This window comes from Melanotaenia boesemani, chromosome 24 (genome assembly GCF_017639745.1).
Source record: "Melanotaenia boesemani isolate fMelBoe1 chromosome 24, fMelBoe1.pri, whole genome shotgun sequence".
Lineage (NCBI taxonomy): Eukaryota > Metazoa > Chordata > Actinopteri > Atheriniformes > Melanotaeniidae > Melanotaenia > Melanotaenia boesemani.
In genome coordinates, this window is record NC_055705.1 from 19,422,531 (window position 1) to 19,494,619 (window position 72,089).

Genomic DNA, 72,089 nt, shown 5'->3' on the forward strand with positions numbered 1-72,089 from the left:
TAATTACCTTTCAAAAAAATATGGTGGACCTCATTTAAATGGCATTAATTAGTCAAACTGTTTGAAACTACAGCTGAAAACCGTCCAACTGTGAATAGTCATGCAAGTTCTACTGATAATTAGGCTCTCTGCTTTTGCAGATATAATCTTGAGACTGAATGTGGTGATAGACTGTTAACAAAAGGTTTTCTCCAACTCATATGTGCACAGAACCTTGTGAATATTTAATGTATATTTAACAATGTTCTGTTGCACACTTTAGCAGTCTGCTCATGGACAGAGGTGTCATTTTACTGACAGCATGATGGGCTCCTGACATTCTTAAAGGGAGTTTTATTATTTTATTGTTATTATTTATTTATGTGTGTGTGTGTGTGTGTGTGTGCATTACTCATAGTAGAGAGCCATTGGAGGATTCACAGTTTGCCTACTGGCAAGCTGAAGCTAATGCTACCCATTACAAAGCTACAAGGAAAGCTATCTATTCTATGTAGATAACTCAAACCTTAAATATCTCATAGCAGTTCGTAGCTTACCCTACACTCTATATTTTTATCTCTGCATCAAGTAGTTACACAAACTGGGTCCACCAAACATGGTTCGTAATGCACAGTTACAAACTAGCAACATTTGGAAAGAATCAGACTCACTGATTTATTTTTTTATTTTTTTATTTTATTTTTTTCCGAAAACATGCTTGTGTCAGGAAGAATTTTGGCCATTGATGACCACCATTCAGTTACAACTGTGTTTGGCTTTTGAAGTAATTTATATGCCCATCTTTACCAATAGATGTCAGTAATTCTTACACACTGTACCATTAAGCTAGCTTTTACTTATTAACACAAAATAATTTAAACTACTTAGCAATAGTTCATAGCATTATACCCGTAGACCTTTGTACGTTGACACCACACTGACTTGCTCAGCCCATCTACACGAACCAGACAGTGCTCTGCCATCTTCAGATAAGAGATTACAAGTCATTCCACAAACACGCTTCAGGAGGCAATCGATCCTTTTACACATTGGCACCTGAACTGTGGAATGCGCTCCTTCTTTAAGAAAATTAGAGTCTGTCGATTCTTTTAGAAAGCCATTGAAAACATTTTTATTCAAGCTGGCTTTTAGTTAAACCAGGGTTTGAGTCTCACACCGACATAACCTCAAAAAAGGTTCATAGGAGGTAATTTTTTTTAAGAAAGATGTTTGCACTAAAATGTTGTATCTTTTTTATAAAGTGTAATTGGGTCGGTTTTATCTTTTTGTATTATTGCTTGGTTCGGGACCCTAAGTTTGGCAAATAAAAACCTCTTGGGTCGTTTAGTGAAAGCTGCTGGCAAAGTTTCTGGATCACAGCAGGAGGGCCCTTTGGTCATTTTTATGTGGTGAGGAAAGCTTATTCTATATTAAACTGCCTGAACCACCATCTCCAGAATGAGTTTATTTTATTACCTTCGGGCTGTTGCTTCAAGGCCTCATTGTTTTATTTGTGAAAGGTGCAAAATAAATATAAATAAAAAAAATCCCTTCCACTGCTGCAATACCGCAACACATCCGCCATGTTGGTCATGGCAAGATGACCTTACATTAAATTAGAATAATGGATGGGGGTTTGTGTTTAAACTGGATTAAATGCTAAAGGGTGGTACATTTTTCAGCTCATTGGGTTTATATATTTACATAACATAATTGTTTATTTCAGGTTACTGACAGATGCTCAAAAGTATTTCATGTGCTTTCAGACACAAAAGGTTCTCAAAAATGATTATCAATGGAACGGAAATGCAAAACAGGGTGTTAGTCAAGAGTAGATGTGATTAATTTTCTCAGGTAAAATATCTGATTATTATAATCCTCTGTTCTAAAGTCTGGTTTGATTCTTCTTCTAATCAGTAGAGATCGGAAGAGAAAACAAGAAAATACATAAACTGTCATCCATGTTGGATCACAGTCTCTCCCTCGAACACTTTAGGACAAATAAAGATCTTATCTCATCTTATCTTATCTTATCTTTTAGAGAAATATGAAGTAGTAAAGCCTAATAATTTGTTGTACATCCATGTACCCATCTGTAGATTTAGATAATCATTAAAATAAAAGTAAAATCTCTTCATTCTTTTAAGTAAGCACCTGCAAGTAGATTCAGTTTCAGTTATTCCAGAAACTGACGCTGCCTCTGCTGCGCTTAATCTTTTCACTTTTCGCTCTATTTTCCTTTTTTTTTTCTTTCTTTTGTTTTTACAGTATCATGAAATTTACTTATTTAGACAACTTCGTTATCTGTCTTAATTGTTTAAATTTTGCTTTGTTCTTTTATTTAACTATGTCTTCCATTACAGTGTTTACCTCCTCTTCAGTTTGCCAATCATCTCACCTGTCGCTTAGTGCCAATTAGCACACCTGCTTCCACTTATCTAATCACCCTCAGCAGTTCTCAACACCTCAGCTCTTGTCTGTCTGCCGTTAGTTTCTTTCTTCAGCGATACATCTTGGGTTGTCTTTAAGTTAGTTTTTTTTTTTTTTTGTTTCTCCTGCTTGACATCCTGCCTGTAAGTATTTCAAGCTTTTTAACATGCAGATGTTAGACTTTGAAAATTAATTTAAATTGGTTTGATCCATGTTATACTGCAGTTTGTGTCAGTAAAGGCTGTCTGATTTAACAAAAACAAATAAAAAAAAAATGAAAAAAAATTCATAAAAATTTGGAAAAAAGGATAAAAAAACTTTGTTGAATCTGTCACCCAGTGTCTTCCAAGACAAAGCTTCAAACAACTGAGCTGTAATACTTGTATACGTTAGCAGATATATTTATTTTTACAGATGTACAGTGATTCGTCTTTATTAGAGTAATGTATGTGTGCTAACCAATTGTCATTTAGTCTCATACGATATAATGAGGGCATGCAGCGTAACAGTGTTCTGTGTAAGTTCTGGCAATTGGGATTGGTTTCATCAGGCAGATGATAGTGAAAGTGCTTGTTGAAACCAGCAATGTTGTCTACAATTTAGGGCAGATTTCATCCTGTCGTCCATTGGGGGGGTGGGGGTTAGCCTTCTAACCTGGTGTTACTGGTGGTGATGTAATGTTTACATAGTTAAGCGATTAGTCTGGTTGGGGGCTTTTATTTGGAAATTAACTGAATGCTTTACACTGCTCCTGTGTCTGATTTCCTGTCTGCCCCTATCTAAACTGCTGAGCTTGATGCATTTTGCAAGCACTGTATCAAAAGTAGACCCGACTCACATGTTTACCTGAGAGTCGTGATAAGATGCTTCTGACACGCACTACAGCGCGCCCGGTTTGGGCCAAAATATTGACAAAAATGGCTGTGATTTACTCCGGTGGCCATGGCGCACACTGACCCACTGGAACCCCCTTCATGCATACACTAACATGCCATGGACCCTTTGCTTCACCCTGTGCTGAAACCATGCTTGGTTTTAGGCTTTCAAAAGTGAGATTCTCACCATATATAATGTATTTTGGTTGAGTCCTGTCCTATTGATAAAGCCAAAGTTAAATGAACAACATACAGTCTTACTTTTTTTCCCTTTTTAAAATGGGGACAATTTGTTATTTATCACAATGGCTCTAATGTTGAAAGCCTCAGGGAAACCCCTTTGCTCTTTTGGAGGACCCTCTTGGGGGGTCCCAGACCCCAGGTTGGGAACCACTGACCCAAACTGAACTTTTTTGCACTTTAAATAGATTCAAATTTAGCACATTATCATTGCACTATTGTTATTTGCAGTATTTTTTTAAGTAAAATTGGCATTCAATTATGCATCTTTTATATTATCTTTGGTAGGTTTATAACTAACTGCAACAACCCTACAGAGTCCAGGCAAAAGCCATAAGAACTAGATGGAATGTTTAAATCTCTAAGAGTCTTCAGCTTTGGAAAGAAAGGTAAGAGGATAATTCCTTTCATAGTAATTTGTGACATCTTTAACTTTTTTATCTGTGCTTTGAGTATTGTGAGAATATTCAACTCTGGTGATGGTACAAGATAAAAACACATTTGCCAAAGACCTTCTGTGAAATGTTATGAACAGCTGCAGTTTAACCACTTTGGGAAATGGGGTTTGGTTCTGATTGCTGAACAATCGTCTTTACCATTTTATGTTCTCATGATCTTTCCTGAATATCTTAGGGGCTAAGGAAAACCCATTAAATATGCACTGTAGGAATGGTTTCTTTGTGAAAATTATTGACATGAAAGCAGGGGGACGTCATTTTTAAACATTGACAGGCTTGGAGTCATGCATCAGGTTTCTTAATAGGGTTTTAATTCTCAATTACAAACTCGATGTGGAAATGAAAGTGGTATTTTTAGGCTTGGAGGTGTGCTTGTAATTTGGGGTTGGTGTTGATACTTCCTACTTTTTTTTTTTTTTTTTTTTTTTTTTAAATAAATACTGTTGGTTAGCTTCTAAGCTACTGACTTGTGGCAAAGGTAACCAATCAGGCGACAGGATCCACAATATTAGGTTGACAAATAAAATAAATTCCTGATGCACTGTTACGGCCACTGCCGATTGCTTTGTTGCACCCAGTCATACCCCAAATCCTGGGTCGTAACAAGTGGACTCCTACCACACGAACACAGTGAATAATGTGAGGGGAAGCGGCCTGCGCCAATCTAGCTTCCCCTCTCGACTGGCTCCGTCGGCAGCCTTTTCAGCCTCAGCTCTCTGTAAACTGCAGCCTGATAGGTCCCGACATAGCCAATCAGAGGAGCGGATACGGAGGTGTGCCCGCCCAGCCAATCCAGGCAGCGCTCTAAGATCACCAACTAATTTCAAAATCAGCTGCAGCTGCCAGCAATCAGCAGTGGCCGTAACACACTGCAACACAGGACCATGAAATAGTGATATAATTATATGCACTTTTACTCATCCCCATAGTAAAACTATCACCAGACTTTATTCTTTACCTGCTGATCCTCAGACAGCAGCTCAAATCGTAGCAGCAACTTCCAGCAGCACTTCCTGCAGCTGCTACAACCTGCCGCCAGTCTCCACCTTTCCAGAGCAGCTGGAGCATCGCTAACGGCTCAGACTGATACGGTTCAGGATCACCTTGTTCATGTGTAGCTGAGGAGATTCAGGAGTCTTCCACCTCAAAGACGCGCAGTCTTGCATCTCACTTTGGATCTTGCTAGTGAGCTGAGCTGCTGTCTGTCATTTCTGCCTGTATACCTTGACCCACCCTGCTCTCTGCTCTGTGATCACCCCACACTTCCTACCCCTCCCTACCTTGCAATTTAAGACATTTTTTCAAATTCAGCGGTGGAGGTACCCAAAGTAGGGGTTGTGGTTACACTTTAGGACGGGTACAAGAAATTATTTACTCTTCCAGACTGAAGTTTCTTGTGGCCCATTCTGTGAATACATCTAATACCAAGTTTTTATGTTGTGATTCACATCAATAAGCTGTTTTTCATTCTGTAAATGAATATGCATCTAAGCTGCAGGCCAAGTAGCTACTATGGTATGTATTTTTGGAAGCATTAAGTCTATCCCAGAGACTGCTAAAGCTCTTCAAACTTACTACAGGGCAGTTTCATATTTTCAGGCTCTCAGTACCGATGGGGCTAATTTTGGTGTCTCTTTTGATTACTCCATTGGCCTCATTGGCATCAATTATGTAAAGCACCCAGTTCTCACTGAAATCCATTCTCAACACACTGCTGAATCCCATGCTGTGGGTTGCCAAATGCACAGCGCCTTCATATAACTAAACCACTCACCATCAGCTATGACTGCAGCTGTGAAAAGCGGATGGGACTTTAAGTTCTCATTTCCAATATTTTTTTTTTTTTTTTTTTTTGGCTTGCTCTGTACACAAATGTGCAAATACCACAGAGGAACCTAATTGATAGTTGGATGTCCCCTGTATGCACTTAATGTAGAAGCCATTAAATTGTTCAACCAGCCCCAACTTAAATCCATCAGGGTTGGGTTTAGTCAAATGAAAGCAGTGGGATGGCACTAAAGTCTTGGAAGGGAGAGTTGAATTTTGCAACCAGACATGCAGAACTTCCTCTTGCAGTATAGTAAAAAATCTGATTAGATCTAAGTGATTTAGTCCAGTCAATAGCAACGTTACAGAATGTCTCGCTAGAGATGTCGTGCTGAGAATAATTTTGCTTTGTTTAGCATGAACATTGTAGCATTTTCGAGGGAGCGGGTTGAGACCTTGAAGCTATTCAGACAGTTTCAGATTTTGGTTTTTCTTGCTTTTTGTGCTCCGGATGGGCATGAAGATAGAAAGTAAATGTGTCACACTTTAAATCTTGTCAGTAAGTAGCCTTTTACTTTGTCTTTCTTTTTGGGTCTTTAAATAGACTATATAAAGAGTAAAAGTGTGAATATTTCACACCAGATTGGGGTTTCTGTATCTATTTTGGGTGCATATTTATCCTTGTGTTCCTGTCGTGACTGAAGAGCTGCTGCTGATACACATATTAAAGTGCAGGTAGAGAAAGAAATGTAGCAAAACCTTCACTATTATCAAATTAAATAGATATAGCTGACTATTCACCTTAAAGTGTGGCTCATGTAGCTCTTACAATGTAATGGTGTTAAAATGGTATTCAGTTTCAGGGTGTAAGGGGAAATTTGCAGATCTTTAAGTCCATCTAAATCAATGAAGTTCATGACATCAAATCAAAGACAACAGCTTCAAAGCAGGTCAAGGATCAAATGTACATTGGTGGGAGATAATTGTTCTTAGAGTTGCTACTGTACAAGCTACCAAATGGATTTGTTATAATTGCTTGACCAGACAAAAGTGCTCTCTAAAAGCAGGTTTGGTTGGTTTTAAAATAAAGATATTCTTCATTGTGTCCATGGTAACAGAATGGCTGACCTTCTTTTCTCTTGTTTCTCATTCAAGTCCATTCCTCCAGAAAATTGCCTAAATTGGCTAGCAGTCTTGTATTCTCTCAAAGGAGTGCATTTATTGGTCAAAAGAGATAATTACTTTGACAGCTGTAATGAGAGAATTGTGACAGTCCTAGTTGAGGAAGATGATGCATACTGCAGTGATTGACCCCTCATATCAGCCAAATGATATGTTCGTGTTCCATGAACTAGCCGTCACTTTAATCAGTCTGTTTGTTCATTGGCCTATGAAGGGAGTTAAATGACCAGAGAGAAATGAAAAGATTTTTTTTTTTTTTGAGCCAACAACACTGTACAATATCAAGTCTGTTAGTAAGTGAATGCATAGTGTTCAGGTTTGCATCCTTGCACAAACAAAAATGCCAAAAACACCTCTGCTGACCTTTTGCGTTTCATCAGATGGCACTCAAGTTGAAAGGCCTCACTACGTCTTTAGATCACGCATCAAAAGTTTTAAGTGCGGGTTGTCACAGAAATCCTCATGCAATGTACAGTGTTTTGTATAGGATGCCAATTTTAGCTTTCTTTTGTAAACCCACTGATGTTCATGCTCCTAGTTAGTTGATGTGGATGGGGATAACGATCAAGTAAAGTTTTAAACTGAGTGGAGAAACAAAGTGATGGCACACTAAATTTTGATTTTCTTGATTCTCATTATGAAATTGTATGAACTCAAACTAATGGTGGTTTTATAGATGACTTATTGCTTCTTGTTGCGTACTAATTACATATTGGCAACAGACTTTCAAATTCAATACATTGTTAAAAATGTAATTACACTAGATAACTTTTGTTTGACTTCATTTTTTTTTTTTTAAATTTTGTCTTCAGCATGCAATTGCACTTAGACTTGTTACCACCGATTGGCTTCTACCATTCCCTTCTACCCATAATGGAGATCATGAAACCATGATTTGACAGTGCTGACTTCATATGAGAAATTCTGAAATGAAGCACGGTTACGTCTTGAATTTTTATAGCAACAACTACTTGATTCTGTACCCACTAAGTAGAAGGTTTATTGGGTTTTGTCTAAAACCAGTGTGGTGGGTGATTTTTGTCAATTATGTTTCAAAGACCGCTATAGAACATTCTTGAAAGAATATTTAAGGTTCCTATTTATAAACCTCTCCATTCCTTGAAATAAACTATCCAAGCCTAGATAGTTTACACACACACACTACAGGTGAATAAGGTCAAATTTATAACTGGCGTCACCATGAAACTTTCCTGGTTTATTAATCCAGACATTTTTTGTATTGCAAGTTTTCTGAAATTTTATCTTTAAAATATCCAAATGAGGTATTATATAGCAAAAAAGTGCTAATTTGCAGTTCCTAGTGCTTGCCAGGAGAACGGTACTTGTCTGACTGCATTGTGCCAGGGGTAAAGTTTGGTGGAGGGAGGATTATGGTTTGGGGTTCTTTTGAGGAGCTGGGCTTGGCCCTTTAGTTTCAGTAAGAGAAAGTCTGAATGCCTCAGCATACCAAGAGGTTTTGGACAACTCCATGTTTCCAACTTTGTGAGAACAGTTTAGGAATGGCCCTTTCCTGTTCCAAAATGACTGTGTGTCAGTGCACAAAGCAAGGTCCATAAAGACATAGATAAATGAGTTTGGTGTAGATGAATATGACTGGCCTGCACACAGTCCTGACCTCAACCTGATGGATCACCTTTAGGATGAATTAGAGCAAAGGCTGAGAGTCAGGCCTTTTTGTCCCACACTAGTGTATGACCTCACAAATGCGCGTCTGGAGAAATGGTCAAAAATTTCTATAAACACACTCCTAAATCTTGTGGAAAGCCTTCCCAGAATGAGCAACACAGCCAAACATGTGGTTAGCTTCATACAATAACCATGATGGTATTCATTCTTGTTTTGAGATTCAGTCCTGCCTGGTATTTGCCAGTCATAGGTGTATGGCAGGTGCCACATAGATATATTTGAATGAGATTCTGAAACCAGTGCTGATCCCATTCCTCCAGAAATGGGGAACCAACTCCATCTTTCAGGATGACTATGCTTTTCTCCACAGAGCCAGGATCCACAGAGTACCTCCAGAATTTGGGAGTGGATAGGATGGAATGGCCTGTGAGTCTAGACTACCCAACTGAACACTGGTGGATACAGTTTGGGTATGCTGCGCATGCTAGTGACTAACACATCCACACAATAGCTCATAGTCGAGCAATGGGATACCATCCCACACCTAGGTGAGCAGGCTGTTGACAATCATGAGATGGAAGTACTAAGCTGTTGGCAGTGTATGGATCTTCCATGTGCTACTAAGGTCCCTGAGAATATAAAATGAATAGTGTAAAAAGTTAAATTCAGAGTGCAATCATCCAATCCAAAGAGTTAAGCAAGAGTAAATATCAACAGCAGAATATTTAAAGTAGCTCTGTTACTCATGGCACAAACCATGCAAATTTTACCTTACTGTAATGGTGACTAATCAAGCTTTCCAACTATGTATAATAGAACAACATTGTGGTTTTATAATAAAATAAAAAAAAAAAAAAAACCTGACCAACAAATTTAAGATGCATGATAAAAAAGTAAAACCATTAGGTCTGAATGGGCTAATTGGTTCGTGATTTCTCAGATGAGAAAACTTGGTCATTAAAGTTGTAGTAATTCTGTTTTCTCTTTGAAGTCTTAATTAGACTGAGCAATTGCCTTGTTTCAGACTTTTGACAAATTTTTGCTCATCAAACCTGCTTTTTACATAATATTTTAGTTATTTATTCAGCTGGAACTGTGTTGGCACCAGCATGTCAATGTAATGGCCTCATTGTAATGAATGAGTAGGCTGCATTTTTCTGCATGTCGTGCACTTGTCTGAACACAGCCTGGGTTGCCAATGCAAGGAAGTGTCATTGTTCTCTTTATACTTGGCAAGACTTGGATAGAATGAAAAAAATCTTTTCTTCATTGAAACAATCCCAGCTTTGCTCATCCAAGTGTCCTACAGTGGCATAAATCTTTGGTACATAGCATTCAATTTATTCTTGGAGCTGACACCTCACTTTTCTGCCGGCACCACAAAGACCTGCTGCACAGAATGGCTTAAAATGAGCAGAAGTGATAACGCACACATCCAATTAATGAAACTGTACATCTGCATTGCTTCAGGCTTGTTTAGCTTTTTGCATTTATTGGCTGGTTTCAGGTCAACAAATGAAATGCCGTTGAAGGATTATAATGCAATTAAGTTGTATTCACCGTGACAAAGTTGACTAATATTTTCTAAGCAGTTAATTTTCTGTCCTGCTGTTAAAGCCAGAATGCAATGATTAAATTTCAACTAATAAGGCCATTGGACTGACAATTTGTGGTAAATTTAAATGTATTTCGAATTGATCCTGGCTTTGATTTGTTTAGTCTGATCCTTACAATCTCCAATTGCACACATGCAGTGCAGAATTAGATGCTATCCAGCATTGTGTCAACAGGAATGAAGCAGCATTCATTTGTATAATGTTGAATGTAATGCATGCCTTTCCCCCCAAAAAAATTTAAATTTGTTTAAAAGTTTTCCAGGAATTGTGCATGTTTAATTTGACAGTGAATCTTGGAAAAGGGGAGTGGGGGCTTGTGCACCCTTCTGAGAATGGCAACCGATGAGCCAAATATCATGAAATGTTCATATTTTTCTGGTTGACTTTGGGTTGTAACAACTTCTTTAGGGATAGAAATCAAGACTGAGGAGGAAAAATGATGATGGTCAGGGCTAAAATACCTTCAATAAACAACATTGCCATCTGTTTTCTCGGGGGCCTGACCAACAACAATCACACCAGGGAAACAAAAGAACCTTTTTTTAAATTGTCTGATCTTTAGCTGTAGCACACTAAAGTGGGTCTCCTTAGTGCCCTGTCACAATAAATTGGGATAGACTTTGGTAAACACATTTCCTGCTTACGCTTTAAAGACCACTCTTTGTCTTGTTGTGGGGTTGTTTATTTTTATTTTATTTTTTTTTGTTATTTTATTTTTTTCCTGAAAACATCAGTGATTTGTTCATATTCTTAAATAAAGTGGGTAAATCCTGGATAGCACAAATTTACCTAGAGTCAAAAGAAGACTAAACTGAAGTTTGTCATTTAGGCCCCTAAACCTCCCCGGATCTCTGGAAATATGGAAAAGACAATTTTAATAAACATTACAATTTTTAAATGTGAAATTATTGCCAAAGTGATCAATACTTTCATATCATCTTTCATCTTGACTACCACATGATTGTGTTCAGCCGCTGTGGTGTGACATGGCGGCAGTGCATGGAATGAAATGTCCAAGAGGTGCTGGGTTGGATTCAGGTCTGACTATGAAGCCCAGTCCATAGTATCAATGCCTTTGACATGCAGGAACTGCTGTCAAACTCCAGCCATATGCATTGCCAATACACCAGAAGTAACCCATGTCCCACTGCAGCAGCATATGGCCTGATGATGGGTTTGAGGATCTCATCCCGGTAATTAATAGCAGTCACAGTATCTCTGGGTAGGACATGGAGGTCTGTGCAGCCCTCCAAGAATATGCCTCCCCAAATAAATAAATTATTGACCTACTGCCAAACTGGTCATGCTGGAGGATGTTGCAGACAGACCCCAATTGTGGACGTCAGGCCCTCCTACCACCCTCATGGAGACTGTTTCTGACAGTTTGAGCAGAAATATTCACAAAAATGGCTTCTGGAGGTCATTTTGCAGGGCTCTGCCCGTGCTCCTGTTCCTCCTTGCACAAAGGAGCAGATGGCAGTCATGCTGTTGGGTTGTTGTCCTATAGCTTCTGGATGACACTGCCTCATGTTGCTTCTAGTAGTTAGGTTAGGTTCTCTGTTCCTTTTGTACAACAGGTGAAATTGGTTCACATTTGGTCTTTTTTCCGTTTTTTTTTTTTTTTTAGGTCAGAAAGTTGCATGGTTCTAGCTCAAAATGATCACCTTAAAGAAATTGCAATAAAACATGCTGCAAAAGTTTCCAATTTTAATTGCAGTATATGCAGAAATAAATGGTTTGGCTCAAAACTTGTGCACCAAACTGTGTTTCTAAACCCTGTCCTCTTTTTAACCACAGCTTTAAAGGTTCTTAACTGTCCTTGTGCTGTAACTTAATGTACATTTCATTTTTTTTTTTTTTTTTTTTTTTTAAACCTGTCCTGTCCAGCATCATAGCAAGCAAAATGATAATCTGGTTGTTGTATCGTGCTGAACAAATTTGCTCTGCCAAGGGGAGGCCTATGGGTAAGGCTCCTCTTGATAATCTGATTCATTTATTTATTTACTTTGAATCATGGAATCTATGCAATCTTGCTGGACCTGACCGGAGGGGACAGAAAAAGATGGAAAATAGCAAAAAAGATGCAAAAGGGAAAAAAGAAAGGAAACAAACATCACAGACAGAAGGAAACGACCATCCAATCCCAACCACCACTAGACAACAAACTGTTACACCTGTACATGAACACACCAGAAAATTTCCTACAACTTTGACAAAAAACAAAAACACACACAAAAAAACAGAGCAGAGTTTTTAAAATAGCCTAATCAAAAAGACATATCATGAAAGTAGCATAACGGCGACCAGATATGTGCACACATATAAGATACATGTGCATTTAATTTCACATGTATCTTATACAGTATGTGTGTCTGCCCTAGTCTTAGAAGTGGCTGCATCAACATGAATTCTCCTTTACTGGCTCCATTAGGGGAATGAGGCAATGGCTGAGCGAGATGGCCCTCGTTAGGGGCAGCAGAGAAAGACAAAAGGAGGGAGGTTGAAGTGAGGTGATTCTTGTGACATGGCAAAGGGCCAGGGTCGGTGACAGCTGACTAATGACTTTCACTGAGGGTGTCAGCCTCAGATTTATGTTCCTCCCTTTGCCCGAATCCACTCTCAGTATCTTAAAGCAAGAGTTGTTCATGAACTATGGAGGCAAAAAGAAAAGAGCCACAAACATCCCCAGAGATTTAGGGCTAGAACTGTGTGCTGAATTGAATACAAATATACAAACAGTAGATAAAATGCAAGGTACAGTACAAGATGCAGATGGTGATCATAATGCATCAGGACCACAAATATAAACAGATGCCACTTAGAGTAAGGAGAGCTATGCTCTTCCCCTCCCTGGAAGGAACATCAGAGGCAATGTAAAGGTAGCTATGGCCTTTTTTTAAGCAATGAGAACATGCATGGTACCATCTAGAGACTTGTTTAATGCATATGTCATCTTGGGCGGAAAACCACCCAACTTTAAGTAAGAGCTCCACACAATGCACCACATTAATTTTTCTGGAAGAGAAATGGTCTCACTGCATGTGATTAATAGTATTTTAATAATTTTCAGCAAGATTCTGCAGATGCTAGAGATTCTCAGAGCCTGTACTTAATATGCAACAGTGCTTTGAGCTAAATGCCAACATGAATATGTTAATATTCTTCCAGTTAGTAGCACTGCAACACTCCTGGGCCAAAAATCTGGGCCTTCTTTTCTTTAGCATCATTCCCTACAAAAAATATTAGTCTCCCATATTTTAAAGGATTTAATGAGACTTTGGGCCAAATTCCTAAAAAAAAATAAAAATAAAATAATAATAATTTTCCCAAATTTATCCCAGATGGTCCATACCTTGACATTTTTAATGATCTAGTTTACATTTGCTTCACACTGACTTTTAGTGTTGACTGTTAGTGAAACATTTACCAAGTTCTATCAATATCAATACTTATGTATATAAGATGTCACAAAAGGAAAAAAAAAAAAAAAAAGCTCCTACACCAACCAGTTCTAGATCTACCTGCAGAGCTACACACCTTTTTTCTGTGGTGTCATTTTCACCAGTGGGAAATGACTCAGAACTGCTATTTAATTCACGAGTACAATACATATAGGCTCAATAAACGATGTATCTCACTATTGGTGCCTTTTTTTTATTTTTTTTATTTTCTTTTTCTAAAGTAGTGCCATCTTTGACATTTTTTCATATATATATATATATATATATATATATATATATATATATATATATATATATATATACACACAATGCCGCACTGACATTTATCCATTCATTCTTTCCCTGCAGTGTCCAGCTTAAAAAACTACTCCTGTTTTTAATGCTAATAACAACAGTTGGATACACTACACGGCAAAAAAAAAAGAAAAAAATGCCACCTGGATTTAACTAAGCAAATGGGTACGACCCTCCTATTGGATGCTTATTCCATCGACGATTATCTTTTCAGCTGGCAACAAGTTATTTAACTCCATGTAAAAAAATGCATCATTTGGTTGTGAATAAGTTGTTGTTCTGTTGGTTTAGGAAGGGTCAAATCATTGGCATCAAGCAGAGAAAACAAGAATGAGGATACTGTAGAAACTAAAATTGGGTTAACTGTCCAAACACTTTAATAAAAACTGAAAGAATAGTGTGGAACTGACACCTTTTGCGAAAGAAATGTCTTTAGGGGCCAGGGGGAAGTCCTGAATGATCGGTGAAGAAAAGTGGTAAAACTCAGGGCTCTGTTTAATAGTGAAAATTAGAACATTTTCACACACACAATGTGAAGGGAACTCGAGGACTTGAGACTGAACAGTTGTGTAGCCATAAGAAAACCTCTAATCAATGAGGCTAACCAGAGAAAAAGGCTTCAATTTCTTAAAGATGTCCATACAGACTGGACTCTGGTGCAATGGAATAAGGGCTAATGGTCTGAGTCCAGATTTACTCTGTTCCAGAGTGATGGGAGCATCAGGGTAAGAAGAGAGGAGGATGAAGTGATACAGCTATCATGTCTAGTGCCTACTGTACAAACCTGTGGGGGAAGTCTATGATCTAGGGTTACTGCAGTTGGTCAGGTCTAAGTTCAGCAACATTATTTCCAATGAATGAAGTTAGCTGACTATTTGAATATAGTGGATGAGCAGGTTTTTCCATCAACGGATTTTTTTTTTCTTCCCTCATGGCACCAGCATATTCTCCAAGATGACAATTATAGGATTCATTGCGCTCAAATTGTGAAAGTGGTTCAAGGATTTTCACACATGAATAGAGCACTACAGTTCGGACCTAACATTTGTTATGCAGGTTCAGATATTTTTCTACTAATCGCCATACAGCTGGGTTGTCTGTAAATGTCACAGGGACAAAGACATCTCAGATTTATGAGGTAGTTATGCATATGCAGAGCAAAGAGTTGGATTTGCACCTCCCAAAGAAGTAACATAATGACCAGTGATGGGTGGCACATCAGTAACGATAATTTCTGATATGTCTGACAGTGTTTTTGGCAGGCATCTCAGTTTTAGTCTTGGTTTTAGTTGTCATGACAAATGCTTATTAGTTTGTTACGTCCCCCCCGCTAGGGATCAGGGAAAACGAAACAAAACAATAACGATCCGATATAAAAGGAAAAACAGGTATTTTATTTCTACATAAAACAAATCCAAAATCCACAGTCACAAAACACACCGGGAGCCTTAAAGATAACAGAAAAGATCCTATGAAAGAAAAACCTGGTAATATCTACAGTTTCAGATAAACAAACGAAAAGTGTCCTTTTTCAGGTATAATATTTAAACAATAACCCAACAAAAAAAAAAACCTCAACCAGAATCCCTGGGAGTAATACCATAGAAAAATAAAAAAACCCACACAGCTAATAAACTCAGGGCGTCTCTTTAACGAGATTCAGATAAGCAAACAATTAAACGTAAATGTTTGTCAAAAACAAAAGTTAATCCAAAACACAAATTTAACTGAGAGAGTCTTTTCACCACTGACAGACAAACCAGAAAGCTCAGTATCTTAACAATTTAACCATCCACTTCACACAGTTTCTATATCAGACCAAAGCCACCCTTGGCGCACTGGTGTTACCCAACCATACAGCCGCCCCGACAGGTTGACAATGACCAGCTTTTATGGGCGGTCTTCCGGGTAGCGTTGTCGTCCAATCCGGCCGCCGGAGGGAGGGAACTTGGAGGAGGGCAGCAGCCAATTCTGGGAGTGCTGCGGCACATCAGTTCTGCATACTCTGCATGCTCTGTATGCTCGGCCCAAAAGGCCTGGGGCCGTAACACCCCCACACTTAGATGTTGGCTCGCGGTGCTCTCCACGTTCCATCCTCAACATATATACACATCAAATTAGTCACACATGACAACATGATACACAGGCCTTATACATCACTGTATACACGGGACAGGGCATCTGCACAGACATTTTCCACTCCTTTTTTATGCTTAATTTCAAGATTGTATTCCTGGACTGTCAGTGCCCAACGCATTAATCTTTGGTTATGGTTATACATCCTATTAAGGAACACCAGGTGGTTGTGGTCCGTATAAACTTGCACAGGCACCGGGGAGGACCCCACGTACACCTCGAAGTGCTGGAGTGCGAGCAGTAATGACAACGTTTCCTTTTCGACTGTGGAGTAATGCAGTTGGTATCCAGCAAATTTCCTGGAGAAGTAGCTGACGGGGTGATCAGTCCCATCGTCACCAGTCTGCAGGAGCACGGCGCCAGCCCCCACAGCACTAGCGTCAATCTCTAGTTTAAAAGGCTTACTCATGTCGGGTGCTGTCAAAACTGGTGCATGTTTGAGGAGCGCTTTAGCACTCTCAAACGCATGCTGGCATTCTTGGGTCCACCGGTACTCACGTTTCGGGCTCACTAGCTCCGTTAACGGACTTACAACCGTTGCATAGTTTTTGCAAAAGTTTCTATAATACCCTGCCATACCGAGGAACCGTCGTAAGGCTTTTCTGTTGGTAGGAACCGGGTATTCCTCTACTGCAGCTATTTTAGCGTCAAGAGGGCGCACTTTCCCTCTGCCTACCTGTCTTCCTAAATATGTCACAGTCGCCTGGCCAAACTCACATTTTGCGAGATTTAAGGTGAGCGAGGCCTCACCCAAGCGAGTAAACACGGTCTCCAGAGCAGCAATGTGGTCATGCCACGTATTCGTATATACTACGATGTCATCCAAATAAGCAGTACAGTAGGGCAAGTCAGTGAATAAGGTGTTGACCAGGCGCTGGAATGTGGCTGGAGCGTTGCACATTCCAAACTCCATAACGGTATATTGGAGGAACTGATCCGGGGTTACAAAAGCTGAAATAATCGATGCCCATTCAGATAACGGCACCTGCCAGTACCCTTTTAACAGGTCGAGCTTTGTCACGAACGTAGCAGATCCAATACTATCCACACAATCTTCCACTCTACACTGTAACGAACCAACTGTGAAATTCACAGTAATTAACTGGCAGCAATTGACAAGTAAGTTACTGTAAAAATATTTACAGTAAATAACTGGCAGCAATTGACAAGTAAGTTACTGTAAAAAGATTTTACAGTAAATAACTGGCAGCAATTGACAAGTAAGTTACTGTAAATTCTTTTTACAGTAATTAACTGGCAGCAATTGACAAGTAAGTTACTGTAAAAAAATTTACAGTAATTAACTGGCAGTAATTGATAAGTAAGTTACTGTGAAATTTTTTACAGTAATCAACTGGTAAGATACTGTGAATTTTTTACAGTAATTAACTTGCAGCAATTGACAAGTAAGATACTGTAAAAAATTTTTTTACAGTAATTAACTGGCAGCAATTCAGAAGTTAGTTACTGTAAAATAGGTTTTGTAGCTGTAAAATCAAACCGTAATTAAAATGTACTGTATTTTATTATTGTATTTAAAATAGTAGTACTGTAAAATATAACAGTAAATTTTAGGTACTGGATTTTCTATTACAGTAATATTGCCTTAACTGCTAAACTAAATACAGTAACTATGCACAGTACCTTATATGTACCAATACTGTTATTGTAACTGTAAATCAAAACAATATAGTCTTTTTTACAGTAGGAATGTTGTGAATCAAAAGTACTGAATATTTTCTGCACTTTTATATATCAGTTGTTATTGGCTTTAAACAAAAAATGATACAAAATGTATTTCGCATTACTGTACAATTTCACTTTTAAATAAAATGATTTTTCAATTGCTGCATACGTAAATACATCAGCTGTTTTAAGTGTAAATAACCATAACTTAAAAATGCAGTTCAGGCAACAGAAATAGTATTTTAACTAAACATATACTAAAATTTGCAAACTTGCAAACTTGGGAAGTTACAATGTTAAATATCTTAACTCTTCCATGAATCTTTCTATGATGTAACTTAATGATTAAATTGGGACAACAAAAAATAAATTTTCCTAGCTGTTTATTTCTTGTGTTTAATCACAAAATAATGGATATTAATATCCATACATAACATTGGCTCAAAATATAATCACCATCAAGCTTTTAGAACATGTAAACCACAGTACATTATTATTAGCCAAAACATCCATAAAAAGAGTGCCAATAACTTGTCAACCAAATTTTGTTTTTGTATAGGACGTGCTGTGAAAATGTGTGTACTCCAAGTATATTAAGAATCAATAAATCAATGGACACATATACACAGATAGCATCAACAGAACATAATCGCATGACGTTTCCAGAAGATATAACAATATTACTAACCATAGTATCCATAAAAAAAGAGTAAAAACAGTAACTTGCCAAAATATTGGCAATAACATTTCCATAAAACACAATTGCATAGAACATGCTTTGTACTACAAGTACAGACTCCTTGCCTCCTTGCCACTCAGTCCAACCGTTCCATAGCGCGGTTCCACAGCAACATCCTGAAAATTAAATAATCTGTGAATAAAAAGTCTTGAAACAACCCTTATTTTTGCAACAATGTAAAAGAAAAAAAGCAGTACTGTAGCTTTACAGCAGTATTTTCTTTGAAAAAATCTTGAATCATAGCGCTGTGAACTTAACACCAGGATTCACACTGGATGCTAAAGCACAGTGAAGTGGTGTTGCCCTCTCATTCCCACAAGAAAGAAATTCCAGAAAGGCAGTTCAACAAACGCTGCATTTCCCCATGAACCTGACTTACTCTAAAGTGAAACTCTGTTTTCAGTTCAAGACTGCTCACTTCAGACAGTTTCAATTCAAGACAACAGCTGATCTGTGCTAGGTAAGTCGACTATATGTTGACTGAGTTGAGCTTGTGCCAACTAGTAGAAAAGTATCACAAATGGGGCTCAAATATTGTGATTCATTAGGGCAACAGGGGAGAAAACATTAAGCAGTCATTTTCCAGAGAGAAAAAATAGAATGGCATAATAAAGATCATTGATAGAGTTTAAGATGTGATCATCTCTTTATTTTGAATTGAAGATCACTTTCTTTTATATTAGCCTTTGAGGAGGTGGTTGGAACTTCAATGCTGACTTCCTGTTTTCCTGCCGTGTGGACGCTTTCTACTTTGATCTCTATTTTGTGATTTTACTTTTCTTTTTAATTATCTTTATTGCTTTCTGCACTTTTTTTTCTAATGTTTTTATGTAAAGCACCTTGAATTGTCATGTACATGAAATTTGCTACACAAATAAACTTGCCTTGCCTTTAATATACATCAGCTATGTTTTTGGCTCATGGAGCCAGCGTCAACATTATTGGGGACTGAAAACGGAAGCTCTTAGTTTCCTAGTGAGCTGGTAAGAGAGAACATGTGTTTACCGCTTTATGAGAAAATGACATGAGATCAGTGAGGAGTTTGACAGACTAAACGTGCAGCAGCGTCAGCTGCAATGAGCAGCTGCTGCGTAGCTAAATGTTTACAGACGGCCCACTGTTAGTTTCTTACGTTGCTGCTCCACATGCTGCTGGCTTTCATAAAACATGTGCAGGGGTCTGCAGTAAACTATCACGTAGTAACCAGCGTCCCAGCATCACCAGTGCAGTGATGGGAATAAGGACAGTCTGGGAAGTGTTTGTGCACAGGTTTTGCTGCAACACAAGCTTGGCTGATGGCTGCAGATAACCAAACCGCCGCTGGTGTCACTCACGAGTCTCATTCATTCATTCTGCCCCTAGTCCCTTAATTTTTTTTTTTTGAGGGGGGGGTTATAATAGAATAATGAAAAGTAATCTGGTTATCTATAGATTGAATTTTGAAATAAATATTACAGAACAAATGATACATGGACCTAGACATACACTGGTTCAAACACTGGTTAATCTAAATGATTTTTCTTTTTTTATAATTGAAAATGTGTAGGTCATGATCAGAACTACAGTGGTGAAAAAAAAATTCATGAAACGTTTAAGGGAACATATCATGCAAAATCCACTTTTTTAAGCCCTTAAATACCTGTTTTTGTCTTTTCCGAGCGTTCCGGAGTGCAGAAAAATGTAATTTATTCACTTCCGGTGCAGCATATAAATCTTATTATTCTTTTTGGGTCATATTTTTCAGTCTGTTTAGTTTTCTTCGCTATTTATTACGTTTTCCTATCTATTACGTCGCTGTATTTGCTGTGGTTCCACTAAATATGGCCATGTTATTTTTGAAAAACATTCTCTGCCGATCGTTAGCGGCTAAGAGGCTAAGGGGGCGGAGTCGAACCGAGAAAAAACCACGCTGTAACCAGGAAGGGTGAAATGTCTGCTAAAATTTAAAGAGACAGTGTCTATATGAGTTGCTCTCACTGACTGTAAAGAAACACCTCAGAACAGGGGTTAAGAAGGGGTGTGTGGAGCTATACTAACAACGATTTAAGTAAAAAGTATTGCAGTTTTACTTTATATAAACCATAAATTAATGATTTACATGTGAAAAGGAAGGATTTAAAAGCATGACACGTTTCCTTTAAGGCTTTTTTTTTAGAAGGGAATAAAAATAACCCTTTTCAGAAATTAAGGGGTGTATTAGCTACAGAATGATAAGTTGCATAGTATGATTTGTGTTTGAAATTTGAGAAATAGTAAAAAAACAAAAAAGATTTGACTAAATGTTACAAAGATCACTATTTCCAGTTTGAAATTATTAGAGAAAATGAAAAAGTGTAATGACTCTCTCTTCAGTGGAAAGTAGTTAAATATCTTAGACTGCTTTGACAAATATAATACCAAACCCATCATCATATATATATATATATAATTGCTAGGATCATAACCTCACCTTAATCTAGCCAGTTTGCCAATCAAATGCACAGAAGGCATTCATAAAGGAGACAACGCGTGGATTTATATCCGATGTCTTTCGCTTCACGGTTTTGCCAGATTTCTTGCTGGTCTGGACCTTGGCTGTACACTTTGTCGAATCTGGGTTGATCCTGGCAAGGAACCTAACAGAAATAAAAATGGAACATTTTGAAATGGAACATAAACAGAAGTCTAACAGAACAAATCAAGACGTTTATACAAAATGAACCTCATGGGATATGAACTTTAAGAGTCAAATACCTTTGTCAAGGTGCCCCCTAACAGTTAAAACAAACAAATTTCTTTGATGCTAATTTGAGTATTGAGAACTAGGGATGGGACTAGGGATGTCCCGATCCGATCAGGTGATCGGAAATCGGTGCAGATCACGTGGTTTTCAAAGGATCGGTATCGGGTGGAAGTGATCGGATTAATATCACATAATACCAAGGCTATGAACATGAATCACACTTTAAATTCATCCCTGAGTACAAAGTGATAGTAAAATTCTATTATGGTTTATTTTTAAGTTTAATACACTCCACTACATCAGTATTAATGTTGAGCAGATGGAAACAACACTTTCACGTCACAATTTACAGCAGGCGGGGGACTCAGCTGGTAGTTAGCATGTTAATGCTAACACGGGGCACGCAGCCAGCCATCCTCACCGCGCTGAAGGGAAAGGTAACAAACTGGGTAAAGCGGGACAAAACGAAGATAAACATTGGTCTTGCATTTTCAAGATGGAGAGCACTGAGAACGAGAGAAGTTATGATTCGACTCTGAGCTCGCTTTCCTTCCTTCTCCTGGGCAGGTAGGAACCGTCATTATTTAGATCTAGTCTTACTGCAATGAAAGCTGCTTTCAGACTTGCTTTGGAAAATGATAAAGTTGTTGCTCTTTGCCTTTATACTGCTTGCATTCAGATATAGTTCTGCTTTTTACTTCGGAGCTGTAGGTGAGGATAGGTAGAAGAAACTGTTAATCATGGCGCATGTTTGTTTTGGTCTCAATCGCCGTCAAAATCGCCTTTTCCCCCTCTAAACTGGATAGCGAGGGCAGTGCATTAGCCATCTGTAATGTGTGTATATTGGGCATTTCACGTGGTGGAAAGAGCAAAGCTGCGTTCAAAACCACAAATATACGCCATTTGAAAAACAAACACCTTGCCCAATACTCAGATCAGCGGGCTGTGTAGCACACACACTTCAACTAGTCGTGCACGAGGGTCTCCCTTCTCAGTGTAGCGTCACTGACGCACTCCAGGAGGATAATAAGTAATTTCAAACATTCTCCATATAAAAATGTATCTTATTCGATACAGTTATAACAATAATTAAAACAGATTGGATACGTCCCATTTTTCTATTTTTTTTTCCTCATAATTGATGGACCACTGAAGTGGTCAAAATCTAGACTCAAAATCAAATGACTCGGACTCGACTCGGGGGAAAAAAACCTTATCGGGACATCTCTAGATGGGACTTTATGTCGACAAAACGACCGACATTCGACACATGCTCCACTCGAGAAAAAAATATGTGTTGACATGTCGAGGAAACAAAATATTCTATTTTTAAAATATTTTAATTAAAACAAAAGCACATTTCCTATCCGTATCCACCTGACCCTCATTCAACTTCACTCGCGATGGTGGGTCATATCTCACCGCTGAATGGAACATGAACATAAAGGCACCGCGCATAGGGTAGCCTTTGTCACATCCTTTTTGGATCCATGCCACAAACACCTTAAGTTAACGACAAAGTTATGGAAGCTGTGCACGAAAAGGTTAGAGATCTGCTGTCAGGACTCCATGCAGTCTCAGGTGATGGTGCACGCGTTTATGACAAGTCCAGGCCCGGAAAAAGGGCGAAACAGGTGGATGCAATGGTTTCAGTTTTCAGAGAGGACTATTTCACAGAGTACTGAAGTCGCAAGAAGCCCATGCTATTTTTTTACAAGGATGTTGAATAAACATTTGAAAGTGCTCTCTCTCTCGTTTTATTAAGCATGGTTTTAATGGTCAATATCTGACATTACAACCATGTTTTGAGACCAAAATGAACTAGTAGGTTACAACAGTATAGAATATTTTCCACCCGCGGCATTGGTGCTGTCCTTAAAAAAAAAAAAAAAAAAAAAAGCCGACAATTCGACAAAAAGTCGACACGTGAACCTTGATGTGTTGCCCTGAATGAACAGAATTGTACATACAAATCCTTTTAGATTTGATCTGATTCTTTGTTTTAATCTCGGAATACAAATTAATATTCATAACCAGTATGAAATGTTGTGGTTCGAAATATTTATAGTTCAAATTTAGAAAGTTAGAATGTTATTGCTAATACCTCTGGACAAATTCCAGCGTTGTGACTGCTTCCACCTGATATTCAATGTTGAATACATAGAAACTGGCAAAGTAGACAGCCAAGGCAGTTGTGAAATCTGGCATAGGAGGAGAATGTGGGATTACAACATGGCCCTCTATGGACAGCATCCACTTGTTGGCAGACCAGACAGTGTCTCCTGCAATAATCAGACAAACAACAATTGAATTACAAGTAAGTTATGTACGACTATGCAGATCCTCTTCCCTGGCTCAGTGCTGCAGTGCTTGAGTGGGCAGGAGTTCGTCTGGTGATCAGAGAGTCATTGGCTCATCCCTGGCCCACCAAGTCAATGTTGTTGGAATGTTCTCCCTGGGGACGGCAGTAATGACACCTTCTGACTAGTCTTAGCATAGTTAATACAGAAGACAAATGTCAAATACAACATGTACACTATGGGCACAATGTACAATGACAAACAGGGCTTGACATTAACACCCGCCAACCCACCAAATGCGGGTGAATTTAGGACGTGGCGGGTAACACAGCCACTCCAACTAGCCACTTTGGCGGGTTATACATTTTAATTGTAGTTTTATCAAATGGCATGAGCGCTGCTGTTTGCTTATCGGTCCATTTGTGAGCCGCGTCGCTCCGTTTCTTTCTCTGTGTCTGCAGCTGCTCCTCTCAGTAATCTTATTAGAAAACACAGTTTTTGGTAATTTGCCTTTTTGGTTGACAATAAAATTAGATGACTTTATTAGTAATAATAATTTTTCATTGTTTTTTTTTTCATATTTATGTAATTTTTCATCTTGTTGAATACAATTTATTTGTGTATAATTATCAGTCCAGAGAGGGAGAGAGGGAAAAATGAGGAGAGGAGAGAGAGGGAGGTCAGGAAGAACCAGGTAAGAATATAATTTAGGGGAGCCCAAGTCTAGTCCTGCAGAGCTTCTATCCTGCAGCTTCTGATGATCCCTTCCCCATCACACCTGGATCTAATGGCTAAATGTGCTCATGCACATTTGTAAAGATCTTAGTAAAAAGCATACATACTCTTAAAATGCAGCTCTGCAGAGGCCTGCTAACCAGTTATGCCTCTGATTCAGTTCCTGATTTAAATAATCAGGATATGATGGTTTAGTCACAGATTTTCCCAAAAAGTTTGTGCATTTTTTCCACAAATGTGGGAATGAAACTTAAATGTACAAAACAGTGAGATTGACTTTGACTGAGTACTGACACTTATTTTTTTTTTTCCGTTTGAAGCACTGATTCAAAAAGGTTGTAAATCTAGTTCTAGTAAACTAAAGCACACCATAGTTAGCTAAATATTTATTGAACCTAATTTTCCAACACCGAAGTTGTGGCTAGTGAAAATGCTGAGTGGCTAGTAAGTTTTGAAAACCACTAGCCACAGTGGCTGGTGAGCAAAAAAGTTAATGTCAAGCCCTGATGACAAACACTTACCAAACTAAAGGGGCATAAAGCTAAGCAATATATCAAGATTTTCAGATATATCAAGACTTTTTCACACAAGATACAGCATAACAGAATATTGTTTATATCAGGTTTGCTTGTTTTGAGCTAAAAACATATATCTTTGCATTTTAAACAATTGAATATTTTGTTCTGATTATTGAAAAGTATTTTTTTTATTTCAATACACATCTACTTTAATTTCAGTCAATTATTTTAATGCACATGTGCTTATAATCCTTAATAAAAGTACAGTTAGCACTGTAAACCATAAATTTAAAACATCTCTTGTTTACTTGACCCAAAAAATTGATATTGAGATATATACTGGGACTAGGGGCAGGATTTAGAAAAGAAAAAACATGCACATACAGCTTTTTAATGCTAATGGGTGATAAAGCGTTACAGTAAAAAAAAAAAAAAAAAAAACAAGCCCCCCCCACCAAGAACCTCTCCATTGCCTCTAACAGCCTGTGTGCTGCATAATGCACTGCAGTCCTACGGATCGGATATCAATCGATGCTGCATTCGCATCCTCAAAAGCTCTGAAGACACTTGCGGTTAAAAAAACAAACAAAAAACTCATTCAACTACTATTTACTGGATACTTCTGCAGCTAGCAAACAACCTAGCACCACAGAAAGCTAATAAAAAGCGACACTAAGGGGAAAAATAAATTAACCAGCTGAATGTTTATAGATGGACCATTGTTAGTTCGCTCCACATGCAGCTTGCTTTCTCAAAATATGCACAGTGATCTTGCAGTAAACCGTCAAGTAGTAACAGCGTTACAGGATTAACAGTCCAGAGCTTGGAAAAATGGACCGCCTGGGAAGCATTTGTGTGTGCTGCCGTTCTGATGGGTCACTGTTTTTGCTATAACACCGGCGTGGCTGGTGGCTGCTGTTACCCACACAGTTCATGGCGTCACTAATGAGTAGGGTTGTCACGGTACTCGGTACTTCGGTACCAAGTCGGTACCAGTGCTACTGTCGGTACCTGTATTTTCATGATACTGGTAGTACCGATGGTACCGAAGAAACCAGACGCGAGATGTGTACATCCGCCACCTGCTAGCAAAACATTTCGGTGAAGATGCTCCATCGAGTGAAGCGGGAGCAGCGCCTCAGCTCGTGTAAGGCCCATAAAAGTCAGAAAAAACGTAATATTCATCCATACTGCTCGTCCAATGTAATCCAAATGTGCTGCATCTATAATCTACTATAAACCACGTCATTTAGTACATTGTTTATAGCCTAAACAATAGCACATGGCATTTCCCTGATGCGCGTCAACGACGTTAAGGAAGCCGCGGCAGACAAACCAGTAGCCAGACAAACCAGTGCGCAGATAAACCAGTAGCCAGACAAAACAGTGGACAGACAAACCAGTAAACGGACAAACCAGTAGGCAGAATATGCGGGGAACGCGTTCCCCCCGCTCTGTCGCGGCTTCTGTAGTCTCTCCGCGGCACCGTCAGTATCAACATATCTGAGTTCTCAAAGCATAACGTGACTTAAAAGTAATAATATTCTTGGAGGCTGATCCAATATGTCCGTGAATCAATAACATATAGTCTAAAACCATTACAGACTTATTTTATTATTATATTTATACGTTAATTTGTTCATGTTTACATCTCTGGCTGCTGGGATTTATAATGCTGATGGAATGGAAGAATTAAGGACAATATTGTTAATTTCTGTAGAATACTTAGGGACATGACATTACAGAACTATTCCTATTATTTTATTTATGCTTATTTATGATTTATGATTATAGTAAATGTTAATCACAGTAAAAAAGCACAATGTTTGTTTAAATACTTGAAGGCAAAGTGCCAGTGCATACATTTTATTCATTTATCTGTTTAAGTTTTTACATTGTAAAGGGTTCAATATTTTAATGAAGGTGGGGATATCTGGAAGAAATAAGGACCTTTTTGCCGTGGTATCGATTTAGGTGTCGAGTATCGTGTAAATTCACTGGTATTGGTACAGACTACTGAATTTCTGGTATCGTGACAACCCTACTAATGAGTCTCCTTTCTTCATCCTGCCCCTAGTTCTTTCAACTTGTGCCATCTGAAATAGCAACTGTTAAGTTGACTGCCACAAGAGTTGACAAGAGTGTATTTCCACTTAGTTGTACTCTTCTCCAATTCTGCTTTTAATGAATAACAGTTTTACCTAGTGCAATGAGCCTTGGGGTGCTGGGAAGGACCAAGTGTTCCTCTGCGTCGGCAGGAGTTGTTGTCACCTATGAGTATTAAAATTTAGATAAACAAAACCACTTTATACAATTATTACAGTACACAGTAAACAGGGTGCTTTTCACTGTCTAGTATCAGCTCAAACCATCTTGCCTTTTTAGTTGTATAATGGACAAAAGCAGTAGCTAGTACCTAGTATCTTTCTGGTATAACCTGTTTTTGAGGTTCAGCGACAACGGAAGTGATACCAAAAGATGATGTGGGAACTCTGCAGACTAAACTACTTTAACTGCCTCATATTGCAGAAAAGATCCAAAATGTACTTAAAGTTGCAATAGAGCAAATAAATCATTAAAACATTAATTAGCATTCCAATGTACATTCATCTGATGTCTCCAACAAGGCACCAACATGGTAAAGAAAAACGAGATTAAATGTAGATCAAATGTGAGTTGAAATACTGCAAGAGCAAAGTGTTCACAATAAAAAAAAAAACTATTTACAATAAGAGTTATTGAAGGCCAATATGATAACTTACATCAGCAAGGATGAGAAGGGCATCCTCTGCTTCTTTGAAATGTGTCATCATCACCAGGAGTGCTGCAAGACCATCTGTGCCCTCACGGTCTTCCTTCAAAGCATCTTTCAGAAGAACTTTAACTTCCTTGGTCCAACTCATCATCTGAGATCTGAAATATTCCAGGAGCCTCTTCCCTTTTTTATCCATGTCATCTTTCAGTCTGGTGTGCAGGTCAACACCAGTGAGGGTGGTGAAGTGGGAAAGTAAGAACTTCCAAGACAGGAGAAACGGCCACTGTTGACTTATGTCAAGAATGCTGGGGGATGGGTCTGCATTGATGTCCTCTCGTTGTTTTAGATATGTGACTGTCATAAGGTCCTTTACCCTTCCTCTCTCAGCTGCCCTTAGCCCCTCTTGAGTAAATATATCTACCATTTCTTTCCTCTTTTCTTCAAGTGAATTAGGGGTTTCCCCGTCTGGGTACTCCTGTGGCTGCCAATTAATACAACCATAACTGTCGATTCTAGCACATTTGGCAGGTGGTGGTGGCTGGTCATCATCACTGGTCTGTGACCTTCTTGGTCTCCTCAGGCGGGATAGAGTGTTGTCTCTATTGACATATTCAACTCTGGTCTTCAGCTGCTGCAGTAAAGTGAAGTATCCACATCCAATTGTTTCCCCCTCCTCAGTGTTATCTAAAAAGCTGCCAGGATACATCTGAGTTATAGCTTTTGCTACTGTTGTGCAGTCTTTGCGTGTCGGGTTTAAGCAGTGTTCTCTCATGGAATCGACAATGACTTTCACCATGTGTCGGCGATCCCCTGGCTCTGGACGATTACCAGCATCAATAGCTCTTTTCAGAGAGGGCCTCATTTTGTCCCACTGCACCTGAAATCTGTCCACCCAATTGCTCTGTCCACGTGTAGTGGCTAATTGACTGGTGGAAGGCTCATCTGAGAGTGACCTAGAGGAAGTAGACATGGTACTTGGGGAAGAAAGAAGTGAAGAAGTGGCCGACTGGGGACTTCTTGGCTCTGCATAACAAATTGACATAAGCACAAAAAAAACAATAGTTAATGTCTCATTTATACATTACTCATCTTAATAGAGCTATTATCAGGATACAACTGCAATTAATATAAACAGGTAAATGAGACAGCTTACCACTTCTGAACGAATTAATCAATCTTCTGCACTGAACGGGCGACAGCAGATGGCTGATGTCTGCCTCTTTAACAAACTGAAGGTCATCTGGCCCTTCCACACCCAAGGTGGTTTCCAACTCGTGAACCACTGCTTCCACCTTCTCCCTCTGTAGCTGTGGTAGCACACTCTGTATAGCATTCTCAATGATGGCCATTAAGTCCTTTACCTGTAACACACTGAATGGTGCAAGGCAATCAAGCTGAGGCCAAACTGATTATATATGGCCAATGGATAGTAGTCTGCTACACTGTCCACAGACACACACTCATAATGAGCATTATGACTGTTTTGTAGACAGTGTACACCAAGGTCCAAAACTTGTACTGACTGATACATCTCAACAACAAAATGCACACATGCTTGATTAATCAGTATAAGCACAATTTTCCCAAATTGGTAGCCCATGTCATTTTTGTTAACAACAATAGCCATGCCTCTTTGGTACAGTGTCCCTTTAAATGTAACAGAGGGTGTTTCAAAAGTGTCCTCTGGACGAAGGCCCTTGAGACTAGCAGCTCTCTGTATGGCTATCTGGTAAAGTTGGTCATGGAACTTTGTGGATTCCCCTACTTGAAGCAATGGAGGAAATAAGCTGCCTGCATGCAAGTAAGCTTGCAGCAACTGGTGTCTTTCAGCTAAAGTGCTGCAAAGATTTTTAAAATTATGAAGTTTCCTTGCACATTGTTTGAAATAACTGTGTTTGCTTTCAAACCGCAATGTCCATAATCGGATAAGAGGACCAAAATGAAGGATGAGCTCAGGGTAATGAACAAGGTAATGGTGTTTGGGTTGCAGTGAATTTCCAGGGAATTCTTTTCTTCTCATCTCAAGGTACTCCTCAATAAGCATCTGAAGATATGCAACTTGGTTTTTGTGGATCTTTGGTGCACATACTAACTCAACAACTTCCCTCAACTTGAGACACAACTGCCAAACATCATTTTCAAGGGGATTTTTTATTCTGTCCCCAATCATTAGTGGAAGTAGACGTAAGAGGCACCAGTTCTGAGCAGCATGGCCACCAAGTTTTTCCCCATCAGCTTTTACCTCGCAAGGTTTGTTATTAGTGTCACTGCCTTTGTATGGAAAGTGTGATATTATCCTGTTTAGGTGATTATAAGTGAACTGTTTCTGAGTCTTCACCAAGTGCTTTATATACAAAGCGAGATCAACAGAAACAATCCCTTCGAACAGGTCATGACCCAGACATGGAGGGAGGCCTGGCTGACAAACATGAAAATACCTCAGCTGATTGAACACAGAGTCAAACTTTACCCCGTATGTCATTTCCTCATTTGCTACACAATTGTTGTAGGTCTCTACTGATCTAGCAGGACCTGGTTTTGTGGGAGTTTGCTCCCAGGTTTCCCTGTCTATGAGGCAATACCTGCAGATGTATCTGCTTTTACTGAAGTTTTCAGTAAAACCTCCAATGCCATGAGACCCTAGATTATCTCCAGTTATGGCCAAAACAGTACCTCTCACAATATTCCCTCCAGGACCATGAATTCCATGCTCTTCGATTTCTTTCAGGTCATTAACTGCAGCAGAAAATACCTTTTCTTGGCCAAAGAATTTGAAATCCTCTTCCCTGCACAACAGAACTAGCTGCATTTGGTCAATGGAAGACCTGTTGTGTGCAGTGATCTCTGCTAGTGTCATATAAACAGCTAAGATCTTATGCTTCTTTCTGCCAGAGCCAAGGGGGTTAGCAACCTCAAATGAATCTTGATATAAGATAATGCCAACTGATGATGGTGATTCATTTAACAATGTATTGTTTTTAATGACTTTACCATCTCTCAGATCTTCAAGGACATCAGGACATGTTGATGTGTAAGATTTTGCTTGGAGGTATTGCTCTTGAACTGATACCTGGCTAAGTAATGCCTTCACTGTTTCTTTAACGGACACATACTGGCAAAATCTCTCTTTTCCATTTCTATCAATCCCCAGGTAAATATCTGTTGGCTCAACATAGTTGAATTCACTCTTGAAAAGTGTTCTCCGTGTCTGATCACTTCTAAATATTCCTTCATTGTACCTTTTCATCAGGTCATTTTTTGACAGATTATCAATAAGATCCCTGATTTCATTTTCAGGCACATTTAACTGTGTTAAATCTTGATTCAATTTAGACAAAAGATGGGCTATGCTCGAATTGTGCACCTGCTGGAACTCTTCAATTATTTTTTGAATTACAGTGGCAGGTAGCAGCATTTTAGCCTGCATCTGGAGGTAAAACAAGGCCAGACTGTTCATGAACTCTTTCTCGTCTACTTCATTTCCAGCATCCAATACTTCTGCTGCAAGATTTTCACCTAAATCTGTCAGAGCTGTATTGGGAATTTCAGTGTCCAATGAGCAAGTTGTGCAGGCAGCAACTTCAGCACTAGAGATGCAAGTTCTGTTTTTATGTTGCCGACTGATGTGTGACGTGAAAGAGGAGCGTACAGAGAAACTTTTTGAACAGTTTTCAAAAGGGCAAGGTACTTTCGTCCCACTTGTAAAATGCAGCTGGAGATGCTCCCATAGAGCTGCTACACGTTCGGACACAAAGCTACATCCCTCAAATTTGCATGCTAAAGTCTGTCCTTGGGTTTGCGCTCCTGGTTTAGCTGTGGACGTGTGGACTCTATACATATGCTTTTGAAGTGCAATTACAGTTACAAAGGCTGTGGGACACTCTGCATATCCACACTGAAATCTAATGTTAGCAAGGTTTCTGTGAATTCTAACATGCCTAATGAAAGCGGGAATTGACACGGCTTTGAAATTACAAACAGAACAAGTGTAAGACATTTTGAACGAGAACTGCCGTTAAATCAAACTGAACGTTCAACTGTCTTTTTCAAAAATGTCTTGAATAAATGACCAAACGAAGTTTGACTAAAGAGTCAAGAGAAAAGACACTTACGTGGAATATATGGAATATGATGCACCGTGTGCTGCTCCGGGCGTTTCCCTTAACCGTCGCGTTTTTTCCACCAAGTTGTGAAAACAGTTCACCTCCTCCTGAAGCAAACTGGAGAAGGTTGCAAAGTCCTTGTGTAGTCCGATGGAGTTTGGCACAGAAGAAAAGCCACAATCAAAGCATCTTTTCTTATTTTTTCTTCTTTAAAAAAAAAAACGCTTGAAAATCAGTTTTGTGCCAGTCGTCTCTCTCTGGTTTTCGTGCCGCGCACCTGTGAGCTACAGCGGCTTCTGAATCGCGAATGGATAGTGATCACGTGATCCGTTCATGAGCAGCTGCACCAGCAGTTGTCTGCATCCGCGCTCTGATCACGTAGTTCCTCTAATAATATGACTACAATTTAAACAGCAAGCTTTCTTTTGCCTGTACGCAAGTTTGATAATGGAACCTAAGCCTTTTTTTTTACCCCACATAAACACTAACCATAGAATAAATTAAAATTAGCTAAAAAAAAAATAAAATAAATAAAAATAAATAATACTGTGTACACCCATAATTTCCACCTTCCACACCTTAACCGTAATGAATATAGAATAATACAGGATAGATTTGGTAAACTTAAAACCAGTTCTTGCTGAATCTCAACTAAAGGTTCAGAAAGTAAAGTGTGACAGAAAAGCGAGTGTGTGTAGGCTAGTATGACACTTACTTGCCCGTTCAGTTTATTGGGAAAAATGTAAGTAGGTTTGATTAGGTTTTCAGAAGTGTACTTTGTACTTTTACTGAAGTATTTTTTTTTAAACCAGTACTTTTACTTGTAATTGAGAACAATTTAAGCAATGTAACAGTACCTGTACTTGAGTACAAATTTTCAGTACTCTTTCCACCTCTGAGTAGCTGTAAAGCAGCCAAAAGCTGTTTTAATTGTAGTTTTAATTGTAGTATAGTTATACTGTTCTTTCTTTTTCTTCTTCTTTTTATTGTGTGAATGCCCTACAAGGCTCTTTCTCTTTATTATCTCTTCACTGTTACTTCTTCTGTACGTTTTCCTTTTATCATGAATGCAAGAGTGTGTCCCTGTCCTCTGGGCCTGTCTCAAAGCTATGTCCCTGTCTCCCTTTGCTGTCTCCTGTCTCCAGGTCTCGTCCTCCTAATGAATCAAGGCCACATATCCTGTGTCTGTCTGTTCCTCTGCTGTTTCTCAGCACATTTCCATATGAAATACTCGGTTTTCAGACAGTCACTGTGACACAAAACAACTTCATTACACACACACACACACCTTTTAGTTTTCAGATAAAAATTATACACCAAAGTGTAGCTGTGTGCCTCAACTTTCCAGCAGCGCCGAGATCTATTTGTGGTTGTGACTGCAGCCATTCTTTGAAAGTGGTCGCGTCCACTCTCGAAAGTGGTCGCAACCAGTCCTGGAGTGCTCGCGTCTTTGCTACCACGTCTGCAGAGGCTTCAACCACCTTCAGACCATTTAATAAATACTTTCACTGCTTTGCTAATGATGAACACACATCGCTGAATGCTTTATAAAATAAACTACTTTGGGACTGCAGGTCACGTCCACTCTGGCAATGGTCGCGTCCAGTCCAGGTCAGGTCGCGTCCACTCAGAGTGGTCACGTCCACCTTCGGAGTTTTCGCGTCCACTCTCGAAAGTGGTCGCAACCAGTCCTGGAGTGATCGCGCCTTATACCACGTCTGCAGAGGCTTCAACCACCTTCAGACCGTTTAATATATGCTTCCACTGCTTTGCTGCTTTGCCAAATGCATTATAAAATAAACAACTGGTTTATTTTTTACTTAAAAAATCGATGAAAGAATGAAAGAAAATGACAATACGTCAGCCTTTGGCATCTTCTTACTGGTGAATCATTATAGCACAGCCGCAGTTTGACACATCAACAGCTCGTACAAGTCAATTCTGTTCAGTAGTAACTGTTGTCAATGTGGAGCATATGCTTTGACAGGAACGTAAAATTGTGATAGCAAATTTTTCCAAATTGGAAGGGAGAACAACCACTATGCAGTGGTACTTGCGCAATACTTTTATTCTGAAATGCATTGCCAGAAGAACAGGAAGTGTTGGTAGTATGTCACTAGCTACGTTCCGATCCACAGTGTACTTCAACCTCCCTACTCCCTGTTCCCTACTCCCTACACAGGGAATACCCTACGACGCTTAAGTTCCTCCGTTCGGAACACCCTGCCACGTCATCTGCGCATTCCTTACTTCCTGGTCTTCACCAAAAGAAGATATTAATAGCATCACAAAATAACGTAACACAGACTTCACTTGTGCAGCTAACATTAGTCTTCAGTTTAGCAAAGTCACACAACAGGCTACTAGCAAAACATCACGAGTTTAGCTTGCTGGTGTACCACCTTTGTTTTTTTAAATATAGTTTATAACTTATTGTGGCATTGTTGTGCAGGTTATGTAACTTAGAAACATATATGAACTCGGACTTCATCATCTTCCTCTGCTTGCCGAATCTGTAAAGTCCACTAGTGAGGGAGCGCAATGCATCATGGGTAACATTGCTTGTCAACTTCCGGCAAAGTGTACATCAGTTGTTCAGTTGTTCCCTACACCCTACTAAGTTCCCTTCGAACTGAACATCCGTTCTCCCTACGGTTTGGAACCTCAGTTAAGATGGCTGTGCACCCTTTGCAGTCCACTTAGAAGGGAACTGCAGTGCGATCGGAACGCACCCACTGTCTTTATGCAGACGTGGAAGCCCTGTATAGATCCTGCTGCTCAAGTACTATAGCGTACTCTGTTGTTTGGAAACATTTATTAAATGTTCCGAAGGTGGTTGAAGCCTCTCGGAAGTCCTGTTCACAAAGGCGAGACCAGTCCGAGATTGTTCGCGACCACTCCGAGAGTGGCCAAGACCAGTCCTGTAGTGGACGCGACCACTGCCAGAGTGAAGAAGACCTGCAGTCCCAGAGTAGTTTATTTTATAAAGCATTCAACGATGTGTGTTCATCATTAGCAAAGCAGTGGAAGTATTTATTAAATGGTCTGAAGGTGGTTGAAGCCTCTCCAGATGTGGTAGCAAAGGCTCAAGCACTCCGGGACTGGTTGCGACCACTTTCAAGAGTGGACGCGACCAGACCTGGAGTGGACGCGACCAGTCCCGGAGTGGACGCGACCACTTTCAAAGAATGGCTGCAGCCACAACCACAAAAGGATCTCAGCATCACTCCAGCTTTCACCAATTTTTGTCATCAAGAAGCGGAGACTTGTAGATTTTGAGCGACACGTCTCCAAGTCAGGGCCTCATTCTCAGCCTTCTGGCTGTATTATTGGTATTGGTACACACCCCAGTGCAGTGTGTTTAAATGGCTCCCGTTTAAATTTCTGTAACACTACAGCAATAAAAGACACATCTATGCATCCTTCAGACCCTTCTGACGAGGAATCTGAACATATAATTTGTATATCTGTCATGGATACTCTCAGGGGAGGCGAGTTTGAGGACGTCCACACAGTGATTGGAGCAGAGACATGGAGGGTGCAGCCTGTTAATATGTATTCCGTACAAGAGGAAACAAGCGTAAAGGTATACAGAAATGAAAAATTTATTTTAGCCCACTATGGGTCATCAGATTAGTGTAATAACAGCCACAGCGACCAGTCCCGGAGTGGACGTGACCACTTTCAAAGAATGGCTGCAGCCACAACCACAAAAGGATCTCGGCATCACTCCAGCTTTCACCAATGGTTGTCATCAAGAAGCTGAGACTTGTAGATTTTGAGCTACACGTCTCTTAGGCCTTGTCCACACGTAGCCGGGTATCTGTAAAAACGAAGATATTTTCCTACGGTTTGGCCTCATCCACACGTAAACGCAGATTTGCGATTCAAAAACGATGATTTGAAAAAACTCCGGCCAAAGTGAAGATTTGCGAATTCTCCGTTTTAAGCGTTTGCGTGTGGACATTAATAACCGGAGTTTTATGTTCCGAAACGTCACTGTCCACGACAAAATGCCCTGACGTCACATGTGCGACCTGTGTTTACATTTTGAAACAGTATGGATCCTCTAAAAACTCTCCTAGCGTTGTCCATTGTCCAGGCACTTTTTGCTTCAACATCATCTTGAGTCTTGTTTGCTTTGTATTCTAAAACCACACTCAAGAGGAGTTCCGTCTCCTTCTCGGTCCATACGAACGGGCCTGGCGCCATGTTTCATGTGTTGTGGAAGTGACGCAGAGAGACGGAACCTTTCTGATTGGATAGGATTTGGTGAATTACTGCCACCTACAGGTTTGGCATGCTAATGTACGTGCTTCACAACGCATTTATGCGGTTACGTGTGGATGGAGTTTTTTCCAAAAACGAGGCTGTGTGGACGCAGTTTTTTTCTGCAGGGAGGGGGGGAGAATATTCGGCTTTAAAAAAACCCGCCTACGTGTGGACAAGGCCTAAGTCAGAGCCTCATTCTCATCCTTCTGGCTGTATTATTGGTATTGGTACACACCCCAGTGCAGTGTGTTTACTGTCCTACAGTACGGAGTGAATTTGCCCATTTGCCATGGCGCATGGTAGTGACGTCATCGCCATGGTAGGTACACCACATGGAATCATAACCCAAATTCCAGTAATTGGCCATTTGAAATCCAAAAAACCTAAAGCTGTCAGACTTATGGCCCTTCAGATCCCTACAGTCGGAGAACCTGTATGAACAAAAGTCGCACATTCTGATGTTGTTCAGGGGTCGGGGATGAGTATTTTGACATGTGTTTGACTCTGATTGGACCCCTACTTTTTGAGAGGCAGGGCTTCAAACGGCTGCATTCCTCAGACTCTGGGTGGCAGCTGTTTCCATGGAACCAGACCAAATCATTCAAAACTGTGCCCATGAACTTGTGAGGAGGCCCCTGTCGATCACCCAAGACCCAACTTTGAAGGATCTTTGAGAGGCGATGTAGCCCCGCGGGGGGTCCTAGCACAACAGGATCAAAATATTCAGGTAGAGGACTCTCTGATAAGCAACATACTGGAGATTTCATGTTTATAGCTCAAAGAGTGTGTGAGCTGTTTGATAAAAGCAGGTCAAAAGTCCAAAATTCACTCTGATCGTTAACCCTGACACTTCTCAAGTTGCTGTGGCTCTGAAATTTTGCACAGTGCATAGCTGATCCCCACGATGAAGACATTAACATTTCAGCCTTCTAAGTCAAAGTGTTTGGGAGTTATTAATTTTCCCTCCATTTTGTAATTTGAAATTATAAAAATACCCTTTTCAGCTGCCACGCTGCAACCGCCCCACTGACCCCAAAAAACAGCACAGGGGATGGCCCTGTCCCACCATAACCATACTCAAAATTTAACCCAATAGCTCAAAGCCTTTAAGCAGTATAAAAAAAAACTGTTTATCCATGTCTCCTTGATGTTTGGCTGACACAGAGGAAGCCATTTCTGACCATTGCTGTAATTTCCTAAAGTATGTCACTGTAAATTTCTATTGTATTATTTTGAATTTCTACAGTACAGGAAAGGCTACTGCAATTCCTTGCTCTGTGGGCTACACAATAGGTTACTGTGAATTTTTACTGTACAATCCTGGTTACTGTAATTTCTTAAAAGTACATGTCATTGTAAATTATGATATATCACTGTTAATTTCTACAATACCATGCTGGTTACTATGATTTTACAAAGTGCACAATATTACACTAACATTTTTTTTGGTTGCTGTAAATTTACACAGTAAGTTTCTGTGAAATTTATGTAAATGTTAAATATATAATTGTGAATTTCTACAGTACTATAACTGTTACTGTGAAAATTTACAGTACTATACAGGCTACTGCCATTTCTGATGGTAAAAAATATGTTACTGCAACTTGGAACATATTGTGATTTTCTACAGTACTGTTGGGGTTGCTGTGATTTCCTACAGTGCTCATGATGTTACTGTGAAATTGCACACTACTGTAATGTTTGTTTATTTTTTAACAGTAGTGATGATATTACTGTGACTTACCACAGTTGAATTTTGTCTACTGTGAATGGATACAGTATTGTGTTTAGTACTGTGATTTATACAGTAGTTCACAAATTACTGCCTTTTATACAGCATTTTACTTTTTAAACAATCACAGTAACTAATTGCATATAAACACAGTAAATCACTGTGTACTTCACAGTTACATGTCACTGTAAATGCTTTTTACAGTAATGATGACATTACTGTGACTTACCACAGTAGAACTTGGTCTACTGTGGATTTTTACAGTATTGTTTTTAGTACCATAATTCATACAACATTTTGCCAATTACTGCTTTTTATACAGTATTTTACTTTGAAATCATTCACAGTATCTAACATTATAAAAACACAATAAATAACTGTATATTTCACAGTTATATATTACTGTAGATACTTTTTACAGTAGTGACAATTTTACTGTGACTTATCACAATAGAACTTGATTTACTGTGATTTTCACAATATCGTTTTAATTGCTGTGATTTTTAAAGTAATTAGAGAGTTGCTGCTTTTTGTAAAGTATTTTACCTTAAAAACATTCACAGTAACTTACCTTGCAAGAACACAGTAGATTACTGTGTATTTCACAGCGATTTCTTACAGTGTAGGCAACGGATAAGCATCAGTAACTGTAACGGCATTTACCTTCCTGTAATCCGTAATAAAACGGGGCGAGCCATCGGGTTTAGTCTCCACCAAGCAGGGAGAGCTCCAGGGACTTTTACTGGGTTTCGCAAAGCCGTTGGTCAGCAAATAGTCTGTTTCTTGTTTCATTAATGCCCGTTTACGTGAATTACAATGATACGGATGTTGCTTTATGGGTGTATTGGTGACGACCTCAATGTCATGAGTTATCACATTCGTGCATGATGGAACGTCGTTAAATAGCTGGCGATGACGGCCTGGGGCCGTAACAGTTTCTTACGTTTTAGTCAGTTCTAGGTTTGATAGTTTTAGTCCAGTTTTTTTTTAGTCAATGAAACTCTCAAAAAAGTTTGTCTAGTTTTAGTCAAATGTTGAAAAATATATTTGTTGGGCTGTTGTTGTTGCTGTTGGGCAGAAACCTTTTATTTTTATATTTCATAAATTGATGCCCTACTTCATCATACAAAAATGTCACAAGAAAATAGCTAATCTATAACTTCAACATATAGCAACACATTGTGAGCTTGTTGTTTGGTTATTTTCATCAATCACAAAATTAAAAGGAATGGTTTTAGACTTAGGTTTCCCAACCAACAGCAAATACTTTCTGATCTACTTAGGGTTATGGATTGCACAGAAAGTGCTAACTGTGGAATCAATTACTCCAAAAAAAGCAGAGATCAACAACATCATGATTTTGGTAACTGGCTTTTTTTTCTGAGAATTTTCTGAAGCGCAAAACTACACCCTGTACATTTGCATGGCCAAAATATGAGTAAAGGATGAGGAACACACATGCTCAACTTGACCTAGTATGCCAGTGAAATTATGGATTTTAGTTAATGTCCATATATCTTTTCATCGCTCCCACCAAACCCATTCGTCGATGCTGCTGCCATGATTTATCTATGTATGAATAAACTGCTCGTGTGTGTGCACTGCACGTCTGGTGGTGGGCGTGGCCAAGGTGCAGCAGCATTACTGACAGATTGCGCTCACAATAGGCAGAAATGTCATGCATTTTTAATGTCAGACAATCAGCCCTTGAACATTTTCATCTCGTTTCGTCAACAAAATGTCATGAACGTCTCGTCATGAAAAAAAGGAAATTTGTCATCATTGACAAACACTTATTTGATAAACCTACAAATTTAGTATGTGTTTTAGTTTTAAGTTGTTTACAGTATTAATGGCATTCATGTTTGTATGTTATATGTATGTGATTGAACTGAACCCTCACTGTACTGTATTTCTTTTTGCTAGACTTTGGGAGATGAGAAAATAAATGCCACCATTGCTTTATGTTTAGCTTTGTCTGTGTTTTTTGTTTAAATTTCAAGGAGTTTTGAAAACAAACCTGTGACATATCACCCTAGTCCTCCTCGTAATAGAAATTGTCCTGCTCCGGAGGGTCTTAAGATTTTAGAGTTCTGCTGACTACAGTTGTCTTCAGTTTAGTGCTTACAAAAGATGTAGAAATTATCAAAAGGATTGATTTGCAACAATCATATTGTAACGATAGTTGTGGAAAAATGTTTGTTTACCCCCTGCCATATCCCTGAACTTGATAAGTTACCATAGCCATACTACACATACTTGGGTAGCTTCAATAAGAGTCACAAAAGAACACGTTTCTGTGAAGGTGAGATAATTGCTTGATTTGCATACAGCGACAGAGCCAAGCAGCTCATGTTTCTTGGTAGCTTAATGCAGAAATGCCTTTAAGCATGAATAGTGAGAGAATTTCACACGTTCCACATGGCGGATGCTTTTAATCCAAATAGCTTCACTGTGCCCTGAGCATACAGCAGTGCAGAGAGTGTGAATTAGTTGAGAGGGAGGTACTGAGAAAAGAGGCGAGGGTGTTGGCAAAGACATGATGAGTCAATTATCTGAACTGTGTGAGTCTGCATGTACAAACTGTCTTGTCCACCAAGCATACCCTTGCTGATGTCCCCTCCATTATATTCATGCAGGTTAAATGCCAAAATGGTAATCAAAGTGGAATGGTTTCATCACCAGCCTAATCCAGACTGGCACCAAGAAGCAGGCAATCTAAATGTTTCCACTTGGTGATCATCAATCGCACAAAGGGCCTTACAAAGAAACTCACATACACACATTTTGCACTGACGGATTCATTCATACAAGAAGATTAAATGTGATATGCGCTTACACAAGCACTCACGGACAGAGTTGTGAACATTTCCACTGAGTGATTATGTAGCGCATGGGGACATATGAGAGTAGGGAACTGGAGAGCCCAGCCGGTTACTGAGTGTTTGGCAAGCAAGGTAGAAGAACTGTGATTACAGTCTAAGCGCTAATTCTCAATCAACCCCCAGATGGCTAATTGAGAAAGGTTTAATGCCACCATCATTTGCAAAAGATGGGGAAACATAATCCACTAGGTCTGAGAGGAAAAAGCAGATGGACTGTTTTTTGATTAGTCTTTTAATGGTGCAAAAAGTATTCAAATCCTTCATTTGAGGTGAAGCACCAATGTCTAAAGGTAAGCCTTAAAAGCTCTGATTCTTGGTTATGTTTGCCTAAAGGTGGAAGTGTGCAGCATGTGCCCTGGCCAGTTTAGTTCAAGTTGAGTGTATTCAATCCCCAACTGCACTATCTGGGTGTGTACAGTTTTTGACATAATTGCTGCCAGACTAAGTTTGGACCGATTGTCACGATCTGAGTTTGTGGTTTTTGTGGTCTTACCATGTTTTGTTTAATTTTCCTTGTTTTATTTTGTAGGTTTTCCCTTGTGTTCTTTTGCGTTTTGCTTCCTGTCATTAGTGCACCTGGTCTGATAACTGTACCTGTTTCTTGTTAGTTCTCCTATGTGTGTATACCTCTGGATTTATTTTTTTTTTCTGCCAGTGTAATATAGTCTTAATCTTTCATTTTGTCAGTGTAGTCTTCATGTCATGCTTTGTTCGTGTCACGTAATCATTGTTTCCCCTTGTTCTTTTAAATTAAACCTTAACTTCTGCACTGGTCTGTCTTTGCCTCATCTGCCTGCAATTGGGTCCTCACCTCCGCTTTGCACCCTGGCACAGATATCATAAGTCCCATGTGCAGGAAGGTCAAATTTGAATCCTTAGGGGCCGCTGTCATGCAGGATTTTTGACATTTCCCTGTTCCATCACACGTGATTCAGATAGAATGGATCTCCCCAACAGTTAAACTTGGCACAAACTTGTTTTGTGATCCATTATTTTCAGACAGGTGTGCTGAAGTTCTAGTTAAAATTTATTTGTAAAGCACCTATACTGCAACCCCAGTTGCCCAAAGTACTGAACAATGACGCACAAATGTAGAAAACATATAAAACCTACAGGATGGGTGCCCTTGGGGACTGAAATTAGACATCCCCACACTAGTGTCGCTACATTACCTACATACCTGTTATGTTACGGGTCAAAATGACTGGATTTAAAGTTTGAAGATCTAGGAAAAATAAAAGTATGAAGTATAAAAGTAAAAATAAAGTTGTTTTTTTTTTTTTCCCCCCAGTATGTAACTTCTTCAGCTTGCCTTATTTAGTGTTATCAACATATACAATGAAAATGGTTCATCTCACATATTTGCAACCACCCCCTGCATGTTTATATCACATACTGTTCGGGTCAATTTGACCCAGCAGTCAAACTGGACGTAAAAGGATGTCAGAAATGTCACAGTATTTCTTTCTTTGCAACTGTGAGACACATTTAACCCAAATCTCACTCACTCACACACAGAGAGAGAGAGAGAGAGGGACACATAGATTTGCAGGTGTTATGACTTTTGACGAGAACCATGTATGTTCTCGCGTGAAAACTCCACCCACATTCAGTGGACACTCAACAGGGCAGGGGCAAAACATATAAAGGATACTGTGCATGGGAGTCCTACCAACATTGCCCCTCCTTCACACCAGGTGCATGTGCGCCATGTTATAGCTGCACCACGGTTTTGTTCCAACCTCCGTGACAGTTAAATTTTTGCTGGAAGTGTGTCAGGTGTGGAGCGCCCGCCAGTGCAATCCATCTAGAAGGATCTGCGAGATCACAAAATCACAGGAGTGGAGAACTGTGGAGTGGAGAACAGTAAACAGTAAACTGACACATTCTGGGTGTGTTAAATGTCAAAAATGCGCTTCTGGGACACTTCTGATATGTGCTGCAGCACACCCGGTGGAAACCAAACCATTGACTAAAACTGCTGCAAATGGCAGCAGAGGCCACGGCACAGCCGTAACATGCCGCACACACACCTGGTGTAAAACAGGGGTTACAGTCTGTCAGCCAGAACTTTACAAAATGAACAGCAGAAGCAAAAGGATGACATACCAGGAGGCTCAGGAAGACATCTTTGATCATGACTGAAATAGAGGAGGATGTGTTTGAAGATAAAGAATTTCTTGAGGTAAATTCTGATTCTAATGATTCTGATTTTGAACTAGATGAGCGAAATGATATTCCTATTCCTCCAAGCAAGACATTCATGTCAAAAAATGGTGAAATACAGTGGTCTTTATCCCCAAATATGTGTCAGGCAAAACTGTCTGGAGAAAACATAATAAAGACAGTGCCAGGGCCCACTAGGATGGCAGTGACTCGTGTGACAGACATCAGGTCAGCTTTGGAGCTGGTCATGCTTAATTCAATACAGAAAATCATTCTGGAAATGACTAATTTAGAACGAAGGCATGTTTTTGGGGAGAAGTGGAAGGAGCTGGACAAAACATATTTAGTTTGAACATGTTTTTTTTATGAAAAATGAGTGAATTATCCTTATTGAACCATTACCTGTGAGAGGTAAGGAAAACCATTGCACTAAACATTAATAGAATAGTTATTAATGGAGTTAGTAATGAAATATTAACAATGCTTGTTAGGATGTTTTTGGTTTTGGACATCTTTTGGATAATTAAATATGAAATTGACCAGGGAACATCATTGCTCTTACGAAACAGACTAACATAACAGGAGGGTTAAGAATTGGTGGAGAAGATCATTTATGTCTTTACACAATGACTCTAAAATTACTTACTAAAATACAGGGTCACGATGGGGGTGGAGCTGTTGCTCATACATCATAGAACCAACACAGAAACGAACATTCAATCAGATTTGCACTCCAGTGAAAATTTAGACTGAAATCAGCCTAACATGCATGTCTTTAGACTGTGGGAGGAAGCCAGGAGGAAAAAAAAAGTACAAAAAGAATAGTTAAACATGCTTGCTTCCATATTTATGTGAATATACTTTTTACTTATTTGTAGATCAGTTGAGCTACTCTACACAATGTCAGAACAGCACATATACTTAATAAATTAGGCCTTTTTGTGCGGTTAATGTCCAGCAGTTGCAGTTTATACACTTGTAAATAGATTTTTTCATGAGCAACTTGCCAGGTTACCTCAAGGCTTTTCTTAAATCTTCCAAGAGTCAGTGGCAAAGACAGCAACACGGGGCCACATAAAAGGGCATAGCAAGTCACTGAAGCCTCTGGGCCTCTATTTTGTAACAGTCAACATCATTTTTTTTTTGTTTCCCACAGGGTGAAGCTGTAATGAGCATCTCAAAACTGCAGCTAAAAAGAATTCACCCTGCATATCTGACTATTTAAAGGGGATTCAAAAATAAAATAAAAATGATGGCTTTAGTCATACATATCTTAAAGTAAATATGAATCATGCATTTCAGAGAGTATAACCTTTTTTTGGTGAATACTTAAGACATTAAACTAACTTCTTAAGCTAGTTGTTTACAAGTGGAGGACTTAAGTTATAATTCCAGATTTAATTGGTTTATTTTTACCTTAAAATCGAATCTTTGGTGCCGGTTAGGTGGACATGTATGTTGGATTGTGTCTTTTCCTATTGGTGATAATTTAGACTGATTATTTCAGACCAGAATCTGTTCTGAACTGGATTTGATTTAATTTGGGTTATTACTTTATTTTTTTAAAGATGACTGCCGTTGTGAAATACACAAAACAATTAGCATGTTGTTTTAGGACACTTCAAAGGGCACATGCCTCTTCTAATAAGTCTGTGAACACAATTGCTCGAGGTAATAGTCTGAATACTCACTGATCTTGATTCCCTAGTTCAAAAAAGTCACGTCACTAACAATTTCTGTAGTGTCAGTTTGGTTTATTATCCCAGAATTCAATTGCACTGTTGTTTTAAAGCAATTTTTCAGTTATCTACAGGCTCTTTTTAAAATAATTCTGTTAGGCTTTGTTTGCAATGTGTTAAATGGTTAAAAATTCTCCATCAGGCCCTCTAAAAACAGCCTTATTTTCATGTTTGGTGTGGCTAGTGCACAATGTTGGCAGCAAGCATGCAATATTGTTTTGCTTGTAGGTGTTTTAAATGAGAAATTTTGGTGCTATCAAATCACCCTAACCAGGCTGGTCTAAAGCTGCGGAGAATTTAAAAAAAACATTCTTTAAGATAAGGATGCAGAGGTGTTTTAATAGCCCACTAACATGGCCAGAAATTATGCGTTTCCTGACAATGTGCTCATGGTGTATCAAAATAACAGAGATACAGAGCATCTTTGTAACCAACCCTTGTAAGGACAAAGTGATTTTGAAGGGCAAAATAGATCTGTATATCCCATTTTACTTTCCGCTTTTATATTCTCCAAGGTTGAAACTGTGGAAATTGCGGTAAGAAAGTTCAGAGACAATTTCTCCCTTTGACAGCACAACTGCGTGTAGTTTATTTTTGCTCAGGACACAGACAGTATATATCAAAACATGGGGTCGCCCGTGAAGAGATTCCCCTAAAGGAAACCCCACCTAAAAAGGACATGTGCCATTTAAAAACTCCAGATGCTGTTCTCAATGTTACCTAGCAACAGCGAACTTCTTGCTGTAATATGAACTCCAGTCCAAATCACTGCACATTGAATGATGTATTGCAGAGTCCACTACAATAACATAGATACAGTCAAGGTACACAAACTACAAGGACAGTACCAACTCTGACTTTATCTGTTGTATTATTTGTCAATCTTCAGTCCTTTATCTCATGTTATAATGCTGACAAGAGGTTCTACTACTTTGTTTTAGCTGGTGAAGTTTTTTCTCAAGTTATTATTCCGTTGATGACTTGGACAGCTGGAGTGACTTTGAGCAAAGACATGACATAGCTAAAGGTTATTAACTCATATCCACTGGCTGCTACCAGAAATGTTTACTGTATACAACATTAGAATTGCTTGTCATGGGCTGATTAGCAGTAGCTATTGGTGGAATAGGATGAAGCCAGGGGGAGCATCAGCTGGGTCTATCATAAGCTTAATTTAAAACTTAACATGGCAGATTGACTTGGGTCAAGGGCAGAACCCAAGAATATTTCCCGCAGCAAATTTGCCACTTAAGACCTAAACACACTTTGTTATGGGTGCAAATACTCAAATATAGGATGCACATTTCTCATAACTCATCCCATTGTGATTATTCAAAGCTGAACATTCAGTAAATTCTGCTGTTTGGAGGTTTAGTAGAGTTGTTGATGGAAGTTCAGAAGCAGAATTGTAAGTTGTCTTGCTGTCAGTGTAACACAGCTGTGGAATTGATTTTATCATATATTACTTTTAGAAAATTGTGTAAAGCTTAGAATGCAAATGACTTTTTTAACCGCTTTGACCAGCCCACGGTCCCCCCTCCCCCACTGCAGTACACAACCTCCCTGACTTCATCCCGTGTGCAGCCCCCCTGCCAACCTTTACCCCTCCCCCCATCTCAACACCCTCCACACATAACAGCAGAACAGGTGAGGAGAGAACTGAGGAAGCTCCACCCATGGAAAGCAGCAGGCCCTGACGGAGTGCCTCCTCGTCTGCTTAGGGCCTGCGCTGCTGAACTGGGGGAACCACTCCAGCATGTCTTCAACCACAGCCTACAGCTGGGGAAAGTGCCTACCCTGTGGAAAACATCCTGTATTGTTCCAGTTCCAAAGAAAAACCGTCCTGGTGAGCTGAACGATTACAGACTGGTGGCACTTACATCCCAGCTGATGAAGACGATGGAGCGGCTCATCTTCAATCTCCTCAAGCCCCAAATGCAATGGGCCCAGGACCCCCTACAGTTTGCCCATCGCGCAGGTGTGGGTGTGGAGGATGCTATTCTCTACTTCCTACTCCGTGTCCAAGTTCATCTGGATAAGGGAAGGGGCACAGTGAGGATCCTCTTCTTGGATTTTTCAAATGCCTTCAACACAATCCAGCCCCTAATGCTTCTGGACAAACTGAGGGAGATGCAGGTGGACCCCTGCTTGGTGTCCTGGATTGGTAACTACCTCACAGAGAGACCACAGTGCGTCAGGCTAAAGGACATCACATCTGGCACTGTTATTAGCAGCACAGGAGCACCCCAGGGGATGGTGCTGGCCCCCCTCCTCTTCACACTCTACACCTCAGACTTCTGTTACAACTCAGAGCTGTGTCACATCCAGAAGTTTGCAGATGACACAGCCATCGTGGGGTGTATCAGGGATGATGGTGAGGATGAGTACAGGAATCTGGTCAGTGACTTTGTCACCTGGAGTCAGATGAACCATCTCCAGCTTAACACCTCAAAGACTAAGGAGCTGGTTATTGACTTCAGGAAGTCCAGCCCACAACCACGTCCAGTGACCGTCAGGGACGACAAGGTGGCGATTGTAGACAACTACAGGTACCTCGGGTTGTGGCTGGATAACAAGCTGGACTGGACATGCTGTACAAATCACCTGTACAAGAAGGGCCAAAGCCGTCTGTACTTCCTGCGAAGACTGAGATCTTTTAACATCTGCAGGAAACTCCTGTGGATGTTCTATCAGTCTGTGGTAGTTAGTACGCTTTTTTATGCTGTTGTCTGCTGGGGGGGTAACATGACAAAAAGGTGTGCTAACAGGCTGGAAAAACTCATCAGGCAGGCGGGCTCTGTGGTTGGCACGAAGCTGGACTCCCTGGTGACAGTGGCAGAGAGGAGAACACTAAAAAAACTACTGGCTATTGTGAATGATGCCAGTCACCCTCTGCACACTGTCATCAGTGCACAGAGAAGCCTGACCAGTAACGGGCTGCTCCTCCCCAAGAATAGGACCAACTGGCTCAGAGACTCCTTTGTCCCCCACGCCATCAAACTGTACAACTCTGCATTAGGCAGGAGGGGGAGAAGGAGGGGGGAGAGGGAGGTGTGCAGTCCGCCTGATACAACACATCCACAATAACCCATACAAACAGTTGCAATAACTTATACGTGCAATAGTGAACTGGGAATCTGTACCACCTATACTGTGTGCAATGCTTGTTTATATTGTTTTATTTAACTTATCTTATTGTTATTATTGTTATATTTATTGCATTCTATTTGCCTCTATTTTGCTTTGTACTTGTATATATTGTGTCTTGTGCTTGTCCTGCTTTACTGTTGGTGTTGTATTGCTGCTGGTACCCAAATTTCCCTGGGGGCTCTCCGAAGGGATTAATAAAGTATTTCTATTCTATTCTATTCTAAATGAGTTCACTAGCCACCCTGTTTAACAAGGCCGCTGCCACTTTACACATTACGGCAGAAAACACTGTTTTAACCTTCTCATACAAGTGTTCAGAACCGGCAACTATGTCAGTTTTCAATGTCACTCTGAGTTTTAACTTCTGGAAGAAACAAGCTGATATCAGACAAAATACCATGTACTTGTTTTAACTGAGCAATGGAGGGGCTGTAAAATTTAACTTAGAATGCACACATTTCATGTCATGTCAGTTAGTAGGTTCATATGCAGTAAAGTTGAGCTCCATTATGTCATGCACCAGAGGAATTGACATTTTAGCTACAGAAGGTTATTGCGCTTTAGGAGATATTCTGTTACCACCAGTTTAAAGCCCAGGATTTAAACAGAGTAAAAAAGGAGAACAAAGGTCTAATTGGATGAAACTGAACATGTATCTGCTTGATTAATTTAACTTACTTCTGAATAATCTGGCTGTGTTTTTTCAACTTTCACAAATTTTGGTTTTGCACAATTTTAGAGCAATGGCCCACTCAGACTGGTGCTGTTACAGTGAATGAACACTGGCCAGCATCCACAGATGGTACAGTTCATTTGAAGTAATGTCATTGTTGATTCACACCTATGTGGACCAAAGAAGTGAACTCAGGACCCCTTGAAAAACAGATGACTTGGCTTACTTGCAACTGGAACCCTGATGCAGTTTGGTTTTATAGTGAAAGCAAACAGAGCATCCAGTCAGCCAAAGAGCAGAAGCGGCCTAGAATTCCATAGTGCAATGTGCTGGATAGCTCTCTGCTTCTCCAATTGCTCATACTAGAGAGCCTCTTATGAAAAACATGTTAGGTTTGTACAACAAAATAAAAACAGAAACCCCAAAACTGCATAAAATCATTGTTGATTCACTTTTTGCGATAAACAAGCTGTTTTTTGTCCTGGCCGATTGATGAACCAGATTTTCTAATTCTAGGTTTCATGGAATATCGCTTCTAGCAAGAAGTTGTAGCTGTGTGACGTTCAGGTGGTTTGCTCTGCTTGAGTAAAACGTAATGCAACAGCAAACCAAATGAATGTGCAAAATTTCCCAGGATTCCCAGCCCAGTCGGACAGTCCACTAGATTGTTCTGGTTTGACCGCACCCTGAGGTGTGTTTGTATTATTGTATAAACTGCCATTTGCTGCTGCCTCTTGGCCAAGTTGTTTTTGCAAATCAAAATTGGTTCTCACTAGACTTTCCTGTAATCAACGGTATGAATGAAAATCACAGCTAAAAAATACCATCTTTTCAGGAAAGATTTAATTTCAGCCATCCTTCCACAAGTGAAATATCTCCAGTTCCATTAAACTTATTGCATGATTGGTCCACTTCCTTCATTTATAGATATTCATAAAATTCTTAATCATAATCTGATCATTACAGTCAAGTTATATTTCAATGGTATTCCACTGTCCCTTTTAATGTTTTCCTTTTGCACATTATAACTGGATGAAACCACTACTTCAAAATACTTTGCTTTGTTTTTATAGTTGTCTTCTAATATGTTTGTGTCAGTTATATTTACCAGTCCTGTCAACAAAATTGGCATTACCTGGCCTTTGCTGTTAATGATACCCTTAATGCTCTTAAGTTCTGGTAGTACAGTAAGATTTATGCTTAAGTCTCCTAGATAGCCCAAACATTTGCTCCCTTTCCAACGATGGCAAATGTCTCCAGTGAAATTCCCCCCCCCCCCAAAAATAATAATAATAATAATAATAATAATAATAATAATAAGGTCTTTTAACACAAACTCGCAAGAAAAAATAAATGTCTAGTATCTTCTCTCTGTGCCTTAAGTCTTGATATTTAGTGATAGATTTCAATGTCAGACAACCTTTACAATTTTTTGCCCTTTGTATGAACTCATGCCACTCATACATATCAGGATGGTTGAGCTTTTACTTGTAACCCTCTGTCCTTTTGCTTACAAACTCGATCCAAAGTGTCCCCAGGCACAGAGTCCTGACAGATTAATCTGTGTGTCTGCTGAAGTTAACACTGTCCATCTCTGAAAGAACCTCTGGTCCCATGAGTAAGCCCACTGATGCACACAAAAATGTACACTCATCATCCCCTATCACACACAGACACTCTCACAAATGTTCTTAAGGCACCAGAAACCAGGGCTGGAAGCATCAGGAAGTGACCTTGTAAGTAAACCTCAATTCTCCTCTTTAAAGGATATATGTCCAAAACCCTCAGTCATCCTTGGTTTCGCCCACAGTACTTCTTCAGGCTTCTTTAAGTGGAGTGAACTTTAACTTTAATCCATCTTTCTTAAATTCTTTACTTAGACATGTTGCGTAACGCTTCAATGTCCTAAAGTGAAAGTTCACCTTGCAATCATAATTATAGACATTCTCTTTGCTCTATGTATCCCTCTAAATTGTTCTGGTGTAAGTTGCCAATATTATGGAGCGGTCAGCCTTCTGATTAAGAAAAAAAAGAAAAGAACTGGATGTTAATTGGCTTATATTGCTAAAATCTGAATTGGACAAAGTGTAATGAAATAAAAAGATGGGTCTGACTTTAAAGATTATATACCCGGCAAAATCAGTCACCTTGCCTGAGGGTTTTTGCTTTGAATCTCAACAGCTACATCTGCAACCTTTTAAAAAGGTGAAGTCAGGCAGCCCACATTTTCTACATAGATGAATTGGAGGAACCAGCATGAACCATTCCGACCACTTGCTGGGTTTCGCTGACTTCACAGTTGACGACCTAAGTCACCTGCTTCATATTAGGTCTTTTAAAATGAACCAACTGCACCCTCTGGTCACAATTAACTGCTCACCAGTGAATGGGAGAAGCTCTATAAAGGAAGTTTTGGGAATTTCCAAGGAAGAAAGGCATCATCATTGCAGCCCATCAGTCTGGCAGGGTTTATAAAGCCACTATTTTGAAGTCACTCATTTTACAGTGAGAGATCATTCGCAAATTGTAAACATTCAAGACAGTTGCCAGTCTTCCAAAGAGTCAACATCCCATTAAAATTCACATCAAGTCAAACTGTACAATGTTCAGAAAAACTGCATGAAATTAAATAGCTGTGCAGAATTATAGTGTAACACTATCTGCGTCTTCAACATTAACTATTAATTGAATTCGGGTCAAAAATAAATAAATAAAAATGAAAAATGTGGGTAAGAGAAATAATTGAGGGCAGATGGGTGGTGGGAGCCAAAGATAAGGCCTCCATCTCTTCAACCTGTTGCCTTCTGGCAGGTGATTTAGGTCCATCAAGGCCAGAACAAATGGACTCGGAGAATATTTCTTTCCCAAGGCTGTCGCCACACTTGAACGCAAACTTGAACTAAATCAAAGTGTACTGCAATTAGTACAAAAATAGTACGTCTCCATTATTTACCTACTATTGCTATAAAGTTATTTTGCTGTGGGTTTATGTAATATTTCCAAATATTAGCAGTAATAGCACTGGATTGTGGAACACATCATCCTTAGCATTGGCCTACACGGCCTATCTCAAGGGTCACTTCAAAAGAGTGCTTTGAGATGGGTGTTTTCTCATTTCACTCTTCTGCACTGAGCACTTCCTGCCTCACAAATTGTCTTTGCTCAGGATGGAGTCTCAGCTCAAGGTGAAGTTGCACTTTAATCCGTTTTGTTTAATTGCCTGGCACTTCTTAAATGCTGCTAAGCATTACCTGCAGTCTTCAAGTTAACCCCTTGTTGTTACCTATCTTTGTAAGCTGAGCTTTAATTGCATGACATTAATGAAATATGGGTACAGACCAAGACGTGTCACCCATAGACACTGCAATCCGCAAAACCTGTCCTTTCCAATGGCATGCACATCAGTCACACCCTCTATTACCTTTGGTCTCTGGAACTGTCAGTCCGCAGTTAACAAAACAGAATTTATCAGTTCATTGATAAATCTCTCTGATATTCAGGTCCTAGCCCTGACTGAAACCTGGATCCGTCCAGAAAACACAGCTACACCAGCTGCCCTTTCTGTCAATGCAGAATTTAGCCAAACACCTCGCTCAGCTGGACGAGCAGGTGGAACGGGCATTCTTATTTCTAAAAAGTGGAATTTAACTTCTGTCCGTCCTATGGCTAACTGCTCATCACTTGAGTATCACGCAGTAAAGGTCTCTACACCCATCACTGCATACATTCTGGTCATTTACCGCCCTCCGGGTGGCAGTATAGCTGAGTTTGTCTCTGAAATGGACATGATTCTCTCTGACATTCCTGATGATGGCACACCACTAATTGTCATGGGAGACATGAACATTCACATTGACAAACCACAGGCAACTGACTTTCTGGCTCTTATCTACTCTTTCAATCTCAAACTGGTACAGACTCCTCCAACACACAAAGCTGGCAATACTCTTGACTTGGTGCTGACCAGAAATTGCTCCACAGCCGACCTGTCTGTCACCCCACTGCACCTCTCTGACCACTTCCTGGTTAAATTCTCTGTCTTCCTTCCTCATGTCAATCAAGCGGCTCCAAAAATGGTGTCCTACCGCAGAAACTTGAGATCCCTCAGACCTACACAGCTGTCTGATGAGGTTTACTCTACCCTCCCTTCCCACTCAGACTTCTCCTTACTGTCTGTTAATGAGGCTACAGAAACACTCTGCTCCTCTCTCGCCTCCTCTCTGGACAAACTCTGTCCTCTGGTGTCAAAACCAGCCAGACAAAACCCTCCCAGTCCATGGCTCACAGAGGCTCTAAGGGATCACAGAACCGGACTCAGGGCGGCTGAAAGAAAGTGGCGCAAATCAAAAGAGCACACTGACTTGTCTGAGTACCAGCAAAAACTTGTAACTTTCACATCCAGCCTAAAGGCGGCCAAGATAGCCTTTTATCAGAACAAGATCCGCAATGCTCCCAACACACGACAACTGTTCATGGCGTTTAACTCTCTTCTATCTCCACCACCTGCTCAGCTTCCCACTGTGCTGACTGCAGAAATGTTTGCTTCCTACTTCACTGAAAAGGTTGCTACCATCAGTAACCAATTCACTGAGCCTGACCAACTCAGCCTTACCAAACCAGCTACTGGTACCTCACTATGCTCCTTCCGCTCTCTAAATGAGGACGAAGTCTCTAAACTTCTAGTCAGCTCAAAACCCACAACCTGTCCTCTTGATCCTGTTCCCTCTGACATCCTGCAGAGCATTTTACCTACAGTCAAATCTGCAGTAACTCAGATTATCAACTCCTCTCTTAAGTCCGGTGTCTTTCCTTCTGCCTTCAAGCAAGCTCGGGTTACCCCACTGCTGAAGAAACCCACACTCAACCCAGCCCAGGTTGAAAACTACCGGCCGGTCTCACTGCTTCCATTCATGTCTAAATTACTAGAGCGTGCCGTCTTCAGTCAGGTCTCACAGTTCCTCCAAGACAACAACCTGTTAGATCCATATCAATCTGGATATAGGCCAGGTCACTCTACTGAAACTGCTCTCCTGTCAGTTACTGATTCCCTACGGCTTGCCAGATCCACTGGTCAATCCTCAGTCCTTATACTGCTGGACCTGTCGGCTGCCTTTGACACTGTCAACCATCATATACTGTTCTCCAAACTCTTAGAGCTTGGCATCTCAGGATCTGTCCTCTCGTGGTTTACATCCTACCTCACAGGGAGATCATTCAAAGTATCTTGGCGAGGGGGCGTGTCCAGATCACATGGGCTGACAACAGGGATGCCTCAGGGCTTGGTGCTCGGCCCTCTTCTCTTTTCCCTATACACCTCCTCACTCGGTGCAGTCATTAGCTCTCATGGTTTCTCCTACCACTGCTATGCAGATGACACTCAGCTTTTCCTTTCTTTCCCACCTGATGACACAACCGTCTCAATGCGAATATCAGCATGCCTTGCTGATATCTCTGCATGGATGAAGGATCGCCACCTTCAGCTAAATCTGTCCAAGACTGAGCTTATTGTCTTCCCAGCCAGTCCTTCTTTACCACCACAGATAAGTGTGCAGCTTGACTCGATCACACTAGTGCCTACATCTTCTACCAGGAATCTTGGTGTCATGGTAGACAACCAGCTGACCTTTAAGGACCATATTGCCTCGGTTTCCCGGTCTTGCCGATTTGCTCTCTACAACATCAGGAGGATCAGACCCTACCTGACTGAACACACGACCCAGCTCCTGGTCCAGGCTCTGGTCATTTCACGCATTGACTACTGCAACTCCTTACTGGCTGGCCTGCCTGCATGCTCAATTAAACCTCTGCAGATGATCCAGAACGCAGCAGCACGTCTGGTCTTCAACCAGCCCAAAAGAGCTCATGTCACTCCGCTGCTAATTGCTCTTCACTGGCTTCCAGTTGCAGCACGCATCAAATTCAAAGCTCTGCTTCTGGCTTACAAAACAATAACCCAAACGGCTCCGGTCTACCTTCACTCCTTAATCCAGAGCTACACTCCCTCTCGAAACTTACGCTCTACCAGTGAAAGACGCCTAGTGCTCCCACCACAACGTGGCGCAAAATCAGTAGCTAGACTCTTCTCCTCTGTTGTTCCCCGGTGGTGGAACGATCTACCAAACTCCGTCCGATCCGCAGAGTCCGTATCCACTTTTAAGACCAAGCTAAAGACTCAGTTGTTTAAGGAGCATTTCCACATTTAGCTTAACTAAATGAGTCAGAAAGATTTGTCCAGCTTTTTGGCTCAACCAAGTACTGAAGAAGCTGTGTGCACTTATGCCCAAGATGATATTGTGTGATGAAATCATGCACTTATGCCCAAGTTGATATTATGTGATGAAATCATGCACTTATGACCTACTTGATATTGTGTGATGAAATAGTGATCCTGTATTTAAATAAAATGACTAAAAAAAAAAAAAAAAAAAAATTATATGCACTGCACTAGCACTACATGACAGCACCTGGGTCCAACTGGACTCAAAAGCGGTCTGACTATCACTTAATTATGACGTCCCATCTTGTTTGAATTCATGCTTGTGTTGTTCTTCCTCTCAAATGTAAGTCGCTTTGGATAAAAGCGTCTGCTAAATGACTGTAGAATAGAATAGAATAGAAAATCATAAGGCAATGAGTTTTTAATTGAACTAGACAAGGTGGGAGATGGTGCTGGAGGTTGGGGTGACTTTTAGCTGTCTGCCCTGTAGTGTGTTGTCTAGATTTGCATATCTTTTTATTTTCTTTTTTTGTAATTTGCTTAGCTTTACAAGACTTTTGATTTAGCAATTAGCAACTGAAACAGAAGACATGAAAAGGTGTTTATATTTAACATATTAAGCAGTACTAGCCTTAATTAATAAATAAAATCAGATCTGTAGAATTGGTGGGGTTGGTCTGTAGGTGCAGTTGTTCAAAGCTGTAAATTTATTTGGGCTCATGAACTGAAACCCATCTCATCAATCCTCAGTATTTTATTATCAAATCAATAAAATGAAGGAAAAAGGGGGAAATGTAGTGGTTATTAGATAAATTGATTACTTTCTTAAAACACTCATTTCCAATTTCTATCTTACAGTACAGCGACAGAATACCCATCTTAAGTTTACCCAGCTGGTACTTTGCCTCTTTGCTCTTGGTTGGTGAAATAAATCCTTGGCTTGGTAACACATTCTAGCACTGGAGCGGAATGTGCATAGACACCGATCGGTAGATATCATTGATCAAGGTACTGGACAGACAAGGGGTCTAAATAACTGTTGGTGGTGGGTTGCACATTTGCTGCTGTTTCCCTCTGTTGTCCTTGTACTTCTCCAATTCAGTGTTGGGCATGAGCGTACTGTTACACAACTCACTGGTTTAAACATCACAAGGTTTTCCCAATAGGCCTTTAATTGCATTCAAAACACTCAGTGTAATTCACATTTTCAATCATGTTATCAGATTAAATCGAAAGACAGTCAGTGGTTAGTGGAGTGGGATTGCTAGAGGTGCTGCAGTAGTTGAATACTCTTAAATAAAACTATTGATTTAACTCTTGTGCTCTCCTCAACGAAGAACACTATGACTTTTGTGGCTAAAGTGTCCACACAAAAAAACTCTAAAGCCATCATTTCACATTTTTTTTTTCTTTGCTTCATCATGAAGCACTTGAACAACTTCAGACCTACTCAAAAACTACCAAACATTCAATGTTTTGTAGGATTTTAACCATTTAAATACCAGCATGATTCTTTTTTATTATTGAATTATTTAAAAAAGAGGCAAAGCATTTAATTGTATGACACATTTCATGAACAAGACAATTCAAAGTGCTTTAGATACCTTGATGACCTGAGAGATCTTGTTGGTTCATAATGATCCAGAAGATCCTGCATGCATTTCGGCCCTAAACAATGCAGTGCTTTGTGAACTAATAGCAGGATTTTGAAGTCAGTTCTTAACATAAAGGAAGGCATTGTAAAAATCTGAGGACTGGAGTTACATGATCTACTTTCAAGGTCTCAATAAAGACTCAGACAGCAGGGTCTGGACTAATTGCAGCTGTCTGAACCTTTTTGAGAGCCCAGCAGGGTCAGCGTTGCAGTAGTCAGTTAGCTTTATTTCTGCAGCATGTACATGACAGAGAATTGAAATGACTGTTCTCTCAAACCTTGGTGAGATGAAATACAAGAATGTAAGCCGATAAACAAATCAAACAAAGCAAGTACTATCACTAAGTAAATAAAACACAATAATAAATAGACAAAGCAAATTACAATCAGTGCAATATATATTTATGGTTATAGTGCAAAGTTAGCTTATGGTCTGGTTAAAATGATTAAAGTGGCTGTGTGCTTGTTCCTCAGCGTGTCAACCTGAGTGTGTAAAGTTTGTTGATGTGGGTGTCAGTCCAGGGTGTGTGTGTGTGTGTGTGTGTGTGTGTAAAAGCACAATGACTTGAAAAAGTAATTTTTTAACTAATACTACAAAAAAAACTCACTACATTCTTGTCTGTTACGGACCTCATGTGAGGACAGAGCTTGAAAACGGATGTGTAATGACAGGGAGAATAGACAGGAAGAGAAACAACAAATATATACCTGCAAAGCTTAAGTAGTTCCTCCAGCTTTTGGAGTTTGCAAAGCTCTTGGTCAGTCAACATGACAATCTTGCTCTTTTGCTGCACCAGAGTCCTAGCCAGGGGACATTTATTTCTCTGAATCCGCTTTATCATCTGCAAGGTGGAGTTCCACCGTATGGAAATGCCCTGGACGAGTGATTCTTCCTTAATTCCATGTGCAATTTGCTGTTCCTTTAATTCCTGAGCGTTTGCAGGACTATGCTTAAAGTGTCCGACGGTCTTGCAACATTTGGGAAGAACACTTTAAAATCTGCAGTTTTGAAGGGAAACCATGATCGTTCCCTGCAGAATGTGGGCTGTGCAGGGCAGGTGTTCAAATGGAGGCAGTCTCGTGGCTGCAACCATATTATGAGTGCTGTTGGTGCCAAGGGTAGTCAACTTCTTCTTGATGTTTACTTCTTTTGCAACTTATAAAAAGTGATCAGCACACGCCTCAACATAGTGTCGTTCTTCAATTTTACAAACGGGGCAACGGATTGCAGAGTCCAGTTATCTATTAAATGTGCTGTAATGCCCAAGTAATTATTGTTGTTCACTTAAGTCCAGTGTTCTCCTGTCAGAACAATGTCTTTGCACAAACATGCTGGCCCACCATGCCCTCTCATCCTCATACAGAGTGTGCAGTTTCGATGTGAATTTTCCTCTCGGGTTGATTATAAGAGCTATCTCCAGATGCAGCGCAAATTACTTCTGTCAGACCGTCTTCTCTCTCAGGTGAGGGGTGAGCGTTGAACTTGGTGGATTGGGAGTGTGGTGAGTGTGGCTGAAAAGTTTTTCCTTTTTCTTTGACCCACCTTTTTCTTCCCAGTTGTTTACTGTTATCTGTTTTACTGGCCATTTATGGGGTTGCTTGGCTGGTGTTAGGCAGGATTCTTTTTTTCTGCCAGGATGGCGTCAGTAGAGACGCCCTCCTTATCTTTGGTTACAACCTGATCCTTCTATACCTGTGGAGACCATTCTCCTAGCCGTAGGGGAACAGGTTGGTCATGTTAACCTAGTTTATGCCTCCAGGATGAATAAAGGTGTGGTGGTTTTTCTGAAGGAGGAGCGGCTTGTCACTGAGCTAATAGTTAGCGGCGTCTCGCTCAGCGGTATTTACCTACAGGTTTCGCCGCTTGCGGTGCCGTCCAGCCGGGTTACGATCTCAGAGTTTCCCCCTTTTATTCCTAATGAGACACTGGAGCGGGAGCTGCAGCGTTTCGGAGAAATAGCAAGTGCTTTCCACTTAGCTGGTCTGGGCTGTAAGGGTGAGAAACTGAAACATGTTCAGTCTCTCAGGAGGCAGGTGTTTATGTTCCTAAACTCTTCATCACAATCTCTGGAAGTTTCCTTCAGAGTTAAGCACGGTGATGGGCACTACATAGTCTATGTCAGTACAGGGAGCATGAAGTGTTTTGAGTGTGGAGATGTGGGACATAAGCGAGCTTTCTGCCCATATAGGGCAGCTGAAGAGTCAGCTGGGGGCCGTGGGGAGTGTGTGGGGCAACCTGTGGAGGTTCCTGCAGACCCTGCTGTGTGTCAGGAGGTGAAGACAGGCCCAGGAGAGGGGTGTAACAGACAGGTGAGTGGTGACAAAGATGATAAACAGACTGATTCTGAGTGTGAGTGTTCCAGCTGAGGGGAAACTCAGGAGTTTTGAGCAGGCCTCTGCTGAAGCAGCCTCTGTGCCTCAGGCTGTTGCTCTGTCTGATGGTGGAGAAAACGTGGATTATGATACTGACATGGTACATCTGGTACATGGTACATCTGCTGCCGGTTCAGAGTCTTCCAGTGGGGATCTTTATACTTTGGAGGAAATGAATGATTTCCTGGAGGAAACTTTTGGGAAGTCTGTGCGAGTGTTTGAGTACTTTCCTGATGGCGAGAACTTTGTTAATAGCGTGAGGACTCTACTGAAGGTGGGTGGTGTGGACTTATTGGATGAAAAGAAATGGTTCCGTCTGAGTAAACACATGACCAGCACTCGAAAATGGTTAGAAGCCAGTAAAGACCAAGGTACTAAACGACAGAAACTTCTAAAGTGTAAAATCATGGTGATTCACTGGGTGATCCTCCTTTTATTGTTTTCTACTTCTGTCATCTTTTTTTCTCTCCCCATTATGCAGAAGGTGAGAGTGGGCTCCTTGAACATAAATAGAGGGAGGGATCATCAAAGGAGGGTGGTTGTTTCAGAAACAATCACTCAGAAGGGCTTAGATGTAGTTTTCCTGCAGGAAACTCATAGTGATGCGAGGAATGAGGTAGACTAGGGTTTGTGGTAGAAGGGTCAGTATGTTTTGTCTCAGGGAACAAACTGGAGTTGCTGTCCTTTTCTCTCCAGCTCTTAATGTTAACATCACTTCCACCACAGACCCTTTTTGGCTCTGGGACGTCGCCTAAAGCCTGCTGGCGGTCCCTGTACAAACACCCCATTGATATACGGTCTGGTGACCTTCAGTGGAGGGTTGTGCACAGGGCCATAGCCACTAACAGGTACCTGGCACACCTTAATCCGAACACGGGGCCTGGGTGTCCTTTTTGTTTCCAGTTAGAAATGGTTCACCATCTCTTAGTTCAGTCTTCACAGCTGATGGGTTTGTTTAAACTTTTGAGGGGTGTAGTTCAGGGGTTTGGAGAATAGTTTTCTTTCAGTTATTTTGTTTTTGGGCCTCTGTGCTTGGCGTGGAAAAAATCTGTTCACTCACTGTTAAATTTAATTTTCCTGTGAGGCTAGGTTAGCCATTTGGAAGACCAGAAGGAACAGGATCAAGGGTCAAGAGTCAGAGGAGGTTCTCCTGTAGTGATGCGAGAAAAAAAAAAACCCAACCCGCGGGTCCCGCTCTTTTAAAAAAATTGGACAGCACCAAACCGCCCCGCACCTCCGCTTCTATTTTTTTAACCCGACCCGCCCCGCCCCATTAAAACACATGTTATGATATTGACGAATGCTTTTATTTAGTCTGAGAAAGGTGGTCTCCTAAATTGGCACTGGAAACTGGCAACACAAAATGTATTTTCATTTGAACATTAAACCTATAAACATAAATAGGCAAATAAATAAAGTGTTTTAAAGCGTTTAAGTGTTATAAAGCACATAGCCAATGCTGCTGCTGTTGTCTGCACTGGTTACCTCGTTGAACCTGTCCCAAACCTGTGATTTAGCCATTTGACCCTCTTTCTTCTTTATAAGGACTTAAACTCCCAAACGAATGTTATTCAACACTTCTTCTTCCATCTTTTGTTGCTTGTCTGCTTGGCGCTTTCTGCACCTGCGTAGCCTACTACGCGCCTACGTGGACATTACGTTATAAAACGTGACCTGTGTTTAAATAACTGATAAATATTTTGTCTTACATATTATAGTAACAAAATGTAGACACTGATTAAGGTCTTTATTTTCAGTTTGACAAAAAATAAAATTAATAGATAGAACTAGATATTTCAGAATAGTAAACCACACCAACCCGCCCCGCAGTGAAGCGAAAATTCTTTGACCCGCCCCAACCCGAACCGCGGGTAACCCGCGGGTTAGGGGGCTGCCCGTGCATCACTATTCTCCTTGTCTTTACCAGGTTACTGGCAGCTCGGCTCAGGGAGGAATTTGATTTCTTTAAACTCACAAACAGGTTGGAAGAATTTGTGGAATTTTGGGGTCTGCAGAATGTTATGTGTTGAGTTACGAAAATTTTTTTTTTTTTTTCTTTTTTATGTTTGTATATGTGAATCATTTTTCATTTGTTTGTGTAGCCGGAAATAAAGGGCTAAAGGGGGGGCTATAGCCACAGCTCTTCTGAAATAATCACCAAATTTATATATATATATATATATATATATATATATATTTATATAAAAAAAACAGATAAATGCCTGAGGAGGGCATAAGGATTAAAAGCAAAATTTCTCTCTAGCTTTGATCAGAAAGCCACAGCAACATCTTTCAAAGCCTATTATCATTTTTTTTTTCTTTTTTGAGTTAATGAATGTTCACATATTTTCCTTAGTGACAAATTATACATGAAGTTCCATGCAGATCTGACTGCAGGGTTCTATCCAGCTGCGAGATGTCAAACAGTGCCTGGAAAGTATTTCTTCTGCAGTGCCCATCATCAAAGTGGTTGCTGGGCAGTTTTGATTAAAGCTCTGGACCACCAATGGTACTACAGTGGGGTTTAAACCTGCTCTAACTTTTGCATATTTTAGGGAAAAAAAAAAAACTTACCATAGCTGCAAAGACAATTGTGAACAGCAGAAATGATCCTCTAGTTGTTTTTGTTTGTATTGCCAGTGCCTTAAAACAAGCAGTTCATTCTATTACGACAGATTAAATGGGCCATAATGAGATTTCTTTATCTTGATATTGATTACAGTAGTTGGGTTGTGATGAATGGCTGCAGTAAAATGGGACTTACTTACAATGAATTGATAAGCAAGGATTCAAAAGCAGATACAGTTTTTAGGCAGGTGGGTTTTATTTTCAAGTTAAATAGTTTGAGCTGTATTAAATTAGACTTAAATTTGATATTTACCTTCTCTGTGCCGAGTTGAGAACTCTAGTATTTTAACAGAATCTTTCCAGCAGAGAAAAGTGGTGAGTCTAAAAATAGGCTTTCTCTCATTTTAAGAGATCTTTTGGTAATTTGAAATGATGCTTTATTATCAAAACTTCAGTCTTTCATAATTTAGTATTGTCTGTTAAAATACAACAAGGCAAATAGGAAGGATGGTGCTGTGGTCTCGTGAGACGCCATATGTAAGAAAGGCAGGTCCAATACGGCAGTTCCTGGCTATTAGATTCTACAATCGCAGCCAGTAATTGTTCTTGTTTCCGGACGTTAATCCCAAACTACGAGATTTTAACAACCAAAGAACCTGCTTGTTCATGTTCTAAATTCATTTAAGACCTGGAAAACTATCTTGATTACCTCCACTAAAACTTGGAGGCTATAAAAACTCAGCTATAACTCTCAACAGACACTGTAAACCAAATAACTTTACACCGTGTTCACTGACTAGGACTCTACAACAAATCATTCACCCAGATCAATTATTGACAAACTGGAGCATTATAGATCTAAGAACAGCAAAAAAGAACTGCAAGCCACGATCTATAGAATAAATGATCAGTGCCTGTGAGAAGTAAATGACTCTGTGAGTCATCATGGAACAACATCATGGACGAATTGTGATAGATGGACAACTAGATCGAGACTTAAGACAACCCTATAGCTGTTCAAACCAGTGGGATTTGACAACAAGCCAGATATATTAACTGATATAATGTACTCCATTAGCCGCTTCTACCAAAATCCAAGTATGCGCCTCACCACAAGGACTTTTTTGTTTTATTTATAATTGATTTATTTTTTTTAATAATCGAGAGTCATCTCTTTTCCTTGGCTTTAAACACATCAGAGTGGGTTTTATGCAAGTTATTGTGATTTGTATCAGGGTTTTAGGTCTGGCTTATAATGTTCAAAGAAGAACATTTTTAACAAGCAAATGCATATGTGTGTGAATACACAAAATTATGGCAGAACACAGGGAGCAGAACTGACTGTAGGTGTGTGTGTGTGTGTGTGTGTGTGTGTGTGTGTTTGTGTGTGTACTAGAATTAAATATATGGGCTTGTGTGTATATATGAACACATTTGTGTGGGGAGGGAACAAGAAGGGAAGAAGGAAAAGTGAAAGAGTGGGGTGGGTAGTTAGGGCTACACACATTTTGGTATTGATCCAATATAAAGTAAATCCAGGGCAAGTACTGCTGATACTGATACTTACTTGAAATTTCACATCATTTAATGATCAGTTATTTATCATTATTATCATGATCAAACAGTATAAGTGTTATTTTCAAATAAAACATGTTCTATCAAGAAACTGAATGGCAGAACTGAAAAATCTAAATGTAAGCTTTTATATTGGTAAACAATATAAAATGACGATAAAACAAAATAAGAAAATGTTTGAGAAAATTAGGTCTAGAGTGCAAATTAACTGAACATTGCTTGGCTCTCAGTTTTTGGTTTTTGCCTACTAAGTACTCTGTAAGAAAAATTTGTTCCTATCGCGCTGGTGTCGTTTGATAGCAGTACTAAGACTGGTATACATAATATCAATATTAAGATCGATCCACCCAGCCATAGTGGTGTATGTAAGCATTTAAGTAATTGAGAAACAAATGTATACCTTTTTGCATTTATATTTATAGTGAGTGAAGTCATCACTACCATTACAATTATTATTCAGTCTAATTATGAACTACTAATAGTTTTATAAGGGACATGTAGAGGCAAAATGTTTCCACAACATTTCCAGACATCAGGGTTTGTTCTAAAATAGACAATCTGAATGGCTATATAGATCTATATAGACATTTGTGACACTGACCAAACTGCTTTGACTTATTGCTGTTACATTATTATTATTATTACCACCAATATATATTTGCTCATTTAGCCTGAGCATATCCCCAGTATTTCTCTTATTTCTTATTGCTACGATGCACATGATAAACACGCATGAACAAGCACTTTACACTCAAACACCTTTCCAACATCACATAAAAAGTAAAAAAAAAAATGTGTGTGTATATATATATATATATATATATATATATATATATATATATATATAGAGAGAGAGAGAGAGAGAGGGAGAGAGAGAGAGAGAGAGATATTTTTGACTATATAAAAAAAAAAGTAATTTGATGCCTTTACTATCGTAGCTCTTCAAAGGTGGGGCTTTCATGGTTTGTTGTAGGCACAGATGGCAAAATGGGGACTATAACTTGGAAGTACAAGATGGGAGCAAAGTAGGGCCTGATCCTGAAGAAAGGGTTAATAAAAAGTGCTGTCTTCATTGATTTGCAGAGTATTTTCTCAAGCATGATGACTACAGTTCTAAAAGGTCAGATGAGAAAAATATGAAGGCGTAACCTGAAATGTCTCCCCCAACTCCAAACTAGAAAGGGGATTATTGATTTGAGGCATACACAGCTGAAAAGAGATAGCACAGAACTTGTGCTAGGATCATAATACTGTGATGACCTTGTACATATTGATGTTGAAATGGGCTGCAGTTTAGCCCTTTCTCCTCAATTTCCTTCAACGTGCATTCCTCTTGCACATCTGGCTGCAGTCCACTTAAAGGTTGTGTAACGTTAGTCCTAATCTGTGAAAAACAAAATTATATTCACAACTGCTTTTTTTTATTCTCCATTAATAAGTAGTTGCTTAATATCCTATGATTAGCGGGTTTTATGCAAAGAGTGAATCTGTGCAATTCTGCAATTTTGGAATTATGCAGTGAAAACAAAGTAAAAACATAATGTGCCCTTGTCACAAATATCAGCAAACATTTAGATAAGGCTAGGCAAGGCAAATTCATTTGTATAGTACAATTCAAGTGTTTTACTTAACCTTAAAACCATTACAGCGGGGTGCAGGAAGCAATAACAAATGTATTAAAACAAACTTTGAAAAGAAAAAGGAATTCAATGAAAACAGAAAGGAAAAAAAGCTAAAATAAAATGGATGAAATGCAAGACATAGTGTTCCAGTATGGGGAATTTAACAGTTGGTTTGATAATAGGCACCAAGTAGAAAAGTTTAACCCTGATTTAAAACTGCTCAGTTTCAGCAGGCCTACAGTTTTCTGGCAGTTAGTTCCACATGTGAGGAGCATAAAAGCTGAACACTGTCTCTCTAGATGAGAATTTACATGGTTTAAGCATGTGGTGATATGGGTTTTACATGGGAATTTACATGGTTTTTGCAATCAAGACTTCCATGTAAAAAATGATTTTTGCATGTGTTTTACATATGTCATGTTTACGTATGTATATATGACAACTGGTTTGTTGGCTTAATTGGTAGAGCATCAGTCTCCCGTATGGGAGACCAGGGTTGGAAAACCTAGGGGATGAATTGGGAAATGGATTGATGATAACCTATCCTTGAATGTACATATTACAACTTTATTCAAGAAGCTTAAAGTAAAACTTGGCTTTTATTTTAGAAATAAATCTAAAAAGAAACTTGTGGAAGCTACTTTTCTGTCTGTGATTGATAATGGTAATATATTGTACATGCATGCTGCATCCTCAATCTTACGTCATGTTGATTCATTGTACCCTGCCTCTCCGATTCATTACAAACTCCAACTCCCTCACTCATCACTACATTCTTTATGATTTAGTTGGTTGGACATCTCTCAAAATTTGTAGACAACAGCATTGGTATGTTTTCATTTACAGAGCAATACTTGGCAAACTACCACTGTAACCTCCTCTCTGTTTGCTCTAATACCTATCAGTTACGCTCCTCAAAGTGGTTACTTTTTCATGTTCCCAGAGTTGCAACAGTATTGGGAAAAACTGCATTCGCCTATTCAGCACATTGGGAATGGAATAATCTACAGAAAGAGCTTAAACTTGAAACACTTATGTCCATAAATGAATTTAAAGCTTCCATAAAGAATGTGGTGATGGACACATGGTTGTTTTTTTTTTTTACATGTTTTTATGACAATGTATTTGTTTTATTATGAAAATGTAAATTTTTAAATGTATCCTGCATTTACTCTGTGGTTTGGCTGCTACCTTGGCCAGGTCTCTCTTGAAAAAGAGATTTTGAATCTCAATGGGACCTCCTGGTTAAATAAAGGTTACAAAAATAACATCTTCCAGTTGGGTCCTTAGGCAAGACCCTTAACGCTACTGCCTTACCACTGTAAGTCTCTTTGGATAAAAGCGTCTGCTAAATGACTGTAATGTAATGTTTCATATCTACTATTTCAATTGGAACTGAAAGTGAAACTTGTTTTATCTGTGTCGGAATCAATATTTGACTTTTTTGTTAGTTTGTACTGGTTGTTCACTTCGATTTAGTCCTGATTTTTGTATGCTGACTAAAAATTGTGCACAAATACTACAAATGGCACCTGTGTTTGAATATTATCATTATTATTAATAATAATATTAATAACAACAATAATCTAACAAAAAACTTTGAGCTTAAAAAAACCCTTTCTGCCACATATCAGAGAAAATCTAATAAACTTTATTGTGCATTAAAAATGGGCTTTTGTTTAAGCACCTACAAACCACGTCAAAAAGAAATTTTATAAAACATGACATGTCACCAATAAATTTTAATATTATTCTCTTTCCACTCTTCTCTCATGAGATCAGATAGCTAATAGGTCTATTATTAGTGGTCTGTCTGTCATTATCGTCTGTTATTTTTATCTCTTGGGTTTTCTTTCAATCCTCGAAATGCACCATAGTGGCTAGGCAAATGTCACTAAATGCCAGGCTAGACCAAGCATTCCAAAAGCCAAATGCTAGTTCATCTGAGATGTCAAATTTCACTTAGCCTGACCAGCTGTTTGCTGGGTTGACTCTTTTTAACCTTCGTGACAGATAAATGAGACTGACCCTTTGGCCTCTGTTGGCTCAGGCATGTCACTAGAGGCTTTGGAAGGGAATCCTGAAATGTGTAATATGTGTATATAAGCACACATACACACATTTATACATACATAGATATTCTTTCTGTAAATATTGAATTATGAAAAGGCATTTTTTTAATCTGATTTTTTTTTAAACCAAAATGGAAAAAGAAAATGCAAAATGCAAAGAATGTAGGAAATATGGAATCTTCGAAACCCACAATCAACACTCATTGCCAAACAACTAGTAGCTCAACGTTCCAACATCCACAGATCGCAACTGCTATCACAGCTTGAGATCGACGAGGTACAACACAAATGCTACGGCAAAGGGGAGTCAGAATGCCAGGTCAGAGATTGGGTACGATGCCCCAATAAGCACAATCACGCTGAGCGAGGCAGCAACTGACCTAAGAGATCATGGCAAAAATGAACATCAGGCAACCCCGAAGCTAATTACAGAGGCTGAGTGGAGCACCATCGGAAAGTCTCCTGGAAGATGTGAATGTAGCCTTGAGAACGATTCCTACAATGACCATGACTGAAACCAATGAGTTGATCTACACCTCAGCACCAGAGATCCTTGAGGTGCTTGGCTATCAACCAAAGAGCAATCATAAAGATACTGTCAAGCCCGGCTCGTGAGAGCCTTGACAAAAAGGAAGCGGGACAACGAGGGATGCCAATTAAAGTATAATTTATTAAGAAAAGGTGACCAAAGTAAATAAACGGAGCTTAACAGTGTAACCTATGTGTATAATCTGTAGCATCAGTAGTGTGTGGGAGTGTTGGTTGTGGGGAGGTGTTGTGTGGGAAAGCTAAAGTGGATAAACTAATGAGTGCACAAACAAAGGAAAAGGAGTGCTGCAGGTGAGCAGGCCTGCGAGAGCAGAAAGCGCAGATGGGAAAGGCCTGGCATTTAATCCCAAGCGGGCCACACCCCCGCCAGGTAGCGCGGGAGGACTGGAGCAGCAGACTGGCCACCTGGGAAGAGGAGGACAGAGGCGGAGAGAGGAGGAGGCAGAACAGGAGACAGAGCTGGAAGCAAAAGTCTGGGGTTGTTACAATACATATCCACCACGGAAGAGGAGGTTGGAGGCTAAAATCAAGGCAGCTCGGAGAGAAGTGAGCTAACTATCAGAGCTCCAGAAAGGTGCAATGAAAAAACCAGGAGGTACAGCCAGATGCCCATACCTGAAGCAATAGAAACTGCCAAACGATGACTCCAAGCCCCACCTAAAGAGGTACACAAGAGAAATTGAAGCAGTCCAACCAAGGCTGAAGACTGAACAATACTGGAAAAGCATATGGGAGAAGGAGACATCGCACAACAGATGGGCACAGTGGCTGATGGATCTAAGAGCAGACCACAGCAACCTCCCTAAACAAGAACCAATAACCATCACAGTGTCAGACATTCAACAAAGAGTCTCAGGTATGAAAAACTGGACAGCACTAAGGCCTAACATGGTTCACACCTACTGGCTGAAGAAGCTAACTACACTCCATGAGCACCTGGCAGCACAAATGACCCAGCTGCTAAAGGATGGGACCCACCCTGAATGGCTAACTGAAGGCCGGACAATCCTGATCCAGAGGGATCCCCTGAAGGGAACAGTTCCATCCAACTATCGGCCAATAACCGGTCTCCCCACCACATGGAAGCTCTTGTCAGGCATCTTAGCGGCTAAGATAAGTGGTTACATAGATCAATACATGAGCACAGCACAGAAGAGCATTAGTAAAAATACCAGAGGAGCAAAACACCAGCTGCTGGTAGACAGAACAGTTGCTCAGGACTGCAGAACCAGGAATACCAATCTGTGGACTGCCTGGATTGATTACAAGAAAGCCTATGACTAAATGCCACACACATGGATCATGGAATGCTTGGAGATGTAGAACATCAACAGGACTCTACAAGCCTTCATTGCAAACTCAATGCAGCAGTGGAAGACCACATTTGAGGCCAACTGCAAGCCAATTGCACAAGTGTCCATCAAATGTGGCATATACCAAGGAGATGCCCCGTCCCCTGTACTGTTCTGCATAGGTCTGAACCCCCTCAGCCAAATAATCACCAAGACTGGCTACTGACTCAGGAAAGGGTCGACCATCAGTCATCTCATCTACATGGATGACATCAAGCTGTACGCCAAGAGTGAACGAGACATTGACTCATTGATCCACACAACCAGGATCTACAGCAGTGACATCGGAATGTCATTCGGACTTGAGAAATGTGAGTGGATGGTGACAAAGAGAGGGAAGGTAGTCCATACAGAAGGGGTCTCATATGAGGGGCCCTATGAGACATTATTCAGAATTACCCTCACAGACACATGTGAAATTTAAGTCATTCACACATTATACTAAAATCTGTCATATACTGAAATCATTTATACACTATGGTAAAACCTCTCATATCATACTGAAATCCTTCACACATTATAGTAAAACCTCTCATACACTATACTAAAACTACCTCTTATATACTATACTGAAATTTCCTCTCACACACTAAACTGAAATGCTCTCACATACTATACTGAAATGCAGCTCCCTGTCTCATACTTGAATCAGTGTTTGACAAAGGAAGTTCTCAATCCTATGTTACTTTTTTTCATTTGTCAGTGTTTAAGTCAGTGTTGAAGCATCGAACCTCAAAAAGGCCACAAGAAAAGCAGCCACAGTCAAATACCTCCAACGAGTAAGGCAAGTCCTAAGGAGTCAGCTCAATGGCAAGAACAAGGTCCGGGCAATTAACAGCTATGCCCTGCCGGTCATTAGATTTATTTATATATATATATATATATATATATATATATATATATATATATATATATATATATATATATATATATATATATATATATATATATAGTAAAACAACACAGGCAAATTATGGACGATCGCTGAGAAATAGAGAATTTTTTATAATATTCAAGGTTAAAAGAAAACAATTGCAGGTTTTGGGAGAGATGAAGTCAGTCCTTCCAGAAAACAGACTACTTCTATAGCAGAAATATCTGGCTATGTTGCATGCCCTGTTAACTGTGAAGAGAAAATGAGCATCCTACTCTGCGGAATTCAGCCTGACAAGTATGTTCAAATGAAGTGAATCACTTCAAGTATCCCCAGGATAATGTCCCCTCTCTTTATGTGGTCTTTCACTCTGTCTCTCCTCCATAGCAACACTCAACATCTGTAGCCACTGTGACACAATCTGCAAGTAATCCATAACCATAAATCTGATGACATCTTATCTGGGTGGAGAGGGGATGATACATCTCCGCCAACAGAGGGGCAATATCACCGTCCACCAACCATGCATCTCCGAACATCAACAAGCTTGAAATTAGAACAACCTAGCAGCAGATAACATATGCAGACTTTTTTTTTTTATTATTCTCCTCTAACTGACACACTTAGACACATACTATAGTGGACTGGAAATACTGTATGTATAGTTTTTCTACTAATCGGGCTAAATTGCGATTTCCAATCCAATACTAGCTTTTTTTTTTCTTTCTTTTTACCCTTAAAACTCAGACGTTTTTGCTTGTATTGTCAAGAATTTCTCAGGTACGGTAGTTTGCAATTCTGTGGGGTAAATTGTGATGTATAACATACACTTTAGGTAATCTATGGATATTTTCTGGGCATCTATATCCCATCAAGGAGGTTTAAAATCCAGCTGCATAAAGTTGTCTGTTCAGAGACTATATATAGTAAATAAAACAAATCAAACTTTATTTATAAAGCACTTTTCATTCCACAGGCAAAACAAAGTGCTTTACATGACTAAAAACGCTTGTGCTTATTAGAAATAAAACAAGCCTTTGCATACATCAAAGTAGAATTACATAACAAAAATATTCATTAAAATATTTCACACAGTCACACACGTGTATACAGAAACACAATGGCAAAAGATTGCCATTCCTGCTTTTAATAAAAAAAAAAAAAAAAAAAAAAAAAAAATGATAATGTCCAATCATCAGCAGCGAAAAATCAACAAGTGACAAAGTTGTCTGAAAAGAACAGAAATAATGGTCCTCTATGGCTGGAATAAAACAGTCATTTGACACCACCAAGAACCAAAAAGAGCTAATTAGGAGCTGGTTTTTGTGAGGATAGTAATTATAACTTATTTTTAGAAACTACAGTATGATCCCCTGAATAGTAAAACAAAGGATAAAAGTGGGTATCCAATAGGAAGTTTGTTTGGAGGTTTTACATTTTCAGTAAAGTGTGGTGTCCTTGTATTTTTCTTTTTTTTGTTTAGGTCACTCAGTGACCTTAATTCAGCATCTGCTGTTTTAAAATTCACAATTTGAAAAGGTCTTTTGCAGCACCCTGAATCAGTGAAGGATTGGTTGCATCTTATTCAGTCCTTTCTGGAAAAGCAATTTTATCAAATACAAACATGAATATCTATAACAATGGTGCGTCTGTCATTGAGGGAAAGGGTGTATGCAGGTCATATGCAAGATAAACATTTCAAAATCCAATCTTATGAAACTAACATTTGGTCTTCAATTCATCACAAGGAAACACATCCGGAGTTCTTTTATTATTATTCAGTAAAAAGAATAAAATGTGGAGAGACTAAGGAACACTGAGAGCAGCTCAGCCAAATCAAAACAGCTGCTGGAAGCTGAGAAACAATTTGATTGATTTTGAGGAATCCTGCCAGTTGCTAACGTATGTTAACACTGAAGTGAGACATTTGAGGTCACATTTTGTCCAACAATACCTTGCATTTTTTATCCTTAAGGACGATCCTGCAAACTAAACTAATCACTCACACTTGCTGTTATACAAATGGGCACCTGTCTGAAAGGTTGTTTAGGCAAAATGGTGGTGAAAGGAAAAAAATCTGATGTAAGAAGACATGCAGCTAGATAGTCTGTAGCTTACTTATTTCTTATTGAATTGTATGGCTGAGTTCAAACCTTAAGCCCAACGCCTATGTTTTTTTTTTTTTGGCTTGAAAATTGTACATGAAAAAGTAAGTCTCTTTAAATACAAGATCTACTTGAATACTTTGAGACCATTATAACTTTTCTTTCTTTGTGAAAGTCACTAACACGTGTAAAGTCTGTTTCAGGTGAAGAATAAATGATGATGGCACAGAGCATAAATGAAAGTTTCAGACTTGCCTAAAAAAAACACAAAAAAAAACATGGACTTTTAGGAAGAACAGTACATCTGATTTTAGCACAGTTTGGCCACATTTAAGAAGGTTAAATGTTTTCTTTAGACATAGATTTTAAGGTTGTTAGAATTGATCCTTTTTGATTCAGGTTGACCATTTATCATTAAAACTCCTTTAATCAGTCATACAGACTGTTTTTCAAGACAAACTCAGTTGTCAGGTTGTGAGACTAAAATTATGTAAAATTAATATATCAATAGATATAGCAGCAAAAAGGCCAACCACAAAAACAAAACAATTTATTACTAACAGAACTTTGAAGAAAAAACACAAAGATCAACAGTGACCAAGCCTTTTCTCATTTGCTCATAATTCTCTCAAGTCTTTGAGTCTTTCTCAAGAGAAAAAATATTGGCCTTGAAACAAAGACACAACACATTCAAGAAAAGGGGACTTTTATAGACCTGAGTATTTGACACATCTCCTTAACGCTCTATATTCACCAACAGTTTTTAAAGTAATACATATTTTCTAATAACAAATACAGTATTTGAATGTATTTGTGCTTAATGTGTAAAAATTAGGGCTGTCAAAAGTAATACATTAATGTAATTATG

General features: G+C 39.6%; 1 protein-coding gene across 1 annotated transcript; it reads right to left on the reverse strand.

The window, feature by feature from the left end:
• Positions 1-17,168: 17,168 nt before the first annotated feature.
• Positions 17,169-31,848, reverse strand: LOC121635872. Its single transcript, XM_041979239.1, has 7 exons — positions 31,653-31,848; positions 28,694-28,911; positions 27,548-28,563; positions 26,987-27,056; positions 23,337-23,514; positions 20,960-21,125; positions 17,169-18,626 (listed from the first exon to the last, which is right to left on the reverse strand). Exons 2-6 carry the CDS (start codon positions 28,887-28,889, stop codon positions 20,966-20,968), a joined length of 1,620 nt encoding a protein of 539 aa, XP_041835173.1. The 5' UTR covers positions 28,890-28,911; positions 31,653-31,848; the 3' UTR covers positions 17,169-18,626; positions 20,960-20,965.
• Between the last annotated feature and the right edge of the window lie 40,241 nt (positions 31,849-72,089).

What these genes read in the sequence shown, in the direction of transcription:
- LOC121635872 (XM_041979239.1), bottom strand. Translation starts at nt 28,889, where the DNA reads ATGGCCATCATTGAGAATGCTATACAGAGTGTGCTACCACAGCTACAG. An exon ending in GATTAATTCGTTCAGAAGTG is followed by an intron (nt 28,564 to 28,693) that starts GTAAGCTGTCTC and finishes TTTGTTATGCAG; the next exon opens with AGCCAAGAAGTCCCCAGTCG. An exon ending in CCCTTCTCATCCTTGCTGAT is followed by an intron (nt 27,057 to 27,547) that starts GTAAGTTATCAT and finishes TAATACTCATAG; the next exon opens with GTGACAACAACTCCTGCCGA.